The 72,089-nt window shown below is 46.2% G+C and overlaps 1 long non-coding RNA gene across 1 annotated transcript; it reads left to right on the forward strand.

Moving 5' to 3' along the window:
* Nucleotides 1-16,279: 16,279 nt before the first annotated feature.
* On the forward strand, nucleotides 16,280-46,520 carry LOC125400713 (uncharacterized). The gene is made up of 4 exons (XR_007232068.3): nucleotides 16,280-16,459; nucleotides 18,483-18,612; nucleotides 43,771-45,811; nucleotides 45,985-46,520. It is a non-coding gene; the product is annotated as an uncharacterized LOC125400713 (long non-coding RNA).
* The last annotated feature ends 25,569 nt before the right edge of the window (nucleotides 46,521-72,089 follow it).

A 72,089-nucleotide genomic window follows, 5' to 3' on the forward strand; every position in this document is an offset into this window, starting at 1 on the left:
CTGCAATGGGATTTCATTACACATGCATGACCACCGCCATAAGCAGCACACACAACTGTCTGAGCAACCCAGATAAGCTTCCCTGGTCCTGACTTTAAATCCCAGCACCAAATGCTCCTTCATGATGCCACTCAGCCATTATCCCAAGTGAACCCCGGGGGGCCACTCTTCTCTTACTCAGCACCACATCCTGAAGACCCATTCATACATTGGGCTGTGCATATCCATCGTTCTGTTCCTATTGCTGTGTTGTACATCATTATGAGGACACCCCAGAGTTGGCTTCATCAATTACCCAACAATGGGCTCTGGACATTATAGATTCACTTTGAATTATTGTGCTAGTGCCGAGCTAAAAGTTGATCTTTAGGGATTATTTGTTTATGGATTTGTACGTGCGTTGGTCTGCGTATTGTGTGTACTCCATGTGTTCCAGCCTGAGGTGGCCGGAAGAACGCATCTTATTCCTAGGAATTATAGTTTAGGGAGGTAGTGAGTTGTCATGTTGGTAATGGGAGTGAAACCTAGGTCCTCTGCAAGAGTAGTAAAGGCTCTTTACTGCTGAGCCGCCTCTCCATCCCTTGCTATTATTATCTTTCTACAGTCTTCAGCTTGTAATGACTTTCACCTGTCTAACAGACATGATAGGAAGCAACACAGGTTGATGCCCAGCCTCAGACACATTCCTCACCTATCCTGGACATATCAGGGAAGAAACTTCTAAGTGAGATGGATGGTTCTTAAGGAGATGCTGACCACACATCTGTAACAAGAGGGGGCCTGCTTGTTGAGGTTTATGTCCTGCCCGGTTCCCCACAGCCGACAAGCCCCAAAGAAAATCACACAGAGGACTCCATAAGATTATAAACTGATTGGCCCATTAGTTCAGACTTCTTATTAGCTCTTGTAGCTTATATTAACCCATTATTCTTATCTATATTAGCCACATGGCTCAGTACCTTTATCAGTGGGGCAGCTCACATGTTGCTTCTTCGGTGATCTGGCCTGGACTGCGGAGGGAGCTTCCTGCTTCCCAGAATTCTCCTGTTCTCATTGCCCCGCTTCTACTTCCTGTCTGGTTGACCCACCTATACTTCCTGCCTGGCCAATCAGCGTTTATTTAAAACATGATTGACAGAATACAGACAATTCTCCTGCACCACACATCTAGTAGACTTCTAGATTCCTTGAACTGCTGAGTCAGCAATTATGCTGGTGGGTCCAATGACGTGTGCTTTACTCTTCTGAGAACAAATGGGTAAGGTAACGGCAGCAAGGCCTCATGCTTCCAAAGAAGGGGAGGCTTAGAGGTTGGTAGTGTGCAATGCACAGGCCAGGAGTGCAGGGAGCTCTGTAGGAGGGAGGCTGCTAGTTAGTTCCTGGCCGCTTAACCCCAAACTAATCACGCAGAAACTGTATTATTTAAATCACTGTTTGGCCCTTTAGCTCTAGCTTCTTATTGGCTAACTCTTACATCTCAATTTAACCCATCTCCATTAATCTGTGTATCACCACGAGGTCGTGGCCTACCAGCAAAGTTTTAGCATATCTGTCTCTGGTGGCGGCTACATGGCTTCTCTCTGACTCTTCCCTTCTCTCTCCCAGCATTCAGTTTAGTTTTCCTCGCCTACCTCTATTCCCTGCACAGGTCCAAGACAGTTCCCTTATTTATCAATGGTAATCACAGCATATAGAGGGAAATTGCACATCAGAGCTCATTTCCCAGTGTGTTGCATGGACACTGATCATAGACACTGACCCAAATCCCTGTTTTGGCTTGATTTGTGCTGCTGAGAATTCCTGGCTAGTGGGTCCGCACAGTCTGCTACATTTTCTTAATTATTCTTGTACGTTTTATTTCTTTCTTGCATCCCTCCCTCCTTCTTTTCCTCCTCCATATGTAGCTCTCACTGTTCTGGAATTCGCTACATAGACCAGGCTGGCCTCGAACTCACATAGATCCATCTCTGCCTCCCAAATGCTAGGATTAAAGGCGTGAGCCACAATGCCTGGCTACTTGCACATTTTCAAGGTTTCCCTTTTCCTCCTTTGGACAAGGTGGACTCCTGGGAGACTGACCTGGCTTTGGAGGTCCTTGGGGGATATTCTGCCCCTCAATGGTGGTCACTCCTGGGGAGCCTCTACTCCTCTAGATCAGTGGGAAGTCCTCATTTGAACAGTAAGTAAAGAAGCTGTTGAGATGGTTTAGCTGTTGAAAGTGCTTGCCTCTCTTCCAGAGGACAGAGTTCAGTTCATTCCCCAAGGACGGGCACGCACGCACGCGTGCACACGCGCGCACACACACACACACACACACACACACACACACACGAGACAGAGAGAGAGGGGATCTTGACATACCAACTCTCCAGCCCCAAACAATGCACTCATATTGTAGATGGCTTTTCACGGCATTAAATGTACCAGGTATAGGATGTATAACAGAAGAAGATTCCTTCTGACCTTCGGCCACATTTAGAAACAGGAAAGCAGTGTTTGCCAGTGTCTTGCTGAGTGTTGGATTCCCCTTGTCCCCAGATTCCTTGTAGGTTTTTTTTTATTTTTCAGTATCTAGTGTCTCCTCTTCCTTGTCACCTCTCACAGAGTCTCATCAGCACAAGCTTTGCAAATCCTTCAGACCTCTCCTTCACTGGTGACACTAGATTAATTTTGTACTAAATTTGGATGCTCAGTGCTGAGACAGGCTGTCACCTACTCCTCACTCCCCTTGAGGCTTGGCCGTGAGAGGCAAGCATTTCAGGCATGCCTCAAGCAGGGCACAGGCGACAATATTGCCTGTGTTCTCTATAGAAACTAGAGGACATGACCAGGCAGGGGTTTCTCCTGTTGGCGTTTTTCCCTGAATGTCTGGTACTGAGTGTGTGTGTGTGTGTGTGTGTGTGTGTGTGTGTGTGTGTGTGTGTTCAGTGGGGATGATCTTGAATAGTGAGGGACAACCAGATGTCTCCTGAAGAGCAGAGCAAAGCGGTGCCTTGGTTGCCACATTCTGTTTTCAAGTTAGGAGTAATGGCTCAGGTTTGGGCAATCCTGATTGTTTCTCTTCATTCCCCCCGCCCCGAGCATTCTGTTACATATTTAATTATTACTTTAGAATCTATTCTAACTTGTTAAAAAGCAAAATTCGACAGCTGAATGATGCTCACAAACCTTCAGTTCTTGCCTGGGAAGGTTTTTCTCTGGCCCGTTAGTGGGGGCTGTGGGGTGTGAGGTTGTTTAATTGCAAAGACAGATCAGTATTCTGTCCAGCTCCCAATGCATGGAGGGATGGAGACCATCTCCAGGGCTTTATCCTAAGTCCTTAATAAACTTTTAAAAAGAGCCTTTTGTGTGTTTGTGTGAATTGGAATTCCAGCCTCCCTCCCGCCTGCCCGCCTGCCTGCCTTCCTCTTTCTCTTCCTCCCTCTCCAGCGCAGGGAGAATGGAAGGCTGACACATGCCCCGGCTGCTGATCAGGGCAGATTCTAATTTCTGACTGTGAAGTCGGCACCGACGTTCAAAGACACATTATTATTTCATCCAATTTAAAGCCTCGCCTGGTGCTGAATGGGTGAGCACCTAATTTCACCTTTGGAGGCAATTGGGAAGCTTTTTGTGCTAAGAAAGAAGAAAAGAGGATTCTGAAGGATAATTGATTGAAAATCCTTTCAAGGCGGCAGAGAACGGCTCCCTTCCAAAAGAGGATGAATGAGGTCAAAATATATTTGTTAAAAGTGTGGGGGGAGCATGAAAGCCTTAATTATTTCTTTGGAGAGTCGTGTCTTTTAAAGATTTAAACAAAAGCTTCAAGAAGGTAGAAGCTTGGAGAAGTTGCGCAGGGCTTTCGGGGAGGTGAAGTCGAAGGCAAACAGTTACTGGTTAACTAACAATGGCGGGTTAATAACGAGGAGCGCTCTTCTAGCAAGGACACCTGTGCTGGGAGGAGACCCAGGGTGACTGCCTGGGGGCCTCGTCCCATCATTGCACGGGAAGAAGTGGGAGCAACAGGAGGTTCCGCTGGAGATGAGGCTGGCTGGCCAGTGAGCTGCCGGAATCAGCTTGCCGCTACCTCCCCAGTGCTGGGATCACAAGCCATGGCCCACCACACCACGCTTTATTTACAGAGGGCTCTGGGGATAGAACTCAATGTCCTCTTGCAGGCCAGGCAAGCAGTTTACCAACCCAGCTATCCATCCAGCCCTAAACTTTATTTTTCAATGTCTGGGGGAAATACTATTTCTTCTGGAGCAGAGAGAGCGCTGGGCTGCTCTCTAGATTTAGACGGATGTGTGTTCATGCATAATCTCCCGTTCTCCACTCCTTCCTTTGCCTCTTGCTCTTTGACACATTCCTTTAACCTCAGCATCTTCATCTGTAAGGGGGGGAGGGTGTTATCCACCACAGATGTGGACAACTGAAGGCGGTGTCGCTGAATCCCACGAAGAACAGATGTCCCCCGTAGATGCTGGTCCTTTGCATAGCGTGTGCCCTAGCAGCTTGGCTAGAATTGCCAGCAGCTCCCCCACAGCACAGCACAGCACAGCACAGCACAGCACAGCACAGCACAGCGGGTCTTGCTCTTAAATGGGTCCCGCTGCATCTCAGTGCATTTGGGTGAGGTTCCGTGTACTCTCTCTCTCACCCTGAGTGGCAGTCTGACGGCAAGCATCAAGGGCAGTCACCCTGTCATCCCCTGTCCTTTGGGATCTAGGATGGGCTATCTGTGCACTGGCCCTCCAAGTCGAAGGCCTCTGGCATCAGCCCTAAGACTGGCAGTTTCTTTCCCTTCACGTTGCTGGTGTCCTTGTCCTTCGTGGATGGGAGTGCCTTGGAGGGAGCCATCCGTTCTGTGCCCTGGCAGTGCTGGGTACTCCCTTATGCGTGCTTCATTTTGTTCTGAGATTCATTCAGGAGCTCCCCTCGGTTTGCCATCGATCATGTTCATGGCAGGAACGAACTGAACGAACTGACAGTCTGGCAGGAACCCTCTCTTGGTCTCTTTCTCCTGCTTAATTGACAAGCCTCTCTTCCAGCTGGGCCAGGATCCTGTGTGGTGTCTCTGACCAGCTCCATTGTGGATTAGCCACATAGAGGCCAGTTTGTGGGTGGGGGTTAGTGACTGCCTTCTCAAGGGACCAAAAGACTAGGTAGAAAAGATGACAAAGCCTGGCTGAAAACAAACACTCACCACGAGGTAGCCAAATCAGCATATGCAAAGACTTCTTGAAGGATTTACAGAGTTTGGTTGTATATAGCACTGTATAAGACTGACCTCAATGAATCCTATAGGATGGGATAACGTTCTTAACACCAAGAATAGAAGCAATTTAGCAATATGCCTCCAAAATAATATGCAGCTAGCTCTTCCCTAGTATTGAGTGGAAATGGGCTTTATGACCATGGAGGATAACAATATCCACGGCTGCCAAGTCCTTCATGTTCAGTGCCATGGATTTTACCCATAGCTCATGCACTCTTCAATGTATTTTAAATCATCTCAAGATTATGATACCTAATATCATGTAAATGCTATGTAACACTTGTTGTATCTATTTTTTTCTTTTGGAAAAGGTTGTATTGGTTTTATATAGAGGTAACCATAGAAGGGATAGAAGAAAAAGATGCTTTACTACGAGCTGGGGAGGGGCCAAGGAGCTATGACACGGAGTAGGTGGTGGGGAGTGGTTACAGGAGCATGCGCCTGTGCACGGAAGCATTTATTTGGATCCAGTGCAGTGTTCTGCATGGTGACAACTCAGGTTTTGTTTCTGGAATACTTTTTTTTTTTTTTGAGATAGGGTCTCACTATGTAGCCCTCACTGGTCTGGAATTCACTACGTTGACCAGGATGGCCTCAAACTCATAGAGACTGGCCCGCCTCTGCCTCCTGAGTGCTGGGATTAAAAATAAGTACCCGCTAGCTGGAACTGTTTTTCACTTTTTTGGGGTCTATTTTTGGATGGCTCTACAGGATGTGGCCTTAGGCTTACTATTGCTTTAATGAACTACTGGGACCCAAAGCAACCTGGAGAGGGTTTGTTTCATCTTTTGCTTTTGGGTAGGCAGGAACTCAAGCAGGGCAGGAACATCGACGCCAGAACCTTGAGGCTGAAACTGAAGCAGGAGCCATGGAGGAACATGGCTGACTGGCTTGTTCTCCATGGCATCCTCAGCCTGTGTTCTTACACAACTCAGGACCACCTGCCCAAAGGGGGTACCCTTACCCCTGGCCGTGCCTACTCACATCAGTCATTAATCGAGAAAATGCCCTCCAGACCTGCCTACGAGGCGTCCTGGCAGAGGCATTTTCTTAACTGAGGTTCCTCTTCTCAGATAAAGTCTAGGGTTGTGCCAAGTTTACAAAAACCAACTGGAACCATGAAGGATCTTAAGCCGCTGAACCAAAACTGTGACCCGAACGTCAGAGGTTAGAGGACACGGCTATACGTTGTGCATACCATTTTCATGGTTCTTCATCAGGAAGCTATTGTTTTAAAGTTTATTCTGAAATTTTACGTGTATTTGTTTTACCTGCATATGTGGGAATTGCTACCCCGAGTTATATTTCCCTGCCCCCATTTGAGGTGCTTATCTGCAAAGAATCATAACTTCCCTCTGCTCCTGGAGTTGGATGAGGAAGTTTGAGTGCACGTGATTATTCCTTGATCCCTGCTGGGGTCAGGTGACAGTCCCTACTGGGGACAGGTGAAGGTTGAGTGCACGTGATCAGTCCTTGACCCCTACTGGGGTCAGGTGAGAGTCCCTCCTTGGGTCAGGTGACAGTCCCTTCGCAGCCCCCTCCCCATTTGGTGCCATGGTATAAAAGTTAGCCCCAGCAGAACAATAAACAAGCTGCTGTTTCACCTCAACCTCGTGCTCTGTGGATTTCATTCAACCTGGACACCCTCGACCGAGACTCGTGGTTCCAGACCGACTCGTGGTTCCAGACCGTGCTGGCGTAAGGTCAGAAAAGGGCATCATTCCCTGGAACTGGAGTTACAGGCTGCTGTGAACTACCATGTGCTAGGAACAAAATCCGGGTCTGCCGTAAGCAGAGTAAAAGCAGGCTTTTAACTGTTGAGCCATTGTCTCCAGCCCTTGGGTTTGGGTTTTGTCTAGAGGGACAGTGACTTCTGCTCACCATTGGACAGTTTCTCTATGGCTGAGTGTAGAAAGAGAACTCTCTGGGGTGCTCAGAAATACGTGAGCAACTCATTGATAATTCAACTCCACTCTAGAACAAAACTCACCTGCTGGCTGATGTTGACCCAAAGGAACAGGACACCATCCTGTGGCGAGCCAGCAAGCAATAGTTTTGGCAGGTGGGTCTCATCTGTGGTCATGTAGCAAAGCAAAGAGCCATAGAGGCAGACTGGTGGGTGGCAGTGACCTACCTTTCTACCTGGCTGATGAAGGTTAGGATGAGGTACCTCCTGCTTTCTCCGTTTGTTTATTTTTGGGGAAGAGGGGAAGGATGTCTTCTTGGGTCTCCCTAAAGTAGTGTGGATGGGGGCTCGGGCACATCAGGTCTGAGTAGGAAATGACAGCTGCGCATAGCCCGTTATCACTGACACGGGCACCGTTTACACGTAGAACCTCTGTGATCTTAGAAAGCAATTGATACAAGAGGACAGCCTGCTGTGGATGTCATTAATCGGTGACTCTGGGAGGAGGGGCTATCTGAGGATTGTTTCAGAAGATGGCAAGGCTGTGCAGCTGAGGTGAAAGGCAATTCCAGAGGCCCAGGGTGTTCCAGAGTGCTGTCCTCTGCAGTCTGAACCTACACGACGAACCCGTTTTTCTTTCTGTATCGTCATTTTGGAGCCACTTATACCTGATGCACCTGTATCCATTCCCCCCTTCCCCACCCCCCTTTTGAAAAGCTATAATTACATACTCCAGGCAGTCTATTTTAGAAAGACAGGAGGTTTATTTTAGCTTATAGTTTTGAACATAGTAAGTCGAGGGAACTTGTTTGGTGATGGAAAGATGTAAGACGGAATGGAGCAAGAAAAGGGGAGTGTGTGTGTATAAGCGCTCGCGCGTGTGTTTGTGTGTGCGCTTGTGTGTGTGTGTGTGAGAGAGAGAGTGAGTGCGTGCGTGTGTGTGTTTTGGTCTGTCTGTCCTTTCTCCTGCTTAGCAATTATCACATCTCCACCCTTAGCTAATTTGAATTGATTTCCATGGAGCCACCTCTTTGTACTGTGCCCAGTGAACTTCCCACTTTCTCAATACCTCTTGGAGATGAAACCTCCGTACTTGAGGGCATTCTCAGTGTCTTCTTGGCCTGCGGGATCTGGGGCCAGAAGTTCATCACATCACTATTCTACTTCCCAGGGCTTTGGGTAGGAAGTCATGAAGGGTTCACAACAGTGCTTATTGGGAAGTCCTCAAGGTCACTTGCACCTTGGCCTTGGAGTCACTTGTCAAGGTAGCTTCCTTTAGGGATGAGATTGGAGGCTAAACTTTCTATTTCTAAAAAATGAACATTTTGTGCAGGATTCTTGACCTACTGCTCCAGAATTCAGAGAGACCTTTGCCCACTTGACATGCCTGTTTGCTAAGGAATCTTTTTTTTTTTTTTAAACTTTTTAATGACGGATGTGTTTGTTCTCTTCAGGGGTCTGATCTTTGTGCATTTTTCCAGCTATATGAGATGGTGTTACTACTGTACCAGGCTGAAGCACAGTGATATGACAGCTAAGTCAGTCTGGGCAGCCCCCTTATGGGCCAGGCATGGCTTTTATTAGCATTTTTGAAATGCTGAAGGGGGTTGTGAACATTCTCCTCTCTGAGAAGCTTTGAGGCCTCAGACTTGCAGGGTGGGTACAAGTGCTTCAACTCCCTTTGAAGTTGTTCTGCTGTGTGGTCTGAGGAAGGGAGAGAGCAAGGCAGGGAGAGGCAGCCCTGTGTCCCATGTGGGGCCTGCCCTGGTGGGGTACATTCCTGGCATACACGTGGTGTCACCACAGTCTGCGGAGGGAGGGTTAGCGCTGTGCAGACCTTGGTCTTGAACTCACTTGTCGGAGAGCACAGTGGCTGCTTCTCCCTCCACAAAACCCAGCAACCTTGTTCCTTCTCGTTCAGGCATGCTAGCGCCAGTGGGAAGTGGGGGCGGCGGGCAGTTGGGGAGAGCATAGGGGAAAATAGGAAGCCAGGGAGAAAAAGAAAGGTGTTCACTGAGAGAAAGCAGGATAAGTGGAAATCACTGAGCAATAGAAGTCACAAATAGAAGAGAGAGGGAGAGGGAGATGAGGGAAGGCAGGAGAGAGGGGACGAATGAGCAAGTCTGGTTCACCTGCTTGTGTTAGAATAAAGTGACTGTATCTTTTCTTTTTCGTCATCTCTTCCGTTTCCCCCTGCTCCCCTCTCCCCTCTCCTTCCCATCTTTGAAAAATATATATAAAACTTTATTTCCTCTACTCGCACGTTATAGAACAAAACCCACGGTTATGTTTCATCGTAGACTGGTGATTTTTTGCAGACAGTTTTAGCCACACGTCCAGCCACTGTGAAATTGGTTCTGCCTCAGGGCTAGTTAGGGGGTAGAGGGCAGGCTTGTCCTCTGCAGGGCTGATCCCTGCCTTGTGCTTCATTTCCTGGGCTTCAAAGAAGTAGGGTGCCAGCACCTGGCATGGTAGGTGCTGCTTAGTCTGGGGCTGTTTATAGTGTAGCGGGTTGGTGCCCAAGGAAAACAGAGAACAGAGCAGGATCCCCCATGCGCCACTGCCCTCTGGGCTCTGCAGAGCCTGGGATTGGAAGACGAGCACAGCGCCCACACATTGCCCATAAAATCCCAGGACCGCTCCATCTGCACTGCAGGCCCAAGAATACCCAGCCTGACAGCGTAGGAAAAAAAAAAAAAAACAAAACCTCCTGGCTTATGCTTCTTAATGCCAGTCTGCAAAAATAACAGTCCAGCTGCGCGAGATCATGGGGAGTGTGTGTGCTGGGTTGTATGCTGTAGGCTGGTGCTGACTGACATTGTGAGGTTGAGGTTCTGAGACTTGGTTGGGAAAAAAACCAGAAATCCAAGGGGGTGAGGAGCTGGCAGCAGAAGCAAGAGAGCAAGGAAGAGGATGGACCGGTCAATTTAGTAGAAGAGATGTCTTCAGTTAAAGTATATTGAGGAAGAGCGTAGATTGCTGGTTGGGCCTTGGAAGTCCTATTAGCAAGTGATTACCAGCTCTGGAATCGTGCAGACAGTGTTCAACCCCGGGTCTTTCCAGTCCCAGGGCCATGGCCATTATCGTTAGTCTTCAGTCTTCACCTCAGGAGGTCGCTGACTTCAGCCCCGAGGAAAGTCTCCAACTGGAGCACAGGTGAATTACATCTCAATAAAGCTGCTACAAAACAGGTTCTGGGCCTCCTCCTGCTACAGTGTTTCAGACAGCTTGCACAAGTTCAGTTCTCCCCAAGCCTCAGGGAATTGTAGATAAATCTGCGGCTCGCCTTGTAGCTTTTCTTTCTTCAGCCAAGGGGAGGGACACTTAACCAGTCGTACTGATATTTTGTTTATGTTTTAACAAATAAAGCTTGCCCGAAGATCAGAGTGCAGAGCTAAGCCACTAGAGGCCAGGGAGTGGTGGCAAACACCTTTAATCCCAGAATTTAGGAGACAGAGGCAGAGTTGGTTCAAGGCCACCCTGGGCTACACAAGATTGAATCCGGCTAAAAGAGAAACAGATCTCACACGAAGGTGATCCCAGTGCTAGGGAGGTGGAGAGAGGAGTTATGATATGGCTGGGTAGAGAGAGGAATATAAGGTGCGAGCAGACAGGAGCCCAGGGCAGTCTGGGGTTTGGTGGAGACGGATGAAATCTGGAGATGAAGTTCAAGGACAGGATTGCCCCTTCAGTGTGAGCATTGGTAGAGGTAAAAGAACTCTCTAGTGGCTGTCTCTGATCTTCAGCATTTTAACTCCTATATCCGACTCTGACTCTGGGTTTTTATTATTAAGACCAACTAGAATTTGTGATAAAACCAGTGATTTAGCAAAAAAAAAAAAAAAAAAAAGGTCTGTGATTTGTGTTAATGTAAAGCTTTCTTTTTTTATTGAAAATATCAATTTTAATAATGTTTTATTATTAGTATTGCTATTATTTTTTTCAACTGTCTGAAATTTATTAAATTATAAAAGTTTCCATTTCCGCCCCTCCTCCCAACACCCTCCCACTCCTCCCACTCCCCCTCCTCCTCCCTCTCCATCCCTAAGAGCAGTCAGGGTTTCCTGCCCTGTGGGAAGTTCAAGTTCCTCCCCCCTCCCTCCAGGTCCAGGAAGGTGAGTATCCAAACAGACTGGATCCCAAAAATCTAGTATATGCAGAGGAAACAAGTCCCAGTGTCATTGTCAATGGCTTTTCAGAAAGACTCTGGGCCGGCCACATTCAGAGAATCTGGTTGGATCGCGTCCTTGTTCAGTCCCAGTCCAACTGGCCTTGGTGAACTCTCACTAGATCAGTCCCCTTGTATCAGTGGGTGATCGGACCCCTCGCGGTCCTGATTTCCTTTTTCATGTTCTTCCTCCTTCTGCTCCTCATTTGGACCTTGGGGGGCTCACTCCAATGCTCCAATGTGGGTCTCCGTCTGTATCGCCATCCATCGTCGGATGAAGGTTCCCTCTGGTCTTGCCTTCTTTGCTCACATTCTCTTTCCTTCTGCTTCTCGTTTGGACCTAGGGAGTTAAGTCCAGTGTTCCATTGTGGGTCTCCGTCTCCATCTCCATCCATCGCCAGATGAAGGATCTATGGTGATAAGCAAAATATTCATCAGTATGGTTATGGGCCAAGGCTGGTTCAGGCACCCTCTCCTCTATTCAGAGAACAATCTGGGGATCTCTCCTTGGACCTGGGATCCCATTTATAATCAAGTCTCTAGTAAACCCTAAAATGACTCCCTTAGTTGAGATATATTCTTCCCTGATCCCATATCCATCCTTCCTCCCTCCCCCCATCCCAGTCCCCCGAGCTTTCCCCATTTCTCCCCTACTCCCTTCTCTCTAACCCTCTCCCCTTCCAACAACCCTCCCACCCCACCTTGCACTCGAGGTTACCTGGGACTCTTGTCTATTTCCAATCTCCAGGAGGATAACTACATGATTTTCTTCAGGTTCACCTTCTTATTTAGCTTCTCTAGGATCACGAATAATAGGCTCAAAGACCTTTAATTATGGCTAGAATCCACTTATGAGTGAATACATACCATATTCCTCTTTTTGGGTCTGGCTTACCTCACTCAGTAAAGCGTTTTCTATGTCCATCCATTTGCATGCAAAATTCAAGATGTCATTGTTTTTTACCGCTGAGTAAAACTCTAATGTGTATATGTTGCACACCTTTTTTAACAATGTAAAGCTTTCTATGGTGAAACTGGAAGCTGAGCTATGATTGGTGCAAATTACAACCCCCTGTTTTCATGCCATACCCAGGCCATAACCACCTCTGGTTATATAGTGCACATTTTGTCACCTAGAGGACATCTCTTATACTGTCCTCTCATGTGGCATCCTTAGGTCCAATGGAAGGTTTCTCCTTAATAATCTCTCCTTGAATACTTGTGACATTTATCAGGGGTGGACTGTGCTGGTAACCCAGACAGGAAAAGGCAGCCGCAGAGGCAGTAACTAGGCTTCGGCAATAGTGAGAACGCAAGTGACCAGGTACGGAGAGAGACAGCCGAGAGGAGCCCCAGTGATGATGGATGGATGGTGGAAATATAGAGAAGGCAGAGAGCCAAGACACCAAAGGCAGGACATTTGAAGACAGATGGCAAAGAAATGTTGATGGAAAGTTCCGGGGCCTGACGAGTCCTAAAGGGCCGAGGGTCCCAATGCCCGGAGCCTAAGAGTTGTAACACCAACATCTCCCTGCCCCTGCCCCTGCCCCTGCCCCTGAACCCTACCCTCTAGTGCTGGGAGTCCTGACACCAGAAGCTTTTCTACTGTAAAATGAAATACGGCTGCTGCTGAAGAGGCAAAGATGACCATTACCAGAGCATCAGATCTCTGACCTGAGCACCGAGAGCAATAGGCCTCTGGCCTATAGACCCAGAGAGCTGCAAGCTGTCTGTACTGAGCACTCGGGGCCATGAAGAGCCTCTGAGAATCTGTCAGCCTGGCCCACAAGCCTCTGGCACTCAGGGGACCGCCCACAGAAAAGAGCTAGTCTCAGCATATCCGAATGGAGCAAGAATGGAGCAAGGGATTTATTTTCCTCCATTTATTTGAGATTTGGACTCCATCTGTCCGATTTGGGAACGTTCCTCCCGCTACTGACCATCTTATTTCAGGAGGACCAGGCTGAAATAAGGCTCCTGTCTCTTTAAGACCACTGGGCGTGTTCTGGTTACAAAATAGGGCCTAGGGTGGTAATTGTCAGCGACTTAATAAATTGTGTCCAGAATTTTATTTAAAAGCCCAGCCATCTAGCTGCTTGACTTGCATTGCTTTTTAAAAGGGAAATGAAGATCTTTTTTATTCCTCTGTGCTGAAAGTGACGCAACTTAAAACTTTTAAACCATATTTTGTCATAGCTTTATTGCGGTATGATTTACCCGCCACGCAGTTTGTTCATCGAAAGTTAAGAGTGAGGGGCTGGTTTGGACATTCGCAGAGGCACACGTAATTCTCCGAACAATTCGTGAGCGTTTTATTTCCCCCAAGACAACTTTTTCTTGTTTAACCACAGAAAAGAAGTAACCACGACTTAAGACAGAGCAAAAGGGGGAGGAGGCCCCGTGGTTCCCTTGCCTTCCCAGCTTCCCCACCACACGCTCCGATCTCTATTTACCAAACATGCGCAGTTACCTGGTTACCGCCACCCAGCATTTTGTTTTATGTCTGCTTTTTTAAGTTGACAGTTTCCATGCTGTTCCTTTGCGGTTTTAATGGCCCGTGATATTCTCTCACACTTACGTGCGATAATTTACTAACCCGTCCCCTTTCCTTGAACCATTAGGGTTTTTTTTTAAGTCATAAATATTGTTGTAGTGAACATCTTTGCACATAAAGCTAATGTCCCTTGTTGGATGTATTTCTCCGGGCTGCAGTCCCAAGAGTGGGATTACTGGGTCAAAGAGCAGAAACATATTATATTCTTCTCTCCCAGCGACCATCTCACCAGCTTTATTTCTGAACAGGTGACGCTATATTTATTTTTAATACAACTTGGTGGTTCCTTGGAACTTGTCCCGAAACTTCTCTCCCTCTCCCTCTCTCTCTCCCTCCCTCTCTCTCTCTCTCTCTCTCTCTCACACACACACATATTCACACACAAATTAGATAAAGTCACTTAATGTTACTAAGGTTTGGAGTTCATTATGTAAGTCAGAGACAGAAAAAAAAAAACCCTCTGTGAGGTCAAACAGCATCCATTTCTGGAAAGCCGGGAAAGATGGTTCTTTATGTGTCCCACCTGGTGGTTTAAATAACTTTACAATTTCCCTTAGAAAATTATTCCCATGGAAAATAATTCCCTTAACCGCCTGACCTTTATTGGCTGCTGTCAGCCTGGGGCAGCACTTTGTTTCCAGCTGTTCTTAAAAGCCACTTGGACAGCATTTAACCCTTTGAAGGCCCACGGGGTGGGGGTGGGGGGTAGACTGGGGGTGGAGGGGTGTGCAAGGGCAGGGGGATGGGAGGGGGTTACTCAGGATTAGGAAGGGGGGGGAAGGGAGAAGAAAGGAATTGTACCTCTGTAACCTGGGAGCAGCTGTGGCATCCTACAGACGCCAACCCAGAGCGATAAACTCCGAGGCTGAAACACCCGAGCATCCTCAGCTCGCTCTGTTAGTAAGGGTAACAGTTTGGGAAGCTGGGAGGCCTTAGGTTCCACCATGAAGGGCTGCTGGTCAAGAATGCGGCACCGACTTGGCAGGGCTGGTATCGACGCTCCTGAGGACTCCGCTTCCCAGAAACAAGTTTTGAACTTTAGGGGTTGTGGCCCTTCTTAGATGTCACCTAAAATGATCCAAGCGTCCTTCTGGATTAGTGGCACTCTGCAATACGATGTTTTGGATTGTAAGATACAGAACACGCAAAGCTGACGAGCTTCAGAGTTTACATGTCAAGGTGGAGAACGGAATTAGAGCTGATGCCTGGCAGTGCTCGGTGCAGAAGCTCCACAGCCATCGGGGACCTGCGTTTCCCCTCCCCCACTCTCCACCTGCAAAGCTAAACAGCTCCGCACGTGGTCTCCAAGTGGGGGTGGGAATGCGGGGGTGGGGAACGGAACACATGTTTGTCATTCATGCCTGACCAGAGCGGGAGGTTCTTTCTTTCTCTTAACCACAGAACCTAAATCTAGACTTTACCGTGACTTAGGTCCTATCTTCATTTATCAAAATCCAAGTGTTGTGCTGGGGTTACGGAACTATGTTGAATAGTGAATCTTGGTTTTAACTATGAAAAGGCTTCCTCAGAGGGCTGGGGCTGGGATCTGATCCTTCCCTCTCTAAATGTGTGGGGGAAGGCAAGCCAGCCATATTCCTTAGAATTCTAACAACCTCTCAGATAAGCCTTTGCTTGTACCACGTAATGTCATGAACTGGAAGGGAGCAGACTTTCCCCCAAAATAAGCGGAAATTTGGAGCCATTGCTCCTAATTCCTGGGAAAAAAAAAACAAACAAAAACCAAACAAACAAAAAACCAGGCTCTATGCATGGGCATTCTTGCAATCGAGACGAAATGGACTGATCTACAAGTAAATTGTAACGGGAAGCAAGGCTAGTGGAGAATGCAAGACAGGCAGAGATGTGGGTCCTTAGTCAACCAATGAGAGGCAAGAGGCACGACTTGATGTTTTCCCCAAACCTCTCCTAAACTAGGTAGCCGGTGGGTATTTGCTGAGATTTGTTGAAACATTTGGTTGAATTCCAGAGTGGAACATTCACGTTTTGGGACTAGACCAAACGTGGTGTGAATCTGAAGCCTTAGGGCTCCACCTAGACGACCTTTTCAAAGGTGACAACAGAGGTCAAGGGTCAGGGCCACCGCTGTAATGGCAAGTGCTAGCTCGTGGGTATTGGTTTATGCTTTTGTAAATAGTGTGCTGTTTACTGTCCGCGCATTTTCAGTTTTGCATTTCAAATAGAAAACCAAAGGGAGGTGACTAGTGGGAGGCTGAATGGCAGCTCTGAACGGGTTTGAAACTTAAAACCATACTTATAAAACGTAGCTATAGGGGGCATTAAAATGCCACATCAGGGGTGGTGCCAAGATGGGAGGGAGCCAGGGAGAAAGACGGAAGAGTAGGGTGTGAGGCTGTCGCTGGTGCGCAAGTATGTGAGCTTGCTGACTTGGTGGGGAGGGGCTTGAGGTAGAAGGGACAAGGCTCAGGGCATCTTGAAGTCTGGCTAGGGAGCCCTCCTGGTCTTTGGAGTCCTAGCATTACAGTCAGATATGGACGTCTCTCTCGACTCTTCAAGGATCCCATCCAGGAAGACATTTCTTTTTCTCGGTCAGAGGTCTGAATGCTTTCCTTTGTTGGGGGGGGGGGGGAGAGGCTGTTAGCTGAGGGAGCCAGTTGGTGGTGAGCTCTTCTCTGCCATCTAGAAGCCTCTGCTAGGTGCTAATAGTGAGCTCCAGCGTCAATAGGCATCAGGTGTGGCCTCCTGCCGGGTTATTTGCATTTTATAATGCACTCCTAGGAGACCAAAATTCTTCAGAAGACCCTTGAAAGAATGGAGCTTTAGAGGCCGAGGTGAGCCCTGCCTGGGTTAGGAGAGGGTGGGTGGAGATAGGGGCTGGGGTGGGAAGTTGATTTAAAATTTCTCATCTTAAATCTGCCCCTGCCCTGCTCTATCAAAGGGCACCAAAGGCTTTATGGCTCATTCAGATTTTCAATCATAGGGTCCTTGTGTGGATGTGTAGGAATTTTTTTTTAAATTTTAATCACAATAATTCTCTGTAAGCTAACTGGAATGTCCTTTATCTAGACAGTGTGATATTATTGGATACACTTGAGATTGTAGCAGTAGAATATAATGTGTGGAGGAGCCAGGAGATTAGGGGACTCCCTGAGTCTCTTTAGTGGTGTGAGATTACCAGCCCCCACACTGTCACACCCTCCACCCCCCACCCCCATCCCCCAACTCTTGTTCTTTCATTTCCCATCCCACATCTCCACAACAGGGCCCAACCCCAAACTCGGCACCGAAACTTCAACAGCAGCTGAGACTAGTCTGGCTTGTTTTGAACTTTTTTTTTGGTGACTGGTATCAAGAGCTAGGGAGACAGCAAGGGCTCCGGAGGTGTCCTTCCTTCTGCATCTGCTGACACCCCCCCATCCCCCCCCACCCCCCCACCCCCCCCCCCCGCCTGGGAGGTAGGTAGTTACGGGATAGGCTGAGCTTGCCCAGCCAGGATCTGACTAGGCCTTTATTCCCCATAGCTTTGGGCAGAGACTGCGGGAATTATGAGACTAGAAGTAAACCTTCCCAGTATCCATCCACCACCTCTCTCTCATTGCTTTCGTGGGAAGATGAGGATTTTGGAAAACAGATCTGTCTGTCACAGAGGGATTCGTCATTTCTCAATACTTTCAGAAAAGGATTGGTAGTGGTAGCGGTGTTCTTGAAATGGCATGGTGGTGTTTAATGACATGTGCCAACCTCTTGCAGGTCTATCAATATGTAATGTGTGGGCCTAGGACCCAGTTTGAGCATAGGATAGAAGCATGGCCTTTTCCCCCTACAGTGTGCAAAAAGCTCAAACAACGTAACAAGATTATTGAAAAACCTACTATGCCATGGGTGGTGGTGCATGCTTATAATCTCAGCATTCAGGAGGCAGAGGCAGGCGAATCTCTGTGAGTTCGAGGTCAGCCTGGTCTTCAGAGCAAGTTCCAGGACAGTTCTCCTTTGCTCACAAACTTCAGCTACCCTTACCTCCAACTACCCAGCGAGCTCTGCTGTGATAGGATGGCAAGGAACCCGCTTTCCTGAGTGCTGCACTTAGAAAGGGGGAGGGTCAGTTCTCTTGTCTGTTGCAGGTGGTGAGGGGTAAGGGGGGGCATCTTTCCTCCACCTACACTGCTGCATGACAGACTAGTGGCGACAACTCGGAAAATAGTTTTCATAAAAAGCTATTTATAGTAACACAGTTTCAAATGGCTTAAAAGAATCAATGTAAACTTTTCAGATTTTCACATTTATTTATTTATTTATGCATTTATCAAATATGGATTATCACATAACTCAGGTTCCCACCCCTGAAATCTGATATATAGCTGAGGATAGCCTTGAACTTCTGAGTTTTCTGTTCCCATTTGCCTAGAGCTGGGAATGTAGTCACATGGTTGCTGTATGTGTTCCATGCAGTGCTGAGGGTGGAACCGGTGTGTTATGCTAGGCCTGCAAGCTATCAGCTGGGCTAACCTCAAAGCCCTTCAGGGTTATTTCTCACAGCTGCAGCATTGGTGGATCTGTAACAAAGTAAAACTTTTGGAAGACCTAGATTATTTTTTTTACTTTTTTTACAAATATAAAGGGCACCCTTCTGTGTTGAAAGTTTTTGAACTGTTAATCCAGAATATGCAAGCAACCGCTACAAACCAAATGGGAAGATGTGATCCCAGCCGCCAAAAAAAAGAAGAAGAAAAAGAAAAAAGGGAAAACAGGTAATTAATTAATTGGTAGGAAAAGCAATCAGGTATGGGAGGGATTGCATGAACTCAACATTAGCCAGAGAACCCAAAAAAACCATGTTGACCCCAGGGCCTTGAGCACATCAGGCAAATATCCTATTACTGATCTCCACCCCAGCCCTGATATTTTTTTGTTTCCTATGCTGGCAGAATGTAAGAAGTCAAATAGTGGCAGGTGTGGGTGGAACTGTATGGCTACAGAAACAGTCTAGGAATTGGAGGCATGGGGTAAGTACTGCAGTGTCGTCTTCTCGATGAAAACAGGCAGTCTTTACGCAGAGCAACCCCACCTTTCCGTAGATAAAAGGCATTGCCACACCCAAGTCATTTGTGAATTGTTGATCTGTGCTCCTGGAGAGGTGGGTAGCTGGAAGCCCTCTCCAGCTGTGCACGTGCGAAGGATGAATCCCAAAGACTGTGTGACTGAAAGTGTGGGTGGGGCAGCAGTGATTCATGACGCAGTATATGTACACAACACACACATATGGTCATAGATTTAGAATACTGCCAAACTCGTGTTTTGCAAGAGCACAAGCAACTGTAATGAGTTTTGGTGTTCCTCTTTTCCTAGAAAATTTCACAAATGGAATTGGCTTAAAGCAGGAATTTCTTCTCTTATAGCTCTGGCGTCAGAAACTCAGGTAGAGGTAAGGGTATGGCTGGTTCCTTTAGGGGCTTTGGATATGAACTGGCTTTGAAGTCTCTCTCCTAGCTCGACATGGTGCTGGCCCTTGGTTTTTCCTAGTTGTAGAACTTTCCATTCCAACCTCTGCATCCATAGCCCCCCTCCATACATAAATTATTCTCTTCCTATCAGGCTAACAACGGTCAATGGATTTAGGGCTTACACTTACCCAGGTTTTTCCAATCCTAGCTTGATTACATTTTTAAAGGCTCTGGTTCCTTAATGCGCAGGCTCTGGGTGGATAGAAGCTTTGGGGTGTTCACTATTCACACAAATCTACATGTCAAACACATGTGAGAATTGTTGGCTATGTAGGGGGAAGGAAAGGGCCCATAGGCTTAGGCAAACAAATAAGAGATGGATCTTGCTGGCACCAATGACTGCAAACACAGAAACAGCCTCAGATCTAGATATAGAAGAGAAACTGTTATTCTTTTTTAAAGATATAAGGGGGGGGGGAGACTGGTCCCACAAGGGATGGTGGAACCACGAGGAGCAGCCAGTTGCATGAGGGGCCACGGTGGGCCATCTGGGGCCTCAGCAGGTCCCCAAGTCCTTAGTAAGTCCCCTGGGTGGGTGGGAGACTGTGGCAAGTGAGAGACAGATACATCATGCAGAGAGAGTTTGGGTGTAGAGTTTATTTAGTGGGTTATGGAGGGGAAAGGGAAGGAGGGAAGGGGAGAAGGGAGAAGAGAGAGAGGCCGAGAGAGAGAGATGGGGGAGAGAGAACAGAAGTTACGTTTTTAGGAGAGAGACAAAAAGAAAGAGAGAGAGAGAGAGCACGCAGGCTGGAGGAGGCAGGAGATCCGCTTGCCTCAGCAGAAGGGAAGGCTTGGTAGTGGGCTTGCTTGCCTTTTAAAGGGACAGTGTACTCAGGTGACAGATCATAACATTCCCATCTCTTATAATAAAAAGACAGGAAGTTAGGTACAATAGGTTAAAGGAGTTGGGACTGTGGATTCTCAAGACTGCTTCCTGCTTATTTGTGGGTGTCATCTTGTGTGTGTGTGTGTGTGTGTGTGTGTGTGTGTGTGTGTGTGAGAGAGAGAGAGAGAGAGAGAGAGAGAGAGAGAGAGAGAGAGAGAGAGAACCTGAGAAAGCTGGGTGCTGGTCAGGTCACATCTTGGGGTAGCTGGTCACTTTACTCCTGTCCAGGGTTTGTGGTATGTAACTGTCCAGTGTCTCCTGGGCCTAGCAAGGTGTTGGCAAAGCAGAGGGCAAAGTTAAGTTTAGGAAGAGAAAAAAAAATTTCAGGACCAGGGAATTGAAGAGGGTGTATCTGACCTGTTTAAGGTGGATACTTCAATTCAGCTCCCTGGAACTCACAAGAATTCTTTGAGTTTGTGAAAACATAAGTTTTAGACATATACATAGTATAAACAGTAGCATATTTATGTCAGAGTGATTGTGACAGATGCTTTTACACAATTAAAAGTATTTTTAAGACTATGGAAGGTAGCATGAGAGAGATTTGATAGCATATATTTGTCTTCACACCTTTATAACTTGCAGATACACACCTTAATAATTTGTATTTGTATTTTACTGAAATTTGTTTGGTGAGGTTGTCCTTTTAAACTGACAAAACCTCTCAGCTGTCAAACTGCATCAGAGATCTTTGAGAAGGATAAAAGTTTACTTGAGTTATTGATTTAAAAAAACGACAGAGAACTTGGTTGGTTGGTTACCTAGAGCCCTTCCTCAGGGTTCTTCATGGTCATTAAGGGTCATATTTGCCTTTAGCTCTTTTAGCACAGGGCCTGCCAGGGTTTAGAAGATCTTGTGGGTTAGAAATCTGTAGGAAGACAAGCCTACCTTGACCTAAGCAGCTAGGTAGGTTGTAGATTCCAGTGATTCTGTCTATGTCTAAAGATCTTCAGTTTAGATGAAAGGCAGTTTTTCCCAGTGGTCAGTGCTTGTCAGTTGATGAAGGGAATTGCAGATGGATGTTGTTCTGTGTCTGTCTTCTGTCTTCTTTGGAGGAAATAGAGTGCTGTTAGGAGCCAACCTGTCTCTGTTATGAAAAGTCTTTGATAATTAAACATTTAAATGCCAGATTTCGGAGCAGCTGAGGGCTGTCTATTGGGTACAGATAAGTTATAACTACAGTATAGGATCTGCCTGGAGAGCTGGGTCCAAGCTTGATTGTAATGGCTCTCAACTTAATAGGTGAGATTTATACTTGTGAAAGACAAAGAAGGAAAAAAACTGTTTGCAATAGAAGTTTAACAATAGAACTGATAATAGTAGAGAACAGCTTAATATATTTTAAAGCAGGGGTGGATCATATATACAGTATTTTTTGTAATTCAATTTCAAGTATGAGACTTATGGCTCTCTTAGCATGGAATGAGATATAATGAACTTTAGCAGTAAGTATACATACATTTACACACAGTTGAATTTAAGTTCCATATATAGTTAAATGAAAAGTGAGTGAGAGGAAGCTGCCTAGGGGCGGGACCTCATGTGGAAAGCCTACTGCTGGTGCTCTTTGGCTAGGGGCGGAACCTCTGGCTCCTCCCTTTGTTAAGCTAAAAGAAAACGATGGCCGCCATGGTTGTCCACGTGGTGTGACTATTTAAATTTAGCCGTCCACTGGTAGAAATTAAAAATGTGGTTGGTTTTCCATAGCTGAAAACGTGAGAATGGCGAAAATGATGCAAAGCCCAGGGCAACTAGCTGGATGTCTCCAGGTGAGCACAGGGGTTGATAACAAAGCCAAGCTGCTTCCAGTCCTGTGAGGGATAGTCACGGTGACCCAAGGCCTTGGCAGGTCCTTTGGTGGGTGGGAGATTGCGGCAGGTGAGAGACAGATACATCATGCAGAGAGAGTTTGGGTTTAGAGTTTACTTAGTGAGTTATGGAGGGGAAAGGAAGGGAGGGAAGGGGAGCAGGGGGAAGAAGGGAGATCAGCAGGAGGGGGGGGGAGAGAACAGAAGTTACTTCTTTAGGAGGAAAGAAAGAGAGTGCAGGCTGGAGAAGGCAGAAGATCCACTTGCCTAGGCAGAAGGGGGAGGGTTGATAGTGGATGGGGCTTGTCTCTTAAAGGGACAATGTATCCATCCAGATGACAGACCAGGCCAGCTGATCATAACAGCAGCAGTTACTAAACCAAAGCCAAAAGATGCACAGTTTCTCTAGAGAACTCTTTTGTGTGCAGGTGCACATGTGTTTGTCCACGTGGGTGTCAATCCTCAAGTGCTATCTACTTAAAACATTATGTGTAAGGCTGTTTTTGCCTGTATGGACGTGATGTCTAGTGTCTGCAGAGGCTAGAAGAAGGTGTCAGAGTCCCTGAAACTAGAGGGGTCTGAGTTGTAAGCTGCCGCGTGGGTGCTGGGAGCTAAACCTAGGTCCTCTACAAGAGCAGCAAATGCGTCACTGCTCTTTCAGAGAGGGTTTCTCATTGGCCTGAAACTCACTATGCAGAAAAGGACAGACAAGGGTAACCCCAGTGATCTCCCTGTTTCTATCTGCCCAGGATAAGGGTTACAGAGGAGCACCACCTCCATCCTAGCTGGCGTAGTGTAGGGTTTGGGGATTGAACTTGGGTCCTCATGCGTGCAAGGCAAGATCCTTACTGACCAAGCCATTTCCCCAGACCCTCCTGAGGATTCTTTTTTTGTTTGCTTGTTTGTTTTTGTTTTTTGTTTTTTTCCAAGACAGGAATTTTTTTCAGTAGCTATTGAGCCAGTCCTGGAGCTCATGCTATAGACCACACTGGTTTCAAACTCACAGAGATCCACCTGCCTCTGCCTCCTGAGTGCTGGGGTTAAAGGTGTGCGCCACCACCACTTGGCTCCTCCTGATGATTCTTAAACAACAGTTGGCCTTCAAATCCATTTGGAGCTAGAATTTATAGGAAACATTCCAAAAGAGTCAAAACTCAAAAACTCAAACTCAAGCTTAAAATAATACCTGCTGTCATTTTTCTCCATTAGATCCAAGACTCCTTCGACGGAAAATGAAACCAGACCTCAGGCCTCAAAGAACTTTTACAAAGTTCTTTAAAAGGTGACCGAGGCAAAAAAGAATGTCTTTGTTGGATCTCTGTCGCTGTAACAAATCTGAGACTCAGCAAACTTGTAAAGAGACTCATTGTGGCTCCCAGCTGCGGAAGTCTCAATCTACGATTAGTTGTGTCTGTGGCTCTGGCTCTATGACTCTGGGTTGTGCAGTCACAGCAGGAAGATTGACAACTAAGCTGCTTACATCATATCAGCATATCCAGAAGGTGGGGGTGGGTGGGGAGAAACACCCAGGTCCCAGTTGAGGATATGTCTCCCGTGATGTAATTTCCTTCTGCCTCCTCTCAATAGTTGGGGCCTGGGGAGGGGGTCGGGGGGGAAACATCTCCAAACAGAGCAATACAACTTTCACACATGTCGAAGGTGTTATGGTTTAGATAAAACAGTGCTGTTCCCCGAGGGGCAGCAACAGGCCTCTGTGGGTCCCAGGCCAGTGGCAGGCAGAGGGCGAGAGACCTCATTGGCTTGGCGGAGACAGCTGGTCCCAGGAGGAGCTGCTGCGGGTGAGAGACCCATAGGCCATACAGAGAGAGTTGGATATAGTTTATTCAGTGGGTTATGGAAGGAAAGGGAAGAGAGAGAGAGAGAGAGAGAGAGAGAAGGGTGTGGGGAGGAGAAGAGGCAGCAGCCACCTCTTCCAAAGAGGAATGGAACAGAGCAAGAGAACAGACTGGAAACAGAAGGGAGATCAGCTTGCCTCAGCAGAAGGGGGCAGTGGGCGGGGCTTGTCTCTTAAAGGGACAGGACATCCCATTACATTCCCATCTCTTCTTTATAACAAAAAGCAGAAGTTAGGCACAACAGGTTAAAGGAATTGGGATGGTGGAAGAAGAGGAGTGGGTGGGGCTTGTCTCTTAAAGGGACAGGACAGACCATTACAGAAGGAGGAAATAAAGTATAGTTCATAGGAAAGAAGGCAAACAAGGACAGGGAGGAATGGTGTGGGAGAATTATCTGTATTCTGTCAATCATGTTTTAAATAAATGCTGATTGGCCAAGCAGGAAGTATAGGCGGGTCAACCAGACAGGAAATAGAGGCGGGGCGATGAGAACAGGAGAATTCTAGGAAGGGGGAAGCCCATTCCTCACCAGTCCTGCCCAGACTACGGAAGAAGCAAGATGTGATCTGCCCCTCTGAGAAAGGTACCGTACCATGTGGCTAACATAGATAAGAATAATGGGTTACTATAAGCTACAAGAGCTGATAAGAAGCCTGAGCTAATGGGCCAATCAGTTTGTAATTTTATGGAGACCTCTGTGTGATGTTTTGGAGGGGGGGGGCTAACCAGCTGTGGGAACTGGGCAGGACAGAAACCCTAAAAGCAGGCTCTCCTGTCACAGAGAAACATAGGGCAAAAGTTCTTAACTTATAGAAAACTCTAAAATATCAATATGGGTACAAACATAAGCAGCATTCACCTTGAGTACACGTCTCTGCTCACCAGTGGAGACACACTGTCAGGGAGATTGCTAGGGAATACTACTCTATCTGGATTTTACCTGAAATGTTAGGACACAGAAAATTCGAAAGTACTTGGCTAGACACAATTTTACAATTTTTTTTTTGTAAATGCTCATTTTTAAAGTAATAGTAGTATCAGGAAAAATATGCTACTGAAGACAGTGATTTTTACCAGAGTGTGAAATTGGTTCAAATCAGAAGCTGATTGATGGTGTTTGTTAAGTGCATTAAAAGAGAGAGGTATGATTGTGATAATAAATGTTGGAGGCTCATGTTAAGAATTCTTTTTTCTCCTGTCTTTCATGTTTTGTTTCATGTTCAATCATTCTGTTTCTGTTGAGATTTTTTTTCAGCATGACAAAAATAAAATATAAGGAGAAGCAAAAACTATCATACTGAAGTTGGGCACAACAACCCAACAGGGAGAGAAAGAGTCCCAAAAGCAGGCAAGAGTCGGAGACCCACTTGTTCTCAAACTCAAGGGTCTCATAAAAATAATGAGCTAATGTAGCTATAGTAGATGCACAGAAGACCTGGAGCAGACATGTGTAGGTACTTGTGCATGCTAAAGATTCTTTTCCTTTTTGGCATGGGAGTCCTTTGTCTGCAGGTATGCATGCAGGCCAGAAGAGGGCTTCTGATCCCACTGTAGATGGTTGTGAGCCACCATGTGGGCTGGGAATTGAATTCAGGTCCTCTGGAAGAGCAGCCAGTGCTCTTAAACTGGCTCAGCCATCTCTCCAGGCCCCATGTTAAGGTGGCCCAAAAATTTGAAACTATTTCCACCTTGTCTGAAGGTCAGAGAGCCTGAGGTTGCTCAAAGTTGTTGACAAGTGTGGTAACACATCCTGACCCAGGATGTGGTTACTTGGTTCTTTTGACATTAAGATGGCATATACAGGTAGATCCACTCTATCCTGACAGAGAGGTAGTCAGAATGTACAAGCCTACATCTGCTCCTTCTTTTGTAATGGGAGGTTTGACCTAGGGTGTGGCTGCCTTCAGGATGTTTGGTCTAGGGTGGGTTCACTGCTTAAACAGTAGAATGCTAATGAATGAATTAATGGCTTGGTGGCTCAAAGTATTGAAACAATTATGTGTTAGAGTTGTCCTTGGTATCATGTTAAAGAAATCTTTTATTGTCTTCTTCCCCCTTTTGTATTGGGGTATAACAACAAAAGTGTATGGAAAATTAACCAAGGATGATTTCAGTACTCGCTGGAACTTCTTCCCAGTGCTATCCTGCATTTTCTGTTTTATTATTTTACTCACGCCTTTGTATTCTTTACTAATTTTTCTGATCCCCCATGCCCCTACCCTGGTAAGTGGTATTTTTGTTGAGGCTGGTCCCCGGCATAACTTGATAAAGGCAATTCCAAAAATGACCCATAGGAAATCTCACAATGAGAATCCATTAGGCATATATAACGTGGAGGAACAAGATTGCTTGTTGTCGCAGCATCTTTTAAAACATTGTGCTGGAATCATAGTCAAAGCAGCAAATTAGGTGAATGTAAATAGACTGTCACAATGTGGGCATGGCTCTCTATTAGCTAATCCAAAGGAGCTACAGGAAATCATTAAAATAATTGATGCTACTATGAAATGAACATATGAAACAAAACTGCATTAATGTGAAACCCTTAGGTATAAGATTTTAAAACAATTACAGTAATGAGCAGGGAGTGGTACCTGAGGAGTAAATGTAAAATTAGGTGTTTAAGTTTTTCTATGTCAAATACATTGAGCTTCATTTAGATTTAAAGACTTTATATGTGCGTGAGTGTTCTATATGCATATATGTCTGTGTCCCCACATGTCTGCCTGGTGCCCTTAGAGCCTAGAAGATGGCATCAGCTTGATTTGGTACTTAAATTCCAGATTGTTGTGAGCTTCCCTCTGGGTGCTGGAGATTCTGCAAGAGCAGCAGGTGCTCTTAAACCTCCGAGCCATCTCTCCAGTGCCTTCATTTAGATTTTTAAAGGAAGAACTGAATATGCGTGCTTTTACGCCATTCTTGAACAAGTGAGTATCATGGGGGGAGGGGGTGGATTCGCAGTCTCAACTTGATGTACGCAGCTGTAACTAGGCTTAGGTTGACACCATCATAAAGGAGTTCTAAAGATTCTGTGGAAGAACAAGCTGTCAAGTGCAGCCGTTGGGTTCACAGTGCCTTTGAAGAGAACTCCAAGCCAAACGTTATGAGAATGTTGGATTTTGAAAGGTACTTTTTAAACCATTCATTGAGTGAGCATAGATTGAATACTTACTATGTGCCACAGTGGTGACAACAATGGGTGCCTCTCCTGAGTTTTGCAAAGTACCAGCAGATAATCACATGGATAAACATTTTCAAGCCCTATGTTGTGCTTGGAAGGAAAAATGAAGTGGCATGAAAGAGAATGTTATCGGGATGAGGAGCTTTCCTGGGATCACTGGGACTCAGGGGACCATGAAGAGGAGGGCAAATGGAAGTGGAGGTAGGGGGAAGATGGTGTTGGCGGCGTGGGGAGGTGTGGAATGCTTCCTGTATGTCAAGGCACCCCCGTGGAGGCAGATGTGATTTCCTGTGATATGGCCATGGTGCTTGTGGAGTCTGGGGGTTCACCTAGGTTTCATGTTTCCACCGAGTGGCCTTCTCTCACTGACGGCTTCTGCAGAGAATGCCTTTTCTTACAGGTTTCTGAACTTCTCTTAGCCAAGTACATGGCAGAAAGGTATAGTTTCTCACTCTCCTTGGACAAATGTTTGGAAACATGATGGGAGGAACCACAGAGGTGAGTGCACTAAAGGCAAGGGATTTGGAAATAGAGAGGTGGACCGGGCAGTGGTGGTGCATGTCTTTAATCCCAGCGCTTGGGAGGCAGAGGAAGGCAGATCTCTGTGAGCTTGAGGCCAGCCTGACCTACAAAGTGAGTTTCAGAACAGCTAGGATTGTTGCTCAGAGAAACCCTGTTGAACAAGAAAAAAGAAAAATAATAGAAAGATGAGGGTTGACAGGATTGCTCAGTAGATAAAGCTACTGACTGCACAAGACAAGTTCAATCCCCAGAACATACAAAAAGGTGGATGGAGGGAACTAAACTCATAGGGTTGTCCTCTTGATGCCATATGTACATTGTGGCATATACACATACATGTACGCATGTAACATGTACACAATAATTACAAAGAGATCTTCCTAGCCAGGCTGGAGGGGGTTTCGGGGGGAGAGGCTCTGGGAGAACCCAAGCAGTACTGAGTATGGAATCAGAACTGAGATCGCGACAGGCTTTCATGAGATGGAAACAGGAGGAGTTGCCTCGTGACTCTCTGTCTAAGGCTACGCCTAAACGAAGGGATGAGGCCTGTTGATTTGGAATCTGAGCCGCAGAATTCACCACGGAACGCTTCCCCTCATAGGGCTTGATTTGTGCTTTAGATTATTTATGCTCCCCACAGGGCACTGAATTCTCCCGTGTCTGGGGTAGGCACCACATGTTACCATTAACTTGGCTGCTTTCCCATGATGACAAAAGTGGAAAACTCTAGATTTGGAGTAAAAAAGGGTGGTCCCTCGGCCCGCCTTGGTCTGACCCCAGGAAAACACTTGATAATTACAACTTTATAGTTTAGTTAGCTTTAAACTATGAACTCCTATGTACTGAGAGTCACACTAAGCTGATCTCTGTTAGGAGTGTGTTCACATTTAGTGGACAGGAAACTCAATAACTAAGTTCGGGGATAGACTAGTGTTCCCCACATATCACTGTATTAAGCTCTCATGATTATGGCTGTGGTATGGAGAAGGGTCTTCACAGAGATAATGAAGGACTTCCTATCGGAGTCCAGTCCAAGCCCAGACCACAAATTATTTCTCTACCAGACCCCAACATAAACTCTCTCTGGACTGGTGTGGAGGCGCGAAAATAAAAACACAATTTACATGGTTTTATCAGGAGGGATTAGATTCTCAGAGATCCCTCATGATATCCATGATATCCTGAAGAATTTCTCCGTTTATTCTTCAAACGGCCTTTATACCAAAACTTAACGTAGGGGAAACACATTAGCATTCTGTCTCCTAGGTAACCAGGTCAATGGCTTTTTGTCCCCTTCTGCATCTACCTATCTGCTCTGTATGCTAGCTGTCACGTAGGCTTGAATTGAAAGGAGCAACAGCATCCTGACCCTTAGTTAGGGCAGTGATATCCTGTCTGCAGGGCTACGTGACCACCTCAGGTGGGGTCTGTGGCTTCAGAGCCTGGCTGCCACTACCACACCATAAAGAAATATGGGCCTACAACTTCCAGATGAAGTCTTCCTGGACATAGAAAGGGGAGGGAGATGGACACATGAAGACAAAACACAAGGTGGTCACATGAAGGCAAGGCAAGGATTACAGCTACCCAAGTACCAACCCCAAAACATCAGTGGTACCAGAGCTATCCCTACCCCCAAAGAAAGGTGTGGGACAGACTTTCTAGTGGAGACTGTAGGGGCAACTCCCCCAGCATCTCTCTTTAGACTTCTAAGAGACCCGGGGTTTCTTTAGTTTTAACTCATCCAGATTTATTTATTGCAGCAGTCACTTCAAACTAATATACTGTGCTACATCAACCAGGCAGTGATTGGAAAGCTGGGATTTATTTAGCATTTCTTACTCTACCCTCATAGTAATGATACAGTAGGGACACTTGGAATTTTTCTCCCCGGAAAAGTGAACAACTAAATTCTTTGACCCTAGGTCATCTTGAATGTCAGTTTTCTATGACTCCGGGGCGAATGTGAAGATGAGGCTTCTTTCAGTCTTTTACCAGAGCATGGCGGGTTTGATGGCAGTGGGCTGTGGGGGACCTTATGTGTAAGAAGAATTCTTGGCTGATGTTAATGAATAGCCCCATTTGATTTAGTGCAGTAGACAGGGAAGAGGTGCATTAGGAGAGAGAAAAGTAACAATAGCACTTGGACACAAAACACACTTGTCTAGGTATCAAGTAGAGAGGACATCGAAGAGCCCCACAATATTTAGAACACTCAAATAACGGTCGGTGGGTTGGGATTGCAGAAAACCAAAGTGAACTTTTGAGCAGTGTTTACAGATAGACAAGCTAAAAATGGGGATGGGACTGTTCTCTGCCACTTTGGGAGACCTATGGCAGTGAATGGAGAAGGCCAAAAAGCTCATTAGATATAAGATATCCATGGGGGAAAAGACATGGATGGGTGCCAAAGTGGGTTGAGGTCCATTAGATATACTGGGTCCACTTACCAAGTGAAAAAGAGGGGTATGGTCTGAGACTTAATATTAACTATAAACTGTTTGGCCTGTTAGCTCAGGCTTAATATTAACTAACTCTTACAACTTAAATTAACTCATTTTTTGGTGTAGGAGGTTCTTCTGTTCATGTGTTACTTTCATTGGTTAATGAATAAAGAAGCTGCTTTGGTCCTGATAGGGCAGAACTTAAGTAGGTGGAGAAGACAGAACTGAATGCTGGGAAGAAGGGCAGAGTGAGAGACGCCATGGATCTTCTGCCCGAGACGGATGCTGGTTAGAATCTTGTCAGTAAGCCATAGTCACATGGCGATATACAGATTAATAGAAATGGCTTAAGTTAAGATGTAAGAATTAGCCAATAAGAAACTAGAGCTAATGGGCCAAGCAGTGTTTTAATAAATTCAGTTTCTGTGTGATTATTTTGGGTGTAAGCTAGCCAGGCGTCCGGGACAAACAAGTGTTTATTAGTTTATATTTTTATTAGTTTATATTTTACCATGAGGCTTGTGGCTTGCTACCTCTCATCTTGCTTCTCTAGTGACTGCTGGTGTCTCCCCAACTTTGCCCTTTTCCCCCTATATCTTTCCTTGGATTTACTGCATGGCTCTATTCTGCCAAATTAGCTTCTTTATTAGCCAATGGTAGTAAAACATATTCACAGTATACAGAGAAATATCCCACATCATTATTGTTGAACATGAGTAAGGAATGTCAGGAGACCATCTTATAGGGCTGTGGCAACAAGGCTCTTGTTGTAAAAATTTGAATTAACTGTGTAAATATGTGTTGTATTTGTTTCACCTTGCCTACCTAAGGCACCTGATTGGTCTTATAAAGATCAAGTAGCCAATAGCTAGGCAGTAGAGGGATAGGCAGAGAGAGTAAGTAAGAGGAGAAATCTAGGCATTAGAGAGGAAGAGGATGAAGGACAAAAAATTGGACACAGCCAGAACCTGAAGCCAGACAGCTGCCAGCCAGGCAGACATGAGAAGCAGTCAAAGGAAGATATACAGAAGGAAAGAAAGGTAAAAAGCCCCGAGGCAAAATGTAGATGAAGAGAAACAGATTAAGTTTTAACAGCTAGCAAGAAACCAGCCTAAGCTAAGGCCAAGAGTACATAACTAATACCAAGTCTCCATGTCATGATTTGGGAGCTGGTTGATGGCCCTAAAAAAGTCTGCTACAGGTTCTAATCATCAGGTGAGTGGGTGGGGGGGTGTCAGGGATTTTTGCATTTTCTATCAACTTGATGAGGCAGTGATTCTCAAGTCTGATATTTTGATACCTTCATTCTTCATCCCTTTCCTCTCTTCAGTCTCCGAGGGATGGTTTTGGCCAGATCTATTGGATGAATTATTCTATGTGTTGGAACCACTGAGGGTAGTTTGTACCCAGATGTAATGATTTGGATAGAAGTTGGAATAAAACATTTGCTGCGTAGGTCTGAGATCAGTATTTGAAGTGTTTAAACTCAAGTCCTCCATAGAAGAAGGAGACAGAAGATCAGAAATTGTAAAAGACCACAGGAAACGGGGCATCAGTGCATTAGCCCGTTTTGAGTTCCTGTACCAAAATACCTTCCTCTGAGTAATGTATGAAGAGGGTCATTTTGCTCACCATTCCAGGCATCTGAGAGCATGGTACTGGCATCTGCTGGGCTCTGGTGAGACCCTGGGGGGATGGGATTATGGCAGGAAAATGTGGGAGAAGGAGAAGTCACATGGCGAGCCTGGAAGCTAGAGGAACTGATTCACTTCTCAGAACTGGGATCTTGAGAGATTCTTTGGAGAAGGCTGTACATGCTGGGATGTAATTAAATATTTAGTGAATTAAATATTTACTGTAAAGTTTCTGACACCTTGTCACACTGAGGATGAAATTTCTAGTTCATGAGTATGTAGGGGACATGCTACAACTAATTCTAAGCAGTAGATACAAGCGGAGTGGTTGGAAGAGTAGTGGGGGTGGGGGCTGGGAGAAGAGACACAGGCTGTGGTGGGTGACAAATGCCTGATATAGCCCCTGAGCAGCACCAGGGGCACTTGGGGACAGCCCACAGCAGCTCAGCTCTTGGGACAGTGGCAACAGGACTGTATATGTTTGCTGCACATTCACCTTGCCACTTTGGGCACCGTGTTGAGCGTTTCCTATGCCTCCAAGGCTTAGTGGCAGCAACAGCGGTGTGGTAGGGCAGCTGGATTCTGCTTTAATTTTTTTTTCAAAGTTTATTAAATTATGAAAGTTTCCATTTCCGCCCCTCCTCCCAACACCCTCCCACTCCCCCTCCTCCTCCTCCCTCTCCATCCCTAAGAGCAGTCAGGGCTTCCAGCCCTGTGGGAAGTTCAAGTTCCTCCCCCCTCCCTCCAGGTCCAGAAAGGTGAGTATCCAAACAGACTGGATCCCAAAAATCCAGTATATACAGAGGAAACAAGTCCCAGTGTCATTGTCAATGGCTTTTCAGAAAGGCTCCGGGCCAGCCACATTCAGAGAATCCGGCCACATTCAGAAAATCTGGTTGGATCACATGCTCATTCAATCCCAGTCCAACTGGCCTTGGTGAACTCTCATTAGATCAGTCCCCTTGTATCAGTGGGTGATCGCACCCCTCACGGTCCTGAGTTTTTTTTTCATGTTCTTCCTCCTTCTGCTCCTCATTTGGACCTTGGGGGGCTCAGTCGGTGCTCCAATGTGGGTCTCCGTCTGTATCGCCATCCATCGTCGGATGAAGGATCTATGGTGATAAGCAAAATCTTCATCAGTATGGTTGTAGGCCAAGGCCGGTTCAGGCACCCTCTCCTCTGTCCAGAGAACAATCTGGGGATCTCTCCTTGGACCTGGGATCCCATTTATAATCAAGTCTCTTGTAAACCCTAAAATGACTCCCTTAGTTGAGATATATTCTTCCCTGATCCCATATCCATCCTTCCTCCCTACCCCCATCTCAGTCCCCTGAGTTTTCCCCATTCCTCCCCTACTCCCTTCTCTCTAACACTCTCCCCTTCCAACAAACCTCCCACCCACCCATCCATGCACCCGAGGTTACCTGGGACTCTTGTCTATTTCCAATCTCCAGGAGGATAACTACATGATTTTCTTCAGGTTCACCTTCTTATTTAGCTTCTCTAGGATCACGAATAATAGGCTCAAAGACCTTTAATTATGGCTAGAATCCACTTATGAGTGAATACATACCATATTCCTCTTTTTGGGTCTGGCTTACCTCACTCAGTAAAGCGTTTTCTATGTCCATCCATTTGCATGCAAAATTCAAGATGTCATTGTTTTTTACCGCTGAGTAAAACTCTAGTGTATATATGTTCCACACCTTCTTTAACCATTCTTCTATTGAGGGGCACCTAGGTTGTTTCCAGGTTCTGGCTATTACAAGTAGTGCTGCTATGAACATAGTTGAACAAATGTTTTTGTGGTATGATAGGGCATCTCTTGGGTATATTCCCAAGAGTGGAATTGCTGGGTCTTGAGAGAGGTTGACTCCCAGTTTCCTGAGAAACCGCCACACTGATTTCCACAGTGGCTGCACAAGTTTGCATTCCCACCAACAATGGATGAGAGTTCCCCTCTCTCCACATCCTCTCCAGCATAGGCTATCATTGGTGTTTTTGACTTTAGCTAATCTGACCGGTGTAAAATGGTATCTCATAGTTGTTTTGATTTGCATTTCCCTGATCGCTAAGGATGTTGAGCATGACATTAAGTGTCTTTTGGCCATTCGAAGTTCTTCTGTTGAGAATTCTCTGTTCAGATCAGCACCCCATTTTTTAATTGAGTTAATTAGAGTTTTAGTGTCTACTTTCTTGAGTTCTTTGTATATTTTGGAGATCAGGCTTTTATCTGATGAGGGGTTGGTGAAGATTTTCTCCCAGTTAGAAGGCAGCCTTTTTGTCTTAGTGACAGTGTCCTTTGCTTTACAGAAGCTTCTCAGTTTCAGCAGGTCCCATTTATTCATTGATTCTCTTATTGTCTGTGCTACTGGGGTTCTACCTAGGAAGTGGTCTCCTGTGCCTATGTCTTGTAGACTACTTCCCACTTTCTCTTCTATCTGGTTCAAAGTGGTCGGATTAATGTTGAGGTCTTTAATCCATTTGGACTTGATTTTTGTGCATGGTGATAGATATGGATCTACTTTCATTCTTCTACAGGTTGACATCCTGTTATGCCAGCACCATTTGTTAAAGATGCTTTCCTTCTTCTATTGCATACCTTTAGCCCCCTTGTCGAAAATCAAGTGTTCATAGGTTTGTGTGTTAATATCTGGGTCTTCTATTCGATTCCATAGGTCGACTTCTCTGTTCTTATGCCAGTACCAAGCTGTTTTCAATACTGTAGCTGTGTAATAGAGTTTGAAGTCAGGGATGGTTATACCTCCAGACGTTCCGTTATTATATAAGATTGTTTTGGCTATCCTGGGTTTTTTGTTTTTCCATATAAAATTAATTATTGTTCTCTCAAGGTCTGTGAAGAAGTTTGATGGGATTTTGATGGGGATTGCATTGAATCTATATATTGCTCTTGGTAGAATTGCCATTTTTACTATGTTGATCCTCCCAATCCAAGAGCAAGGGAGATTTTTCCATTTTCTGTTATCCTCCTCAATTTCTTTCTTCAAAGACTTAAAGTTCTTGTCAAATAGGTTTTTCACTTCCTTGGTCAGAGTTATCCCAAGATATCTTATGCTATTTGTGGCTATCGTGAAAGGTGAAGTTTCTCTAATTTCCCTCCCTGCTTCTTTATCCTTTGTGTATAGGAGGGCAACTGATTTTTTGGAGTTGATCTTGTATCCTGCCACCTTACTAAAGGTGTTTATCAGCTGTAGGAGTTCTTTGGTAGAGTTTTTGGGTTCGCTCATGTATACTATCATATCGTCTGCAAATAACGAGAGTTTAACTTCTTCTTTTCCAATTCGAATCTCCTTGATCCCTTTTTGTTGTCGTATTGCTATTGCTAGAACTTCTAGCACTATATTGAAAAGGTATGGGGAGAGTGGACAGCCTTGTCTTGTTCCTGATTTCAATGGAATGGCTTTGAGTTTCTCTCCGTTCAGTTTGATGTTAGCTGTTGGCTTGCTGTAAATAGCTTTTATTATATTTAGGTATGATCCTTGTATCCCCAATCTCTTCAACACCTTTATCATAAAGGGATGTTGGATTTTGTCAAATGCTTTTTCAGCATCTAATGAAATGATCATGTGGTTTTTTTCTTTCAGTTTATTTATATGATGGATTACATTGATAGATTTGTGTATGTTGAACCAGTCCTGCATCTTTGGAATGAAGCCTACTTGATCATAATGGATAATTTTTCTAATCTGTTCTTGGAATCGGTTTGCCAGGATTTTGTTGAGAATTTTTGCGTCAATGTTCATGAGTGAGATTGGCCTGTAATTCTCTTTCTTGGTTGTGTCTTTATGTGGTTTTGGTATCAGGGTAACTGTAGCTTCATAAAAAGAGTTTGGCAATGACTCTTCTGTTTCTATATTGTGAAATACCTTAAGGAGTATAGGTATCAGCTCTTCTTGGAAGTTCTGGTAGAATTCTGCATTGAAACCATCTGGCCCTGAGCTTTTTTTGGTTGGGAGGTTTTTGATAACAGCTTCTAATTCTTCGCGACTAACATGTCTATTTAGATTGTTCACCTGGTCTTGATTTAACTTTGGTAAATGGTATTTATCTAAAAACCAATCCATTTCTTGTACATTTTCCAACTTTGTGGCATATAAACTTTCGTAGTAAGATCTAATGATTCTCTGAATTTCCTCTGTGTCTGTTGTTATGTCCCCCTTTACATTTCTGATCTTATTAATTTGAGTGTTCTCTCTCTGCCTTTTGATTAGTTTGGCTAGGGGTTTGTCAATCTTGTTGATTTTCTCCAAGAACCAACTTTTTGTTTCGTTGATTTTTTTGGATTGTTTTCTGTGTTTCTATTTTGTTGATTTCAGCCCTCAGTTTGATTATTTCCAGTCTTCTACTCCTCCTGGGAGAGTCTGCTTCTCTTTTTTCCAGAATTTTCAGGTGTGCTGTTAAGACTCCAATATGTGCTTTCTCCATTTTCTTTAAATGGGCACTTAGTGCTATGAACTTTCCTCTTAGCACTGCTTTCATTGTGTCCCATAGGTTTGAGTATGTTGTGTCTTTATTTTCATTAAATTCAAGGAAGACTTTAATTTCTTTCTTTATTTCTTCCTTGACCCAGGGATGATTCAGTAGTTGACTGTTCAACTTCCACGCATTTGTAGGCTTTCTGGTGTTTGAATTGTTATTGAATTCTAACTTTATACCGTGGTGATCTGACAAGACACAGGTGGTTACTAAAATTTTTTTGTATCTGTGGAAGTTTGCTTTGTTACCGAGTATGTGGTCAATTTTCGAGAAGGTTCCATGAGCTGCAGAGAAGAAGGTATATTCTTTCCTATTTGGTGGAATGTTCTATAGATATCTGTTAAGACCATTTGATTCATTACCTCTAGTAATTCTCTTATTTCTCTGTTGAGTTTCTGTTTGATTGACCTGTCCTTTGGTGAGAGAGGTGTGTTGAAGTCTCCTACTATTAGTGTGTGAGGTTTGATGACTGCCTTGAGTTCTAAAAGTTTTTCTTTTACATAGGTGGGTGCTTTTATATTAGGGGCATAGATATTCAGGATTGAGACTTCCTCCTGATGAATTGTTCCTGTTATGAGTATGAAATGTCCATCTCCATCTCTTCTGATTGATTTTAGTTTGAAGTCAATTTTATTAGATATTAGAATGGCCACACCAGCTTGTTTCTTAGGTCTGTTTGCTTGGAAAACCTTTTCCCAGCCCTTTACTCTGAGTAGATGTCTATCTTTGTGTTTGAGGTGTGTTTCTTGTAAACAGCAGAATGTTGGATCCTGTTTTCGTATCCAATCTCTTAGTCTGTGCCTTTTTATAGGTGAGTTGAGTCCATTAATATTAAGTGATATTAATGACCAGTGGTTGTTGATTCCGGTTATTACTTTGTGTGTGTGTGTGTGTGTGTGTGTGTGTGTGTGTGTGTGTGTGTGTAGTAGAGTTTGTGTGTTTCTCTTCTTTGAGTTGTGGTTGTGAAGGGTCGCTAGATGTCTGGGTTATTGCAGGCAGTGATGGCAATGTTGGATTCCTTGGGTTGCGATTTTCCTTCTATTACTTTCTGTAAGGCTGGATTTGTGGCTACGAATTGTTTAAATTTATTTTTATCCTGGAATATTTTGTTTTCTCCGTTGATAGTGAATGATAGCTTGGCTGGGTATAGTAGTCTGGGCTTGCATCCATGGTGTCTTAGTTTCTGCAGTACCTCTATCCAGGATCTTCTGGCTTTCATGGTTTCCATAGAGAAGTCCGGTGTAAGCCTGATAGGTTTACCTTTATAAGTTACTTGACCTTTTTCCTTTGCAGCTCTTAATATTCTTTCTTTAATCTGTATGTTTTGTGTTTTGATTATTATATGGCGAGGGGATGTTTTTTTTCTGATCCAGTCTATTCGGTGTTCTGTATGCTCCTTCACCTTCATAGGAATATCGTTCTTTAGATTGGGAAAGTTTTCTTCTATAATTTTGTTGAATATATTTTCTGGGCCTTTGATCTGCTGTTCTTCTTCTTCTTCAATCCCTATTATTCTTAAGATTTGTTTTTTTTTATTATGTCCCACAATTCCTGAATGTTTTGTGATGAGAATTTGTTGGATTTGCTGTTTTCTTTGGTCAGAGCGTTTAATTTCTCTATGGTGTCCTCAGAGTCTGAGATTCTTTCTTCTATCTCCTGTATTCTGTTGGTTATGCTTATTTCTGAAGTCTCCGTTCGTTTATCTAGATTTTCCATAGCCAGCCGGCCCTCGGTTTGTGATTTCTTCATTGACTCCATTTCAGTTTTCAAATCTTGAACTGTTCCCATTACCTGTTTGATTGTTTTTTCTTGGTTCCCCAGAATTTCACTTACGGATTTACTCATTTCTTCAAACTTTTTGGTATATTTCTCTTCCATTTCTTTACTCATTTCCTCAATCTTTTTGTTATACTTATCTTCCATTTCTTTACGGCAGATTTTCACCTCCCGCTTAAGTTCCTTTATTATTTTCATATAGATCCGCTTAGAGTCGATTTCTTCTATTTCTTCTGGAGTAGGGTGTTCAATTCTTCTCATTTCGTGCTCCCTGGATTCTGGAGATGTCATGTTGCCTTTCAGGTTGTTGGAGGAATTCTTGCATTGGCGCCTGCCCATCTCGACCTCTCTGGATGAAACTCCTCCGCACTCTCTGGATAGAACTCCTCAGCACTCTCTGGATAAAGCTCCTCAACACTGCAGCTGGGATAGCTGGCCTTCCCAGGGCCCAGGAGACAAGAGTGCAGCGTCAGTGGGGGCAGGGAGGGGTCTGGTGAAACACGGAAGACCCTGCTGCAGAAGCTGAGGGGGGAGGGGCTGTGCTCTCTTCCCGGGCTGGCTGCCCAGGCTAGCACCCACTCACCTCTCCAGGTAGAACTCCTCTGCACTGCTACAGGGGTAGCTGGTCTTCCCAGGGCCCAGGAGACAAGAGTGAATCTGCTTTAATTTTTATCATTGGTGAAACTGAGGGTGGAAATCATGATCCCAGCTGCTTGGCTACCTGGTGGTAGGGTTGGCCATCAAGGCTATGTCAAGCTGCCCCTAAGGCTTGGTGCCTTAACTCCCTGTCCGACTAGAGGTCTGCAGGCAGGCCTCAGGCATCAATACTGGGGAAGACTCCTGGGATTCTGTCTATTGAACCAGTTCTCCTTACAGAGAGGATTGTGGCCTGCAGAGGGGTGTGCGTCATCTGCCCGAAAGTCTCACAGTCATGGTAAGCTTCAGAGTTGGGACAGGGTGACTGGAATGATTCTCCCTCTCTACCTTTATATCCTACCTTTCTCTCTCTCTCTTTCTCCTTCTCTCCCTCTCTCCTTCCTCTCTCTGTCCTTTCTCTCATTGGGTGCTGAGGGATTCTGGTTCCCTGTCTGCTTCCATCACTGATGACTGAGCAAACCTTAGACTCCCCATTTCCCCCAGTGTAAATTGGAGTCCTGGAGCTGGACTCGAGCCTAGCTCAGGTGGTATCATTATCAGGATTAATTACACGGATGGCCAGAGGCTGAGCCCTTCCCTAGGATAAAAGGCCACTTAAAGATGCTATTAACAGTATTATTTTTTTTAACTGCTTGAATTTATCGGCAACCAGAGCCCTTTAGGATGATATTAAAAAATTAATATAGAAATGATCCAAAATGGAAGCTCCCATTGCTGTTGCCATTTCCTGGTCAGCATATGAAATGTTGAGTTTTCCATCCAAGTGTCAGAGAAGAAATGATATACCTTGCAGATCTATTATCAGGAACTGGAGCATGCAGTTTGTCACAAGCCAGATCTCTCTCTCTCTCTCTCTCTCTCTCTCTCTCTCCCCCCATGTGTATGTGTGTATTTATAATTTATATGGAAAATCCTACTTGCAATTGCACTTGACTGCTCACTAGGAGTCATCAAGCAAGCAGAACAGGCATTGGAGCAGCAGATCTACATCCATGTGGAAAAGGAAAGAAATTTTATCCGAAAAATCGGTACATCTGTGATATTTGCTTCTATGTTTTCCTTTTCAAAAATTATGTGTTTGTGTGTTTTGGCTGCATATATATATATACGTCTCTGCACCATGGTACATGATTTGTGCCTACAGAGGCCAGAAAAGAATATCAGATTCCCTCCCTAGAACTGGAGTGACAGAGATTTGTGAGCCACCATGTGGATGCTGGGGATTAAACCCGAGTCCTTTGAAAGTGTTGTTAACTGCTGAGCCACCTCTCTAGTCCACTCTGTATTTTAAAGATAGAAGTAATCCTTCAGAACCTAAATCAAAATTACATTCACTCACCAAATCATGCAGAACAAACATCTAGTCTCTATTTAAGCAGGGTCTCATTGTAAAGTACTGGATGTCCTGGAACTTGTTATGTAGACCAGGCTGAACTTTAACTCATGGAGATCTGCCTGCTTCTGTCTCTAGATTGATGGGATTAAAAGTGTCCCCAACCAGGTCTAGCCAATGTCCACTTTCCTGGGTGACATTTTCCTGCCTAGGTCTAGAGTTCTAGAGTTTTAGGATTGGGCAGTTCACAATCCAATAGAGGAAAGTAGTCCTGATCACTTTGGGTTCAGTGATCCTTAAGGCTTGGCTGCTCTGGCCAGTCCTAGGGGCTCGAATCCTGCTCTGAGAGACTGTGACTCAATTGACTCAGGTGGGAGCTCAACATCTGATCTGCAAGAGCCCCAGGTGAGGCCAAAGCACAGCTTCTCACAGAGTCGTGATGCCGAGTCTAAGTGAAGCAAATAAGGGCAGGAACAGGGAACCTAGTACTTCCGCATGGCAACTTTCTTCTCATCCCACCTCTGCTCGATGAGCCGATATGAACACAGTTCTTGATGAGCTGATATGAACACAGCCCGTTCTAACTCCTACCGTCGAGACCGCCCTGTTGATTCTCTGTGTGTGCCCTTGGCCCTCCAGCGACGCTCAGGTGTGAGGGTAGGGCTTAGGGTAGCATCCTGTCTTCAGAGGGAGGTGGCTGGGAGGAATGGTGCCTATGATTTCTGGCAGAGTGTAGGTACTGGTCCTTTGTCTACTAGGGAACCTCCCCACGACATTCACTGCCGTTGGAATCTGGGCATCATGTGTATGATTGGTGAAAAACATCTAAACGAAAGGAAATTGTATTTTCCCTTGGTATGGAGGTTCACACCAGGCGCGAAGTGGAGAGGGTAGTTTCAGGCATGATCTCAGCGTGGAAAATACAGGTGGTCAAGAGTCTTGGGTGCTGGAGGCATGACAGGGCAGGTATGTGGTCAGTTGGCACTTGAGTGGCTTCCCTTGCTCTTGCAGTCCCTGGGGCCTTTTAACGGCCTCGTGTTTAGGTGCGTGGGACGAACAGGTGCACACTGGGATATTCTCAGGTATGTATTCGGGATCCTTCCTCTCAGTGATGTGGGCCAGGGTTTGAGCGGCTCTCTCATTCCTTCATAGCCGACCTTAGGAAGCACATGAATGTGCATCCGAGTTCACTCTTCTTCGACTGTGAGTGATCCCATAGCAGCTGGATGAGGGTGCTTCTCAGGGTTGTCATAGAAACTCAGCATCTCAGCTCATGAGGGTAGTAATCAGGTTTCAGCAGTCTCAGAGCCCCTGTGAGCCAGTGGCAGGCCTCACACCAGCTCACAGTGCCCAAGCCCTCAGGTGCCGTCTGGACTTGCTGACTCCTTTCCCTTGTCGCAGCCCTCACGGGAATTCTATTTATTTGGCGGTTTACTTGCTTGTGCGGTTCAAAAATGGCTTTGGCCCCACTTTTTATTTTCTTTCAAAATGGCCAAGAACTTGAAAAAGCAATTAGCCCTGGGAGTTTGTTGGAAGAAGCAAAGCTTGCTTTATTTAAAATGAGCCTCAATTGACCATAGAAATCAAGAGTTCTTACCAAAACTGATATTGGAAAGACATACATCAGTGATTTTATTTCCTTATTACTGTTTGCATTGGAAATAAAACCCTTTCAAATGAAGAGTCTGTGTGTTGGAGAAAAATTATGGGACCCTTCTGAGATTAACAGCCCTAATATGGCCCACAGAGATACAGTGAGAGGATTTTTATCAATACTCTGCCAATATAAGTACACTGGCTTCTGGGATGAAATTGCCTGGGCTGGGAGAGTAATTTGATCTTCGAGGAACTTTAATCAATGTGCTTCTGTTAAGCAAATATTTCCAACTTTGGCAGGGTTGTCTGTTGCGTGAGTTTCCTTCCTCTGCCAATGTGCTGAGCTGGTCCCACTAATTTCCACAGGTGAGACAGGGCCGCTGGCCTCTCAGGGTTACTTTTTAGCATGTTGGGAACTGGAAAGGATAGAATTTCATGAGCCTTTGCAACCAGCTGCGGAGCACCTGGGGCAACGTTCGCACCAATCAGGGTGACCACCCTCCAACAGTGCCTGCCCCCCACGTTGCTGAGGAGGGCTCAGTTGTCTGAGGTTTACTTTGGATGCATTTTTAATTATATTGGTTGGCACACACCGGGAAGGCTGGGCCAGGCCACAGATGTTCCATCTGGAGAAACTTTCTGGAATGTACTGTGCTGAAGACTCTACTGGCAGAAGCAGTGGATCCGTTCCTGAACTGGAGGAGAGGAGATTAAGATGCATTGCCCTGGGTCCTTTTTGGGTCACCCAGAAGCCTTTCTGGGCATCCTTTCAAATTATAGAATCCCGCCTGCATCAAATTCGCTCGAGGGAAGTGTGACGTTGCTGTGGTTTTAGCCACTACTCCTTCAGCCCTCAGCAGACTGAATTGTTGTATTTATGTATTTAAATTTATATTGCAGAGAGATACATCAGAAGCCGTGTTGAGGCTGCACCAAAGATAAAGGGCACAAGGTTTATCTGTACACACGTTCCCCCATATTGCGTATCCCCAGAGCAATGCATGAGCCTAGTGCCTCTCGGCTCTCTGTCAGCATCTCTGCCTTCTAATTGCTCTGCTGATAGAAGGAGGGCGACCCTCGGTCCTCAGTCTGTGTTGTTTGCCATTCCCTTTATTTTTTTCCCCACCATTAAGGTTCAGACTAAACATAAACACTGGTCTCAGTGAGTCCAAGGCACTTACTTTTGTACTTTGGGTGTTTGGTGGGCATTGACTACTTTGTCCTGTTATTGCATGTTTGTGCTATTCCAAGGACAGAGACTTGGAGTTGGCTCCTGACGCCCTGCCTCTGTGCCAACCATGTGGAGCCACCTGTCACTTGTGGCTCTGGGCAATGAGCTCCAGCCTATGCCCAGCTCAAGCAAGCTGGCTCAGTGGTTGTATTCTGTACTTCCGTTGGTGAGACTTGTTGCAAGGGTCCTGTCTACTCCAGGGCATCTTTCAGGAGGAAGTAGTCTTTCTGGGTCTCATGTAGCCCAGGCTAGCCTCGAAGTCCCGATCCTCTTGTTCTTGTTCACACCTCCCAATGCCAGAATTATAGGCGTGCACCGCCATTCCTGTCTGGATACTATGTTTCTAATCTAACCAACTTATGTAGAAAGCCCTGAACACTGAAGGGTCATGTAAACTAACTTATACTGTCGTCGTCTTTTAGCAAGGCCTAGGATGATAAGTCTTCCCTGGTGACAATGACAGTCACACGTCTGTGTGTCTTCTGTGTGTCCAGGGCAGCAGACTTACAGGGCATGTACGGTAGGAGTGGTCCTCTGTCACTGAGACATCACCTAGGTGAAAAACATCTCCAAAATGAGACACAGAATTTGCCAAGTAAGGGATCCCTGCTATCAAAGGCCTTGTCACTCTGGGTATCAGTTCAGAAGTCACCCTCGGCCCAAAATTTGGGTCCCAAGGTATGTGATTCAGAACTGGCAGTCAAGACCAAAGCTCCATACACCGTCTTTTGAGTTTTTGTGGGAGATTTGGAGTTCCTTTCAGGTGCTTCCGGTGTCATTTACCTTAGGCCTACAAAAAAAATTCAAGCATGGGCTCCTTGCGGAGGAGGTCAAGCACGCTCCAGCTGCCATATCTATTTGGTTTGCCAGTGAGTAGACGGCAGTAAATGTTTCTTATCGTAAGCAATGAAGGGATAATTTCCCATTTTTCCCAAGGTTGTGTGTTTCCTTTTAAAATTTCTTTCATGATTTTATTTCCTGTAGATAAATGGACCATTTCTAAACGGACAGATACCGAGATGAATTTCTGCTTGTCTCCCGAGATTTCCAAATTGCCAGCTAGTGCTGAGAAACGGTGTCTCTGCCTGATTGGTTCGTATCAATGAACAAAGGATATATGTCCCTGGGACATGCCAGATTCCAACTCTTTGATAAAGTGTACGAGAGTAACTTCAGAGGGTTTGCCTCCTGAAGGGTGTGATTTATTGGAAGAAGGCCAGGAACCGTGAATGCTCAGCCATACTCTGGAAGGCGCCGCCATCAGTGCTCACAGGAAAATGCAATGCTTTCTGATCGTTACAAAGAGATCTTAATCAGCAAAGAAATATACTTTATCAGAACAGTTATAACTCCTGAATCCCCTGGGGGCTTCCACAGTGAGATGCCCATGCAGGGGGTTTTGGATGGAGGTGTGGTTGAGAACAGTCATCATTTTTTTTCCCTTCTCCTCTGTGAATTCCACCTGGGGCTAAAATAGAGCCTGCCCCAGTACTGTGGCATAGCGTCTACATCTCAGAAGTAGAGGGATATCTGCTTCTAGGTCGGGGAGAGACTTGCTTCTGTTTCATTGTGTAAGGAAACAGCTTGCCTGGGGACTGAGAGAAACCTCAGAGGGCATTTGTCTCCCTGTGCTGACGTGCTCATCTCGTTCTGTGATCGCCACAGGTGAGGAGATTTGAAAAAGCAGAGCTTTCGTTTTCGTCGTTGGCAGGGTGCCTGATTTTGGTCACAAAATGTGATCTGAACACTGTGCATTGTAATGGACCATACACAAGACTGTGTGGATTCAGGAAGAGAAACTCCTCCCACCCGTGAAATGGGGAAAATTTAATTGCTGCCTCTGACAACACACTCCTTTCTTACTCATGGGCTGAAGCATGGCTGCCTACTCTGATAGAAAATGTCTGTGAATTCATCATTGCTGAGATTAAGGGAACAGGGGTGTGTGAACGTTCATTTTTCATGGTATTGTTTCATCAAACAGCTCCCAACCCCCCCATGCAAGTTCAAGCCAACCTGGTCCTGCCAACCCAAACCTCCCCTCCAAGCATATTTTTGCAGGCAGAAATGGAAACATGTACTCTGAGTCAATATGGCTTTAAATCTTCACTGAAGAATTCCTTAGCAAAAGTCCTGGTTTATTTACACTTAAAGTCTATATCCCACATTTTCACCAAACAGCGTATGATGACATTCATTAAATATGAAAAACTCTTAATCTTCTCTTCTCTTTGTGGATGACTTGGTTCTCCTTGTGTCTGGATGCAATGGGTATTGTTTGATTTCAAGTGACTCCCTGAAACCTGCCTGCAGTTTCAGGTCTGAATGCCCGTGGTGGGCAGAATGGGTGTGCCCCTGAGATAGAACCCTTGTTGTTATTTCTTTTTCTGGACTTCCACTTTGTAGAGCTGAAGTGGACGCTTAAAAGAAATCTCACAATAGCTCAGAATTGAGTATGACAGAGGGTTATTTATTTAGGGGTAGACTCACAGATCACAGTCCTCTGCTCAAACAGGAACAGCAACTGAAACCCGCAGCCGGAAGAGAGGCCAGATGTGCGTTTTGCACAGGCATTTATAGTATAAGAGGCCACGCCCAAGTGGGCAGGTAATTTAAAGGCTACTGGAAGTAGGAATTCCTACAGCATAGAGCCAAGCATGGGCCTTTCTTGGAGGATTGCCCTCAGGCTTCTTGAGTTCTCCCTGTGCTGAACACCCAACTCCCACCTTGCCAGTCACTGGACCTTAGCTCCCTTGCTTGAAGTTTCTCAGCTGCGCTTGGAAACACTTGCCTGTTATCACTTTCTTTCTAAATGCAGCAGCACTGCTGGGCTTAAAGTGAACAATGGGAACCAAATACTTCAGATATTAGAGGGAAAAGTGTGGTCTACGTATGAGCCTAACAACCTTCGAGGAGCTCCTTTCTATCACACCTGTTATAATCTGCTGGCCTGGTCTGTCACCTGGGTACCCTGTCCCTTTAAGAGACAAGCTCTGTCCACTCCAAACCTCCCTCCTCCACTGAGGTAAGTGGACCCCCTCATTTTTCTGGAGAAGCAGCTTCTGCCTCTCTCCCTTCTCCCCACTTTCTCCCCTTTCCCTCTTCTCACCTTCCCTTCCCTCTCCATAGCCCAGTAAATCAACTATACCCAAACACTCTCTCTGCATGATGTATCTGTCTGTCTCTCACCCGCTGCAGTCTCCCACCTGCCAAGGGGATTCCTGGAAGCCTCAGGTGACCCGCTGCTGCCCCTCATGGGATCGTTGACCCTCGAGGGACCTGTCCCCCACCACCTGTTTATAAATGATAACATCGGTGCATGACTTGTCCAGGCTCTCTCCATGTTCCCTTCTGCCAGTGGGTGAGCCAGCTGAGGACACATGGGGACCCTGGAATTGGACCACTTTCCAACATTCTGTGTGTAATTATTCAGCCACAGATAAGGCTGTACTTCCGGGCACGCACATGCAGGCAGACCCTTGGGAACAAAGGGCCCTGTATGGCCCACATGAGCGCATGTGTGGTGACCTCCACGTGTGACTCAACTGAAACCCTTGAGTGCATGCGTGGGTCGCCCGTCTTCTGTGTCATCAGCGTGTGATGTAGTCATGCCAAGCCCCTGGGCGCATGTGCTAGGCAGCTTTTAAAAGTTGGACGGGTCATTTGCTCCTTCTCTCTGCACACTGTTTCCCAGGCCTGTCCGCACCTCCCCTCTATTAAACTCCTAGAGAGTTTGTTTGTGTCTTGTGTTTTCTTCTCATTCGCGTCAGATAATTTCATTAGTGCCGAAACCCGGGAGACTCTCCCGCCCCAGGCCCCTCTCCTGGGTCGGAATCGAAACCGGGGATCTTCTCAAAAACAACCATGTGTTCCATATACCTGAGCACAATCTCCCCGAACAGCACCAGCTTCAGTTGGTGAGTTTTCCCATTCTGGTCAGCTTAACCATTTCTCCGAACCCGCGGAACTGACCATTGAACTCCAGCAACCCTTTGATGTCCCTAGAGATGGGGGGACCACCCCCAACCACGGTCTTCAGAGGCCACAGTTGTGCCCTTCACTGACAATCATCTATGGATTGCTTCCCTTAGTTAAAGTTTGAACCTTCCCGGGCCAATCCACCCACGACTGAGGGCCCAGGGTCCCTCAGATTCTTCGTTATCTCTCTCTTTTTTTAAAAAATTTCTTTTCTTTCCCTTTTTTCCTGAAGCTGCTCAGAGCAGCTTCTGGCCTCTCTGGGTTCGAGTCACCGACTGGATCCATCCAGGCCTTACCTTCCCACTCATGGCTTGAGGGGATACCCACACGAGTTGTGTGAAGGTCGCGCTGATTCATACCCTGCCCTGATTCACACCTCACCCACAGTCAAGAGACGTCTTACTGTGGGCATTGTGGTGTTGCCATTTTGTGGGTTTTCATGTCTTTGACCATGGGAAGCAAACCTTCAAACCTATCAACCCAGCCTCCTCCCTGGGGTGCCTTTCAGAGGCCCTAAAACGTCAGGCCTTAATGCCCTACCTGCAGATTCCCACATTTGCCCACCTTTGTTCAAAAAAAAAACGGCCTTGTTACAATTTAGATGATAATTTAAAGTGGCCGCCTAATGGCACCTTTAATCCCGATATTTTATGGGAACTTTCTAACTACTGTCAGCGCACAGGCAAATGGAAGGAGTTTCCCTACATCCAAGCCTTTTTCTATTTGAGCTCTAAGTCTAAGCCCTCTGTCCTTGCAAGCTGTTCACCAGCTCACATGTTCCTGGCTATGCCATCTGCAGCTGAAGAACCCTCTTTCTCTGCTACCTCCACTCTGGACCCAGCTAATGAACCTCCGCCTTTTCAACCTCAGCGGGAAGCTACCCCCATCCTCTCAGTTTCTACGCCTGGCCTGTCGCTTTAGCCCCAGCTTCAACCCCTGTCTCTTTAACTCCTGTGGCCCCAGCTTCTATGTTGGTTCCTTTACCTCCTGCTGCCTCGCCACCTCCTGCTGCGTGCTCTTCAGCTCTTCCCTCCTCCCACCTGCTCCAACAGCCCCCCTAAATTATTCTTCCTCTCTGGTGCCGGGCCACAGCAGCTGCCCTGCTCTGGCACCCACCTTTACCCCTCCTCTCACACGCTCGTGTGCTGCTATGGAACCTAACCCTAACCAAGCCAAGCCTGCTACAGTCCTCCCGTTGAGAGGGGTGGCTGGCCTAGATGGTTTGATTAGGGTCCATGTTCCTTTTTCACTGTCAGAACTTTCCCATATAGAAAAAAAATACTGGGCTCCTATACGTCTAATTCTACCACTTTCATAAAATAATTCCAATATCTTACCCAGTCTTATAATCTCACCTTTCATGACATCTATACGATCCTATCTAATAACCTACTTCCTGAAGAACACAGGCGAGTTTGGGAGCAGACCACACTACAGGCAGACGCTATTCACCAGACTCTTGCATCCCACCTCCCGGAGCAGAGGCGGTCCCAGAGCAAGAGCCACACTGGGATTATAATACTCCTGGTGGAATTTTAGCCAGGGACTGGTTTTTGACTTGCCTCCTGGCAGGTCTCCGTAAGGTTGCCCTCGAGCCGGTAAACTATACTAAGCTCTCAGCGATCATTTATGATATGAAGGAAAATTCTTCCACATTTTTGGAACGCCTCACAAAAGCTCTGTTACAGTATAGTAACTTAACTTAGATCCAGAAACTACAGAAGGAAGGCAGTTACTCATGACCCAATTTTTTAATCAGTGCTATTGTGACATTAGGGCTAAGCTTAGACGTTTGGAGAAAGACCCCTTGACCCCACAGTCAGAAGTCCTACAGGTGGCTTTTAAGGGGTACCATGCGAGAAATGAGAAAGCCTACAATCATTGTCCCGTGTTAATCATGGCCTCCTGACCGGCTGAGGTGACAGACCACCCGACCTGTGCTGTCCTGCTGCTCCCTTGCCCCCCGGGGCTCGAGAACCACCAGGTCCTCGTTTCAAATGTGGTAGAACTGGTTACGGGGCTTGAGCATGCCCTAATCCTCATCTTGGTCCCACGAGACCTTGTCCGAGATGCCATAGGGAAGGTCATTGGGCAGTCGATTGTCCTCATGCACGTAGTGGCATGGAGACATCGAACCCAGAAAATTCCCAAGTTGACCTTCTAGGTCTGGCCATGGATAGTGAGGCTGCCCGGGCTCCTTTGACCTGACCGCAACCGTCATCTATAACAGGGAGCCATGGGTAAACATCACATTATCAGGACGGCCCATCTCTTTTCTCTAGGACACCAGAGCCACATACTCGGTACTGAGGGAATTCTGGGGGCCTACTTCTCCTTCTAGTTTCCCTATTGTTGGAGTAGGAGACAACCTTATCTACCTCGGCAGATCCCACCACTTAACTGTGTGTTTAGGAGTATTTATCTCATTCATTCATTTTTAGTAATGACAACCTGCCTGGTACCTCTCATAGGAAAGAATTTTTTTAAGCAAAGGTAGGAGCTTCCATTTCCTTTGCTCCTCCCATTTACCTTACCCCAGACTCACCAGCAGCTCCACTCCCCCTTCTCCTAGCCTCCCAACCTCCCAACCCCAATGTGTCTCTTTCTCTACCAGCCTCCAAGGTAGACCCCCAAGTCTGGGACACCCAAAACCCCTCTGTTGCTAAACACCCTTCCCCCAGTGTTATCCAATTACAAGATCCCACTAAGTACATTACCCAAGCTCAGTACCCCCTCTCTCTCCAGAGCCTTAGGGGACATAAGCCAATTATTTCTGACCTTTTAAGAAAAAAGCTACTCCGCCCCACCTCTTCTCCCTTTCACACCCCTATACTTGCTGTTAAAAAACCTAATGGAACCTATCGTCTGGTTCAAGACCTCTGGCTCATTAACTCCGCAGTGGTCCCTCTTCATCCTGTAGTGCTTAACCCTTACACACTTCTTTCCACTATTCCTTCAGGCACCTCCCACTTCTCAGTTCTAGACCTCAAGGATGCTTTTTTTTTTTCTCTATTCCTCTGAGCCCTCAATCTCAAAACATCTTTGCCTTCACCTGGACTGATCCTGACACTCACCTCTCCACACAGCTCACCTGGACTGTCCTTCCCCAGGGATTCTGGGGCAGCCCACACCTGTTTGGCCAGACTTTCGCTTCTGACCTTCTCTCACTGTCTCTCCCTAAGTCTAAACTCATACAGTATGTGGGTAACGTTTTACTTTGCAGCCCATCATTGAAGATCGGCAAAACTGATACCTCTGCACTTTTAAATTTCCTGTACAAAAGGGACTATAGAGTCTTACCTTCTAAGACCCAACTGTCTACCCCTCTTGTCATTTATTTGCATTTATTTGGGATTAACTATAACCCCAATCCAAAAGGCTATTACTCTAGACAGAAAAAAAACCTAATTCAGTCCCTTGTGGTTCCTTCTGCAAAAGAAGAGGTTTTATCATTCCTAGGAGTTTCCTGCATTTCTGGATCCCCTTTTTCTCTCTCCTTGCCCACCCCTTATACAAGGCAGCTCTCAGCTCTCTGCATGAGCCCCTTCTCCATCCTGTTACTAATCCCTTCCAGAGACTCCAGCAGGCCCTTATCCAGGACCCAGCTTTTCAATCTCCCAGATTTAACTCGTCTCTTTTTCTCTCTATGTAGCAGAGAAGGAGGAATATACCCTTGGGGCCCTAGGACATCAACTGGAACCTTCTTTTGCACCTGTAGCATACCTGTCAAAGAAGATGGACCTCACCACTCAGGGCTGGGCACCGGTATATGTGCTTTAGAGCCACTGAGCTTCTTATTTGTGAGTCAAAAAAACCTAACCTTTGGGTCGCCCACCACTGTCATCTCCCACCACAATCTGTCCCATCTCTTAACTTACAAAGGCTTACAAACCGTACCCCCTTCCCGAGTTCCTTCCCTCCGTGTGGCAATGGTGGAAGATGCCACCTTCACTTTCCAATGCTCCCCACCCCTGAATACCTCAAAGCTCCTACCTCAACCTAATGTTAATGACTCCCCATCTCACTCCTGCATAGAGATCTTAAAGGATCTACTTGCCCAACCCCTCACATATACAGGCCACTTATACCTGGTACACAGATGGCAGCTCCTTTTTATGTGATGGGACCCATAGAGCAGGCTATGCCATAGTATCAGATACTGAGATAGTGGAGATACAGGCACTCCGTGCCCATACCTCTAATCAACAGGCTGAGTTGATAGCTCTTATCCGTGCCTTCCAGTTAGCAAAGGGACACTCTTTAAATGTTTACACAGACTCCCAATATGCCTTTCATATCCTCCTGTCCCACACAGCTATCTGGAAGGAGCGTGAGCTTCTTACAACGAAAGGAGGATCCATAACTAACTCAGGTTACATTATGGACCTCTTAAAAGCCTCCCATCGCCCCAAAGCTATAGGAATTATTCACTGTCAGTCTCATTAGACCAACAGTTCCATTATTTCCAAGGGAAATAACCAGGCTGACCGAGTAGCTAAAACAGCAGCATTCCAAAGCCCAAACCTACCTCAATCACCTCAGGGAGTTCATACAGTACAGCCCACATTCTCGCAGACACCCCCTGAAACCCAACAAATTCTGTCCTACCTGCATCAGCTCTTTCATCCTAATAGCAAAGCTCTGTTTCATTTTGTTAAGACTCACCTCCACCCCACCCCTAAGGACTTAAAGTTCTTAAAAGCTATCACTGCCTCCTGTCAAATCTATCAAAAGTCAGATCCCAAGACCAAATACCGTAGCTTCCATTTTCCCACCCACCAGGCCAGGGGTTCCCTTCCAGGAACTGACTGGCAGCTGGATTTTACTCATATGCCCACAATCAGAAGAGTTAAATATCTCCTGGTGTTGGTGGACACCATGTCTGGGTGAATTGAAGCGTTTCCCACCACTAATAAGAGGGCCCAGACGGTTTCTGATGTTCTTCTTCGAGAAATCATCGCCTGCTTTGGAATCCCAACCTCTCTTCAGTCAGATAACGCCCCAGAGTTCACTTCCCAGATTTCCCAAAATTTGTCCAGGGCTCTTAACATCCCTTAGCATTTTCATATCCCATACCACCCTCAGTCTTCAGGGAAGGTAGAACGAACTAACTGTTCCTTTAAAAATGTTCCTGTTAAAATGTCACAGGAGCTTCACCTTGACTGGATGAAAATTTTGCCTCTGGCCCTACTAAGGCTTTGGGCTCTCCCCAAAAACCCCCTTTTTATCTTGCCCTTTGAATTAATGTATGGGTGGCCAGTTTTAACCCCCTAACTCACCTAAAACCTTTCCCCTTTCTGATCACCTGATTACTCCTCTGTTATCTCATCTACGCTCCCTATTATGGGATTTCACAGACCACTCATTACCTCAACCATGTGTTAATTCATGCCCACCACCGATTAAAATAGGAGATCAGGTATTATTTTCTCCCCCAGGCCAACGCCCCTCACCCCTTTCCCCTAAATGACAGAGTCCCTTTAAAGTAATTCTTGTAACTCCCACAGCTGTCAAGCTTGAGGGACTTACTCATTGGATTCACCTGTTGCATCTTAAACCTTTTATTCTTCCAGCTCAAGATACCCCCCTCATATACAGTAACTCAAACAGGGCCCTGCTCCCTTAAGTTATTGAGTACACCAGGTTCAGCCACTCTTTCTCCAGTTCCAAAAAAAAAAATGTAAGTCTCATCCTTATTCAACTCTCTTGTGCCCAAAACTCCATATTCCCCCTTTTCCTCTTTCTTCTATATGCTTCACCAACTTCCCTATATACCTCCAATGTCATGCTTAAATTTCCAGTTAACCACTCAGCATCATTGAACATAGCGCTAGAGATACAAGGACTGTCAAAAGCCCAGGTGGTAAGAAACAATGAGTTTGTAGCCCCAAACTCCAAAAACTCACAAAACAAACTTTAACATAACAGGTTTATCATTGACTGCTGCAGTGTTTCCTGGATGGTAAGGTAATACCATGATGCAAAAAAAATTTACTTCAGGTAAAACATTAAAGGGTCTAATAATTATCCTTTTCAAGAATTTCCTCCTTCTTCCCCCATCTTCCATTCTATCATTGTAATCATAAACTTTTAATATGTTTAAAATTTATTTCTTTCCAAACATTTTTTATAAGCCAATTGGACCTACCTAAATGGACCAGACTCGCTCGGAATAAGTATCATTTAATTCTTTCCTTGTCATTCCTGGTCTCGGGAACCCCTGAAAAAAATCCCCCCTCTAGCTTCCATCTTGGGACTCTCCTCTGTTAATCTCCAGGATCTAAATTTTTTTCCAGACATAATTTTTGCCTTTCCAGCATCTTGCAAGGTCCAAGCTGCCAGCCAACCAGTTCCTCAGAGCCCAGAAAATACAGCAGTAATCAGCCATCCCAGGACATGGTCAAACATCCCAACTCCTAGATGCTCACAAAGTCAGCGTGAAGCAGTCATGAGAGATCTTACGATGCCCCATTCCCACCCATTAAGATCCCCACCCCCCCCCAATTATTTTTATAATAAACAAAAGGGTGGAACGTAATTATTCAGCCACAGATAAGGCTACATTTCCGGGCGGGCACATGCGGGCAGACCTTTGGGAACAAAGGGCCCCTGCGTGGCCCACATGCGCGCGTGCGTGGTTACCTCCACGTGTGACTCAACTAAAACCCTTGTGCACATGTGTGGGTCACCCGTCATCTGTGTCATCAGCGTGTGATGTAGTCATGCCAACCCTGTGTTCATGTGTTAGGCAGCCTTTAAAAGCTGGACGCGCCATTTTGCTCCCTCTCTCTGCACCCTGTTTCCTAGGCCTGTAAGCGGGTTTGTTTGCGTTTCGTGTTTTCTTCTCACTCGTGTCAGATAATTTCACTGCGCCTGCTCCATCGCTACAAATGGTAACGTTCCCTTCTCCAAGTCGGCTTTCATTCACATTCATCTCTGATTGCTCCCTATGGCTAAAAATTGAGATTTGGCCGCTGCTGTTCGGACCACTAAGAAATGGTCCTATTGCTGCTGTTCAGACTTTTTTTTTTCTTTTGGACCACTTGGAAGTGCTGTTTGGGTTTTTTTTTTCTTTCTTTCTTTTTTTTTTTTTTTGTCTTTTCAGGCCATTGGGAGTGGTCCTTCAACCCACACACTTTTCCAGAAACGTTCCTTTGGGTTTTCGCCTTTCTCACATTTTTAGCCATGGGAAATAAACCCTCAAAAACTATCTGCCCAACCTCCCCGCAGTATGTCTTTTATAGACTCTAACCCTCTGCCCTACTTAAAGATTTGTTACCTGATCCACCTTTGCACTAACAAATGACCTACATACCCCTTAAATTACAGCCTAAAATGGAAGCTTTCTAATTTCTGCCAGCATACAGGACTGCCTTGTCCTGCCAGCATCTCACACCTGTCTACTTTTCCTTTGGCTGGACAGCCCCATCCCCACCCGCCTCTAAACACTTTTTTTTCTCACACCTATTCCTTCTATTTTATCTCTGCCACCGCTACTGCTGGTCCTGCAGAAACCAGTAAGATTAATCGAATCCATGGGGCAGCTGTTTCCAGTTCCAGCCCTCACTCCCTCCCAAAGTGGTTCACAGTGTTGAGTAATTTTCTTCTCTACTCCGTGTACGAAAGAACGTCTGAATGGTGTGGCCACATGGATGTAATTCTGTTTTAAATATATGTTCTACATAGCCTCTATATCTCTCTTGTTATTTATATTTGTTTAAAATTCCCGCCACTTCTCTATAAACGTGGTTTCTCCACACAACACGTAACTGCTTCCATTTTGATTAAGGTCAGGTGACCTCATCACCATCTTGACGAAGGGCAGGTCGGATGACTAAGTCCCTCCATTTTTACTGAGGTATTCCTTGCCTAGTCTCGAGGTTTACTTATGTTTTTGTCTCTAAATTCTTTTTACTGACCCACTCGATTACATGTGTGTTTTGTGCAGTGGCATGCTTTTGGTAGGGCCCACCAAAAGCACCTAATTTGCCCAACTCCTGCTTAATGTATATGGGTGTGTGCATGCATGTGACTTAACTACGTATAAACATAAGTGTGTGTATATGTGTATAAAACTTAAATTCAACTGGGTGTAAATGTACGTATATTTACTTTTAAATGTTCTAATTGTTTATTATATCTCATTCAAGACTAAGAAAACAATAAGTCTTATGTTTTAAATTATGATATGTACTTTTAAATCGCTTACAAAAATACTGTATATGTGATCCAACCCTGCTTTAAAATATATTAAGTTGTTCTCCACTATTGTCAATTCTACCATTAAGCTTCTATTGCAAGCAGTCTTTTCTTCTTCTTTGTCTTCCACAAGTATAAATCTTACCTGTTAAAAGCCAGTAGAGTCAAGCTTGGACCCAGCTCTCTAGGTAGATTCTATGCTGTAGTTGTAACTCATCTGTGCCCAATAACCAACCCTCAACTGCTCAGAGATCTGAGGAATATGGCATTTGAATGTTTAATTATTCAAAGAGAGACAGGGTGCCTCCTAGCAGCAGCACTATTTCCTCCAAAGAAGACAAAAGACAGATGGGCACAGAACAACGTCCATCCGCAATTCGCTTCCTCAAGTGAGAGTGCCAACTGTGAAAAACTTCATCTAAACTGAAGATCTCCAGACCGTGGACAGAATCCCTGGATTTGACAGCTCAGGTCAAGGTTGGCTTGTTTTCCTACAGATTTTTCCTTCCTTCCTTCCTTCCTTCCTTCCTTCCTTCCTTCCTTCCTTCCTTCCTTTCTTTTTCTTTCTTTCTGTCTCTCACTTGCTGTGGTCTCCCATCCTCCAAGGGGACCTGCAGATGCCTTGGGTGACCCGCCGCTGCCCCTTGTGGGACCGTTGCCCCTCATGGGACCGTTGCCCTTCATGGGACCGTTGCCCCTCATGGGACCGTTGCCCTTCATGGGACCAGCCCCCCACTATATCTTTATAAATGATAATACCATCATCACCTGGGAGGTCCCAGACCCCAGCACAGTAGCCACAGAGCTTATTGCTGTCAGCGCTAGAAGTGGGTGTCTACTCAGACATGACTGGTTATTACTGAAGGTGACTTTTTTTTTTTCACAAAAATGATTGGAAGTTATGACCTGGTTGCTTCCTGGGTGCCATCTAAAATATAGACAGTAATTTCTGGGGCATTCTGTTGCTCTAATAGCTGTGGGTTGTAGAGCAGTTCTGAACCACAAGGAGATACCATGTTGTAGTTAGTGTGTTGTTTTTCTTTTGACTTGAGTCAGAGTGATACTATCAGAGATCACCGTGTTCTTTGATAAGTTTCCTCTCAAATGCCAATGCTGGGTTCAAAAGTTCCGCAAGATCATGTGAGAAAAACAAAGAAAACATTGTTAGATTTGTGCAAGCCTTGCACATGTAGAGAAGATGACCACGCTGAGGAAAACAACGAGTGAATAGCCACACTTGGAGCTTCTTAGTTCGTTCAAGATGCTGTAACAAAGTACCATAGGCTCAGTCTTAGTCTTATAAAGTAACAGAAATTTATTTCTCATAGTTTTAGAGCTCATAGGTCCAAAGGTGCCAGCTGACAGAGGTTTGCTAACTATCCCATTTCCATCTCCTTGGGAAGATGATTTATGTCTGTTTCCACACATTAAAAAAAGAGGAACTCTGAATTCTGGGCCCCTTTCTTTGTCACTAAGCCCATCCAGAGGGGTCTATGCTCTCATCCTAATCTTGTTAAAAGTTCCCACCCTAATGCTGTCACCCTGGATGGTGGGTTTCAACATACGAATTTTGAGAGGATTTCAAAATTGCAAAAGACTGTGAAATCGTTTTGAAAACTCTGAACGTTTTCTTCCTGTCCCAGACTTAGAGCCATACTTGGCATGGAGCCATAAAACTTGCAAGTCAAGCTCTGAAGGATGAGTGGCCACAGTTAGGCAGCCTTTTTAAGACACCAAATTTACCCTTTTAAGAGCAAAGGATGCTATCAGATACACCCAAAGTGTCCAGACCAAACCAGGAAAACTGAAAGCAAATAAGAGAAAATAGTTTATTCCAAACCAAAATATTAGCAGCAATGCCCCAGGGCTACACACTGAAATCACCTATAGCAGTGTAGGGAGAGCTTTTCTCTGAAGAAGTGAGCCTTTTAACGTCCCCAAATGAAAACAGGATCATCAAGTGGGCAGCCAGTAAAGAAGCAGAGAGATGACTTACAAAACTCAGGTGTGGTCTTTGGCAAGGCCAGGCACATTCTTGCAGGCTTTAGAGCCATCTTATTCCCCACTGTTGAGATTTGATCCATCCGTCACATTGGGATCCTAGGACACAGACAGCAAAAGCACGGAGATTGACGCCTGTTCAAGCTCAGCCTGCATTACGTGGTGAGACCAGGCTTTGATAAAAGGCCTATTTGAGATCTGATGACACACTAAAGTCAAAACCATGAAAGAGACATTTCATGCGAGAACTAACCAAAAGAGAGCTAGTGTCGCTCTGTGAAGATCAGACACCATGGATGAAGCTAACACCTGCCACTAGAGATGAGGATGTGCAGTTAAGAGGGAGCCTTGCTCCCAGTTTGGTCCTTCTCTGTCGCTCTGTTTAGTGTCTTTTAAAACGAGGGTGTAACTACACAGAGAAAAGATTCACAAAGTGATGCTGAATTCTGTCGAATGTGTTTAATACCCATGTAATCAAACAAGATAGAGAACATTTCCATTATCCTAAGCCAGGAAAGTTCGGCTTCTGATCACTGATACATGGAATATGTCTGTTGTTTACTGTGTCTCTCTGTGTGTGAGGGGGTCTGCTGTGTGCATTATAGGCTGGTTAACAGTACCATTGACCTTTAGCCCTTATATGTCAGGGACATGACCGTCAAGTCTCCAGACATTTCTACAACTTTTCTCTATGGAGGACAAAAACCCAGTTGAAAACCATTGCCATAGAATGAATAATCCTTTCCGGTCCAAACTGCTGTTTCTTCTTCTTCTTCTTCTTCTTCTTCTTCTTCTTCTTCTTCTTCTTCTTCTTCTTCTTCTTCTTCTTCTTCTTCTTCTCCTTTTTGTTAAACGTATTTGTGTGTGTGTTTGTGCCAATGTATGCCACATGTGTGCGGGTGCCTGTGGAGGCCAGAAGAGGGTGCCAGATCCCTTGGAACCAGAGTTGCATGTGGTTATGTGCCACTTGAAGTGGGTGCTGGGAACTGAACTCAGGTCCACTAGAAGAGCAGTAAACACGCTTAACCACACAGCCCTTTCTCCAACCCTGGTAGCGGCTCTTTTAATCTGCATCCCTATCAATTAACTCTTGTTCCTGGGTTTTAGGGCTTTAAATACATGGAAGTCCCCAGCATGCACACTCTTGTGTTTGGCACACTGTACTCAGCCTCATATTCACAAGCTGACTCTGTGGTGGCAGTGGGGCCTTCCTGCCAGCACATCAAGATTTGTTAGCCATTCTCTTTGTTTCCAATGCTTGGCTGTTGAGGGCCTTGCTGTGAAACCTTTTGTACAAACATATGATTTCCTTTTTCTTGGGCTAACACCCAAAACATATGGGGAGCAAGAGTAACTCTGTAAGATAATCTGCCAAACTCTTTTCAAAAATAGTTATAGCGATTTACGGTGCCATCAGCAGCGCAGGAAGAGGCAGAAGTTCTGTGCCCTCCGTGACATTTGGTGTCATCTGCCGTTTATCACAACCATTTCCAGTAGAGGCATATAGCATGATTCTCTCATCATGGTTTCAATTTGTATGTCCCTAAGGACTATGGTTTTGACCATCTTTTAATGTTTATTTTGATTTCCTGTACATGCAGGTATACTTACTCTAGAATATGTAAAGGGTTCCTTTGAATGAATAACAGACACAATGTAATAGAAGTGAATAAAAAGGCTTGAATAACTCCGCGAAAGAAATGACAAATGCCACACCTTTACTTCTGACGCACACTAGCTACTTCTACGGTGGGTGCTCCTCTTTCTTCGACACCACACTGACTCTTTCTTCAGTGCCATTCTAAACATTTGACAGCGTTCACTCACTTTCAATATCCAGTCGTTCAGTTTCCCAAAGTCACCTTGAAGGCGGTCTTCTTATTCCCGTCTTACAGAGGCGGAAGCAGACACAGTAAAGCTCAATGAGTTACTCGGGGCATCGTGGTTCACGGAGGAAACTAAAGCTGCAACACGGGCAAACTGACGCCAAGGGCTTAACCACGATGTGCCAGAGGGGAATCTCAGTCTCAAGGATGCAGCTTTTCAAAGTCTGAAAGTACAGAGATGCTGGCTTTCAGATACCCTGACTACAGAACTGATGCTGTTCCCATGGATTTTTCTATTGCTGGTTGCTCATAGGCTGCTCTTCTCAGTGGTGTGATCATGAAAGCTGTGAACTTGATGTCCTCCTGGGGAAGCCAACACTTTCCAACCTGCCTCTGACTAGTGATTTTCTTATGATTTTGAAAGGGGTCTTAATCATCTTTTTGGGGAGGGGAGGAGGTAGAAAAGGTGAACCAAATGTTTTACTCTGGTGTTTCCTGAGACCCTTCTCCTCTCTCCTGTCTTCCATTGCTCCCACTGCTAGTGGTTGGGGGGGGGGGTAAGTTACCCAGGAATGGCAGCTTTCTGGCTCACCTGGGTGTCGTGCCCGTTTGTGCATCACCTTCACTGGTTGGGTCACCTAAGCACCACCTATTACTTTCCTAATGGTTCACTTAGCAGGGCCATTTTAAGACTCTCCTCATAGCCTCTTACTTTTGAGTTTGCCTCCTCAATAAAGCTATACCGAAACACTCAGTTAAGGGTGGCCAGTATAAACAGAAACAGCGTCACAAACTAGTACTCAAGAAAGAGAACGTGAGCAAAGAAGGCAAGACCAGAGGGAACCTTCATCCGACGATGGATGGCGATACAGACGGAGACCCACATTGGAGCACCGGACTGAGCCCCCCAAGGTCCAAATGAGGAGCAGAAGGAAGGAGAACATGAATAAGAAAGGCAGGACCGTGAGGAGTGCGTTCACCCACTGATACAAGGGGACGGATCTAATGAGAGTTTACCAAGGCCAGTTGGACTGGGACTGAACGAGGACGCGATCCAACCAGATTCTCTGAATGTGGCTGGCCCAGAGTCTTTCTGAAAAGCCATTGACAATGACACTGGGACTTGTTTCCTCTGCATATACTGGATTTTGCGGATCCAATCTGTCTGGACACTCACCTTCCTGGACCTGGAGGGAGGGGGGAGGAACTTGAACTTCCCACAGGGCAGGAAACCCTGACTGCTCTTAGGGATGAAGAGGGAGGAGGAGAGGGAGTGGGGGGAGTGGGAGGGTGGTGGGAGGAGGGGCGGAAATGGAAACTTTTATAATTTAATAAAATTACTTTCTCATCAAAAAAAAAAAAAAAGCCCAGAGAACTATACCCACATTTATTGAGTAATTGGCTAGCTGCCAGTCACCCCAGCAGAGTAGGATTTAGAAGTTTTCATCAAGGAAGAAGAACGAACTACTTGGTTAGATATGCTCTGGGTCAATTACCATTGAGCTGAAAAAGTTGTCCCCTTGGTGAAGGAGAACGCACAAAGAGTCGCACAATATCCCCAGGCGGCGGCGGCGGCGACAGCCCTTCAGGACACCAACCTTGAGGGGTCTATGTCGGTAACGTATCTCTCTCAATCGTGAGCGACTTGTTTGGATCGCAGCAATCAGCAGTTGAGTGGGAGACAGCACTGTGAGGACCCTGGAGGAGCCCAGGCATCAAGGGAGCTTTCCAATAAGCAATGTGATGCAGCCCTTCTCTGCAGACGGTTTCTATTGTCTCCAAGCAGTAGGAAGTAAGGAACAGGCACAGAGCTGGAACATTCGCCCAAGTCACTTTTCTTCTTTCAAAGCCACATGGAAACAACATGCAGGCCGGAGTCCTTCAGGAGTGATTGAAGTTGAAACGCCACTTACATTACATCTGATAGGGGCCTCCCTGAGCAAAGAGCATTAACCAACCAGTGGTAAATGTCAGCGACACCCCGCAGGCTCCCTCTTCTCTTGCAGACTTTGAGTTGAGGGTGAGGAAAAGGCACTTTCCTTTGACAACGTTGGAGGAAGTGGTGGCGTGGTGGCGTCTGCAAATTCAAAGAATCCACACCTACTTCACTCAGGTACATACATGCAGGTGTACACAGTCCAGGAGCTGACTGTGTATCCAGGAGGTCCCCCAAACAATCCTAGGTTTCCCAAGTCCATTGCGCAGGGTAGGTCGAGATTTTGTACAAGTGAATGTATCTTGGAGCAATTGGTGACCCACAGTTATGACTGACTGAATACTTCCCCTCCATCATTGGAGGGCTGGAGTGTCTCACGCCAAATGCCTGAGTTCCACAGCCTCCCTCTTCACATGGTTTTTAGGTCACAGAACATTGGTTTCGGGAGGGATGGGGACATACAATCTGCATATAACAACAGGAAAGTGGATGTGCCACACTAACATTCGGTGGCAAAGTTCGTGGCTTTGAAACGCCATTGACTCGTGTGCTCTGCTTTCTTCCGAGGCCCAGTTGAGAACACAACCTGGGAGACACCATGTGGTGGACTGACCATGTCAAATGTCACATGTCCTATCTTCCCCGTTCATCAGGGCGCTAATAAGCCGTGACAGCTGCTGGGGGAAGGAGCTTTGATGCAATCCTACGGGGAGCTCCAGGGATTCAGTGTCCGTGAGCTGTCAGCCATACCGGGTGGGCTTTCACACTATATGCTTGCGCTTTAACCGGCCATAGTCTTACAGCTCCTCAACCACAGTCTCGTGAGGTACCCCAATTAAAGCCCTGAGCCAGGCTTGATTGGCATAGTTTCTTTGACCTGTCTTCGCGTGCTCTATCTTGAGGGCATAGATATTTGTTTATGTCTTCCCAGGAAAAGTCACACCACACCTACTGTGTGCATATTCTCAGATGAGTTACCTCTGTGTCTCTAGTTTTTAGATGCTGTAGCCATATCAGGGGTTCCCAAATTGGAACACACACGTCTGTTGCTGTGCACATTCTGATTGAGTTGCCCTAGGCAGGCTGCTGGGATGCAACATTGATACTTTACCTCTTACCAAAGATCCCGTGTCCTGTCCCTGCTCCCCCCCGCCCCCGCTTCACCAAGGGCAACAGCTAATGTTGGAAGAGATGCCCCCAAATGACCCCTCCTCCAAGACTCTAAAGCCATTGGCTCTGTTGGTGCTTTCTAAGCACACACACCAGAAACTTCTCTAGTGACAATCACTTGGTACCCCCGCCAGCTTTCTGGCCAGTTCTGACAGAGGGTTAGCATGGCTCAGTCCATCGGTCCATCAGTCCGTGGAAAGGAAGAAACCCAGCTTGCAAAATGAGGGGGGGTGGCACCACAGAGTACAATACAAGGTCCCCATATGGCAAGGGCACCGGAAAGACATGTGAGCATGAGAGCCCTTTAAAGGTTTAGCTGCAGGTTTGACTGGGGTTTCCATAGGCTCCTCTTTTTTTCTTTTTGTAGAGCAGAAAGGGCCACGAGTGAAACACACACACTCAGGGTTTGCCAACAAATTAGGGAAATGGGGCACATGAAACTGAATAACAAATGATAACAACCCATCAAACTTCTTAAGTGCCTAGTATCTTATTAAAAAAAAAAATCTAAGTTCTTGCCAGTAGGAAAAAGCTTCAAATTTCCCTCCCTTCCTCCTTTTCTGTCCCCAAATCATGCCCTCCCCACTTTGAGCACGTCAAGCGTCTATCCTGTGGGGAGCACATCCTGATGCTCCAGTGGAGACTTTCAACATCAAAGCTTCTCCAGCTGCCAGAGGCCAGATGGGAAGATGGTTTAAGCAAGTGCCCTGTATCATGCACATATTTGACTGTGGAAAGCCAGAATAATTAACCCGCAATGGGATAATCCCTCTGAGCAAAGCTAGAGATTTAATCTACAGATATTTCTCTCTGGGATTTCTGACACAGAGAATGAGGGAGACAGCAGTTACCCAGGTTTAAGCTTAGCTTGAGTTCTGATGGTCTATGGGAAATTGGTGTTGCCAAATAGTATTGTTTGGATCAAATACTCCTCACAGGGAATGGCGTGAAAGACTCATGAATGTCCCCAATGGCTCTGGATACATTTAGCAAACTCTAGCTCTCCTAAAAAGTTTGTTGAATAAACAGATGGATGGACGGATGGATGGACAGACAGATGAAGCTCCACCGGCTATGTTTTGTTTTGGTAGAACTCTGTGTTTTTGAAGGCTAACTGGTGCCCACTTTTCCCTGACCCTGATGTCACTTTTGTCTGGTCCCCACCTCACGTTTCCATTTCAGCAGTAAGAACCAATGCTGCACGCTCTGGAAGCTCCACTGCTGTGCCCAGGACTTTCAATACAACATGCCTCCAAGGTTCGAAACCACAATACCCCCCAAAATACGTTAGCTGACAAACTGCTCCTTACTCAAGACTAGCAATTGGCAAGTCCAATGTATCAACACCCAGCTCTAGATATTTCTGAAGATCAAGGGAACACAGCATGTCTGTGCGGGTCTCCCTTTCCTTGGGAACTGTGTGTATACCCTTTCGTGAATGCAGGCCCCAGCTCACGGAAAGCAGGCACTCTTCTCAGCCTCTGCATTCTCTATTGCTTCTGAGAAGAGGGAATGGAGCGGCAGAGAGGCCTTGAGAGGTCATCTTTCCATTTACAGAAGGGTGACGCTGGTCGTCTGGGGGCCCCAGATGCCCTCCTGCAGTCTGACACACAACCAGAAGGGCTGTGAGTGTTTCAGTTTACCCTTTTGGGGGAGACTTTCCCTAAGGGAATCTGGCACCCCTGTCCCCTATTAGATAAGCAGTGTCTTTGAAGGAGTGTGATCGGTGACTAGCAATTAGAAATTTAAAGAAACCTTAGAAACAGTTCTTGGTTCCCCTGGCTACCGAAGAAAGAAAAAATGCTAGCAGAGGGATTGCCACCGGTAATCCTTTTTTCCTGAGAAGTAGAGGCTCCGCTATTACCCTTTGTATGGTGCCCTCTGGGCCACAGCTACTCTCTGTCCTGTCCTTTCACGTGCCCTTGCTCTGACCTCATTTGACGCCACTCTATAAAATCACTGTTAAAGAGCTGCCCCCACCCGGCCCCTGCGCCATTTCCAGTCTCTGCTTGACTCCCCCCCATTCCACCCACCTCCCTGCTCCTCCCTGATGCCTTTAGTTCTGTCTTGGACCTCTCCGAGATAGGTTTACCCAGAATAACAGTATCAGAGCAGCGTTTCTCCTTTATGTTCATCTGACATATGCCAGGCGTGTTGACTCCCAAATCACCTACCCACACATGTTGCTTCTTACCCTCCTGAGTACTAGCCCTGTATCTCCAGGTACCTCCACCTGGCTGGTTCCGACCGTTCCCATTCATGTATCAAACTCGGCAACACCAGATAAGACTCACAGCCGCCATCTCTCTGATCTTTTCGGACTTGATTTTCAATTCTGCGAGCCCGGCATAGCACCCGCCATTTCCGTGGAGTCGCCCTAGGGACTTCTGGGAATAAGTTGCTTGGCTGCTTGGAGAATAAGAGAAGGCTGCTGCCGTGCTCTCAAGGGACTCACAATCTAGCGGGCGCGGCAGAGGTGCCATCACATGGGGCTGTGCTGGTACAGTGTTACCGGCCCAAGGTAGAGGACAGGAGGAGCAGACAGTCATTCAATCGGGAGAACAACTCTCGGAGCACGGGGTTTGGGTGCTTTCAACGGAGGAGGATTTTGCAGGCTGTCCATTTAAATTCGTCAGCCCTGGTGCTTGGCTCTGAGGGTTTGAAGCACATGCTCCGTTCCAACAGTCTGCGGGGCAGCAGTAAGGGAGGTGGGAGAGAAGCACCCCAGCCTTCCTCCAGATTGGCTGTGTTGAAGAAACCAAGGTGCTAAGTGACTTGGCTCACCGAGAAAGGAGCGAGTGGAGAGTGGACAGAGAAAAAGAGCCAGTTCCTCTTCTCAGTGAACTCGCCTTGCTCCACAGCCCCATATCCTACAATTTTTTTTTTTTGTGTGTGTGTGTGTGGGGGGGGAGTCACACACTTACTGTTGGGTTACTTAGTCATGCTTTAGTACCACTAAATTTAGGCAATTTCAGGTCATCTATCAGCAACATTGAAGCAGGCAATTTGGTGGGTCGACTTTTCTCATACTTTTCGCTTAAGATGAGAGTTTCTTTTCCAAAGGGGTGGAGAGCTTGAGGACCAAGACTCCCATTTTACAGGTGAGGACACCAAGGCCCACTGAAAAAGCATCCTTCACGTGATCAGATGGAGATAGAATTCTGGATTGCCTTTGAAATACTTTACCTAGGTGTGGAGGGGGGCAAGTTTTTTTTTTTTTTATCATGCATGTCCCATGTGTTTGGGCCCATTTCACTGGCCATGGGGTGGGGGTTATTATCTGGATAGAACTACTCTATTGTTTAGTTCAGCTAAACAGTTGGGGAGCTGGAAAAACCGCAAAGGAGTGTGAAACCTGCGACAGCTTGCGATCAAGCCTGAGAAAAGAATAGAGCGAGCATCAGCTGTCCACAGCAGAAGTGCCTACCTTTATGAGGGAGATTGTGGACCATGGCTAGGTCCCACTTATTGAGCCCCTGGCATGCCCTCAAGTTGGCCGAAGCAAGGGATATGCGACCGTCCTTAAACTATATGAAATAGGAGCTTCTTCGCTTAATGAAAAAGTAAACTGAGTCAAAGTAGTGCGAGCTGTGTGATAAAGGCTCAGACCTCTATTTGAATTCATCATGCTCTCTTGTTTATTTTGAGACACAGTCTTGTGGAGGCCAAGCTGGGCTTGAACTCGCTATGTGGCCGAGAATGACCTTGAACTTCTGATCCTCCTGCCTCCCCCCTCTTGAATGCTAGGATTACAGGTGTGAACCACTATCTAGCTTACACCCACCCCACTCCGGCCCTTACCGCTTGGCTCTGTGGTTTGTTGGACAGAGGCACACCAAGCAGACCCTGGCTTCCTCCTGGTCCTGCTTACAGTCCCCTTCCTTTGGAGGAAGTTCTTGCTCTTCCTCCTGAGTCTGCACGTCTGTCGTCACAAGGTTTCTGCCCAGGTAGCTATCCTACCCAATCCTGCCCCTGTGAAGCCCGCTGAGATATCTCTTCCTCTGTACAGAATTATACGCTTTCCTCGAGCAAAGGCTTTTTATTTTAGCCTTTGCATCGTCTGAGACCTCTTCTTGTCTCAGTGTCGTGCCAGGCCATCCGGGTGACTTCCCCACTCACGACTCTGCCTGCAGCACCTACCGTGCTACTTTGTGCTGACCCCCCCACCCCCATTCCCGAGAGCTGGGCGCCGATGGACAAGGGTGCTCAGTGCCATGGGCAGTGCCTGTAGCACCGTCATGCCATCATGTCAAGGGTGAGCTGTCACCTCTTACATAGGTCATGTTCTGTCATGTATGTCCATCTTCTTCAAGGCTGATGAAAGTCCTGGGCAGGCATTTGAGTGAGAAGTAAAGAGTTTCTTAGGTGGCTCCGAATCCCCAAATCACGGGTTTGACAAACGCAGAATGGTCAGGCTGAAGTAGTCTGCTGGGGCCGGAAGTTCCCGTAGGACCTCCAGGAGATGGGGAAAAACTGCAGAGCCTTGGAGCAGCGGAGGCTGGTGTGCAGGGGACAGGTGTCTCAGGGAAGACCTGCCGACCTGAAAGTGTAGGGTGAGCTTCACCTGTGTTTTTGCTTTCTATTCCCCTACTCTCTGATAGCCCACTCTCTGTGGGGAAGACGACTGTCTTGGGCAAGGGCTAACCTGGGCTCATCTTTGCCTGTATTTCCACTTTCTGTTCCCTGTTCTGTGATAGCCCACTCTCTGTGGGGAAGAAGACTCTCTTGGGCAAGGACTAATCTGGGCTCATCTGTCTGATTTTCTGTATTTTTTTGTTTTGTTTTTGTTTTTTAAATAATTAAATTAAGACCTTGGTTAACAGGTGTTAGCAGCTTCTGGACTCTTTTTGAAAAAACATTTTAATTGTAAGCTTATACTACAGATTAAAAATGATGTTCTTAAAAATCTCAAAACCCTTTAAAGGCATTTTGAGAAGAATGCTTCCTGAAAAAGGTAAGTTTGTTTTCTGAGGATTTCTTAGCACTCAGTAGTTGTTAGAGGAGGAAGAGACATTTTCTTCAGTGACATAGCCCCTGGTAAGTTTCCCCTCTCTGAGAAATATGTTCTCCTGTGGGCAACTCTAATCAAACTCATTGGCTCACCCAATGCAAAACAAACACATTTTTTTTTAATCATCAAAACCAGAGATGTCTTTAGATTAAAAATAAAAACCCCAGGAAGGGTAGCAGAGGAAAACTAATAATCAATAAAAATCAATAAAATTTAAAAAATAAAAACCCTGTGCAGCAGGCAGGGTCAATACTAAATAGTTCTGTTTTGTCTGGTCTTGTATTCGTTTCTGCTGGCTAAAAGACTAAGCTGAATCCTTGCTGAGAGAGATGCTGCGCTGGCCCGTTGCTACGCAGCCTGGCCAAAGCTCGGGCCACTACAACAGAAGAATTCTCAGCTGGGACCAGCTACTTTTAACTCTCTGGGGTTAGGGTGTTCTGGGTGGCCGTCTGGGGCAGTACCAACTTTGAAGCGGTAGCTGACTTTGGGTCTGGCCTTGATTTTCTTAATCCTCTTCCTTGCCGTCCTATCTAGGCTGCTGTGGGCGAGGACGACCCCTGCGGAACACTATGGTATGATAATCCTACTATAGCTTTTGTCTCAAAGGTTGTTCTGCCTTCTTCACCATGCCTGGGCTGTCAACAGTATTCATCATCTTGCTTTGAAGGAGGGCTGGCGGAAGATTCACGGCAGTCAGGCGAGGGTTTTTGCCTGTGAACCTGACTGGCGTTCTTGAGCCTGGCCTTTGACACAACTCTCCCAACCTTTCTGTATTCTGGTAATTGTATGGGGGTGACCCGGTACATGGATAGGGTCTTTATAGTGGTTTCTGTCTGCTATGTGTTTATGACCTTAGATGGAACTCCATCAGGGCCTAGTAACATCTGTTGTCTGACTCTTAGGAGTGTTGGTTAAGGATGGTGGACTGCCAAGGGTTCCATGGTGTCTGGTTACCCCAGGGTCTGGTCTCCACCCTACCCTTAAACTTTGTTTTCTTGTTAGTAGCCCTCTTTATGCCATCGAGCTACCCTTGCATGGCAATGCATTCCAGCAACCAGTATCCTCTGAACGCAGGCCACACTGGGGGTTACCCATTCCAAGGACCGGCTTCTGGTGGTGACTCAGACCTTTAGCTTCCAGTAGCTCTCATGGGACTGCCCAAATGAAACCCACTTTTAGTCAAGACAAGTCTTCAGCCACGGGCATAGCCTGGCCACAAGCCATGAAGACAAAGTAGTGGTGGCCTATTTTGCCTTCATTTTAGAAAGACAGACACACTCATGCGAGAATCCAGTGAGTTCGATCGTCAGGGGTTCTTCCCTTTTGGTGGCCACCGAGACATTTTCCCTAAGTTTATGCTATTGACCAGAGAGAAGGACCTGGTTCTTTGGGGGAAGAAGAGATGGTGAGGACCAGGACTTGTTAATCCAATGGTGAGGACCCAGAGGGTTCTGTGGAGGAGGGAGTGGGGAGCTGTTCTGGGTCATTTTGAAATGATTCATTAGCATGTGAGGTTAGATGGTTTCTAGACACTGAGACCATAACATCCTCCTGAAATCAGGTCTCCATAATCTGCTCCTAAGCATCTCTAAGGTCATGCCATGTGGCAACCCCATTTTAAGTGAATGATGGCTTGCGGAGGGAGGGAGACAGCTGGGACCCAGGCTGTGGGAAGAGCAGAACTGAGAGTTGGTCAAGCTGGAACCAGAGGGTCCAGAGTCTCTGGCTGTCATGAAATTAGATTGAGGAGAAGGACAGAGGAAGAATTACCTGTGGTTTGGGGAAGCCCTCACTACCCTGGGAAGGACTGTTAATGCCCCACCCCAGCAATGCATTGTGGGGAAGGACAGGAACAGATGGCTTTGCCCCAGAGAGGACAGCAGAAACCTGAAGCTTTCTAGGAGGCTTAGGTGGGGGAAAATCCAAGGGAAGGCCTCAAATACACTAGAGAAGTAGCATCCGAGAGGCAGAGAAAGCGCTCTGAGCTTCCTACTCCTCCCTTCAGAGCTCTGACATGTGGCTATGCTGGGCTCCCATTTTCATTTCTCAAGAATCCGTGATGCCAGCCCCAACAGACACTTGTGAATGCTGAGCAGGGACCATAGTTAGTACCCAAACCATTTGTACTTTTTTTTTTTTTAAAAAAAAAAAACAACAGGGCAACCGTTTCCCCACTTTTTTGGGAATATGCTTCCAGACCCCTGTTTTCATAGCTAGTTATACCGTCTTCCAAAGCTTCTACCTGAAGAATCTCGTTGCCACCCCAGTAGCATTTGGATCCAGAGAGTATCAAGGGCCCCAGACCCTCTACTGTACATTGGAGGAAAAGGAAACAGAGTTTCTGCAATTTTTCTTCCCTCACTCCGGCCCCACCAGTACCTCAAGCATTGTCTGAAACAGAACTTTAAACCCAAACACGGTGTACTTGCACCCTAAGGCCTGCATACTGCGCGATAAAAAGCAAGGGTGGAGAAGTCAGTCCTTCATACTTCAGTTTCATATATATGCCTGTGACTTTGCTAGTTCAGACAGAGTGGAGGAGTAAGATTTTTGTGCTGCTGTTTGCCAGAGGCTCTGGAATATGAAAGTAAGCCATAGAGACACACACATACACAACGCCTGGGGTTACAGAGCATCGAGTTCCCTCCTAGAAGACCTTACTAGTGCCAGGCATTCAAAAGCTGGCATCGGGTGAAGTTCTGCGATTTCTACTTGGAGATCAGAAGGAGATTCTACAAGGTGGGCTCCCTGGACTGGCTGCTCACTCCAGCAGGGGCCACTTCTGCTGCTTGTCCTGGAGTCTCTTTAGTGTATGCTGGGAAGTACTCCGTTCAGTACTGTCCCTCTGAACAGGCAGAAGAAATACTCTAGTGGATATACTGCTGAATGTGTCATGACAGGTGTGTGCTGATGCTAACATAGTAGGTATGGCATGCCTGATACCAGTCCACAAAGGTACAGTCTCCAAAAAGTAGTGCCACCCAGAGTCAAGTTCATAGGAAGAGACACATAGGGTTCTGCACTCATGATATTTTGTCTTGGAAAGAACAAGCCATGAGTGGAGGAGCTGGGAGGAACTAACTGGAAGGAAGCACCAGCCTAGGAGGCATGTGGGAGGAGGTTGGGGTTTCATTCGAGAAGAGTGCCTTCTCTGGGGTCCCTTTAACTCCACCTCCTCTGACCTAGGCTTGCCATATGTGTAGCTGCCAAATAGCAGATTCTTCAGTAACCTGCTTTTTCGCATGCCCTGGACTTGGAGACCATCATAGAGTTGGGTGGCCAGAGAGCCAGGATGGGTGTAGATACAGAGCAGAAAATCAGGACTGGGCTAGGATGGAGGGGAGGGATGCTTCTGGGGGGCGGAGGGAAAAGCACCGTCTGTAGAGTTGTGACCTTGTAAACAAATCTTCTGCAGGAGGTGGATGAGCCTTTGGGAAATAGAAGAACCAAAAACAGAGAAGCACAGCATCGTGTTTCTTGTAACCCCTTTAAAAAGGAGCAATGCTGAGCCATGAGATGAAAATACTGAGGACCAGGAATAGAGGAATCACATGAGCTGCTACTCCGTTTGCTGAAACATTTTGGAATGTTGGGAGAAAAGAGCCACATGTTCAAACACAGTTACGATTCTTGATACTCACCCTTGTGCTTTCCCAAGGACAAAACAGTACCAAGAACTGAGTTCACAGCACAGTCTTGTAAAACCCGAGAAATGACTCAAATCAGATTGAGTCCCATACTAACAGCGTCCTGGGTGGCAGTCACATGCCTGGGTTTTAAAGGAGTGTCTGCTGGGCAGGGTCACCACAGTCACAGCCTTGAGGCCTTCCTTAAGGAGTGCTGGGCTACTAAAAACAAGTACCGTGGTGACGCTCTTGCCACGGCCTCTTGTCCTGTACTCATTGTCTCTGGGGACAGTGTGAGTTGGGTATGGATATCAAGAAAGGCTTACATTCTCTTAGTTCCTATTAATCCATGAAAGAGGAAGGACTGGAACCCACACCCACAGATGACTAGGCAGGGTTCTTGGGAGGTTGTAACTAGAGGGAGTTGCTCAAAGCCTTGAGAATGCAGAGAAAACCCTGGTCCATGGTGGGGTTGGGGGATAGCCTTCCCTGGATGATGAAGACTGGGGTTTCCCCAGTGCACCAAAGGGGATCGCAAAGTTGGGCAAAGTCCCTTGCCTAGTTCTGCCTGGATTACAGAGGCCACAGGCCCCTGTCTGGGGACAGAGGTATCCCTCCCCACTAGGTGCAGGACGTGCCTAGCTTGCCCTCCCTCTCAGTTTCCCAGAACACTTGCTGTGAACACCCTATACTTAGGCCGGCCTTCACCCGCCCACCCCCCGCCAGGCCTGTAAACAGGGATGGGAAGAGAGAAATGAGATTACAGGAGACAGCCATGGAAAGGCATGCGTGCTGAGCCCTGTCCAGCCCGCCTTGCCTCCCCCTGTCCAGCCCGCCCCGCCCCGCCCCACCCCGCCCCATAAAACTTCGCTGGGGCAAAAATTGCCCCATAGAGCAGCCTCTCCCACAGGTCTCCAATGGGCTGTGGAGACTGGCACAAGGACTCCCAAACCTGTTCAAACTCTCTATTTCTAAAGAGAAGGCTGGCAGACGGGACGCATTTCCTTGAGAATACCAGCTGTGTCCTGATTGACTGCAACGGTAACGCAGAGTGGCGCCCATTTGGGAAGTGTTTCCTTGGGAATACCAACTGCATCTTGATCAGCTGCAGAGTAGTGCCCATCTGTGTTTGGGAAAAGAGCCAGACCAAAGAATGGAAGGACGTTTCTCTCCTTCTGGAGCAACATCGAGATGGTGTCAGTCTGGAGTGCAGCTTTTGCTCCAGCGTCCTATCTCAAATGCTCGCAGGAGCAACACCCAGGCGGGGAAAGGCCTTGCGCGGGGAACTTTGGGTAGCTGAGATGTGGCATATGAATGGACACATGATACATACATGTAGTCTCTGTTTCTTGGGACCTCATAGTGTCTGGTATGAGGCGGCTGGGGAAAAAAGGAGCTGAAAGTTTGGAAGAAAGAGGAAAAAGGCACAGTGATTGGGCCTCGGGAGTAGACGGGGTGAAGCTGTCAATCTCAGAGAACAAGGACCCTGATCCTAATATGGGGCTCTGGGGGACCAGGGCAGGGGAAATCTCTAGGGATCTTGTCATGGCTTTCCT

This window comes from Myodes glareolus, chromosome 24 (genome assembly GCF_982192425.1).
Source record: "Myodes glareolus chromosome 24, mMyoGla1.1, whole genome shotgun sequence".
Lineage (NCBI taxonomy): Eukaryota > Metazoa > Chordata > Mammalia > Rodentia > Cricetidae > Myodes > Myodes glareolus.